This window comes from Monodon monoceros, unplaced genomic scaffold (assembly GCF_005190385.1).
Source record: "Monodon monoceros isolate NGI ecotype Baffin Bay Population unplaced genomic scaffold, NGI_Narwhal_1 Super_Scaffold_20, whole genome shotgun sequence".
Taxonomy (NCBI): Eukaryota; Metazoa; Chordata; class Mammalia; order Artiodactyla; family Monodontidae; genus Monodon; species Monodon monoceros.
The window spans coordinates 82170553-82242641 of NW_021703777.1; positions in this window are offsets into that span (position 1 = coordinate 82170553).

Below are 72089 nucleotides of genomic sequence, written 5' to 3' on the forward strand. Positions count from 1 at the left end.
TTTAAAATTATTTTCTGTCAGTAAATTTATATTGAATAAATAAAATAAGTTGGTCCTTTAATCACATTTATTACAATCACATTACCAAAAAAAGTAAATTAACACTACAAAGTTAACACTATATAACAATATGACCCACGGAGAATTAACTTTAAATTATGAAGTCCAAAAGTAGAAATTTTCTCAATGATTACCAACATACTTTATAACAGAAGTCCTCAACTGGAGGAAGCAAGCAGGTGAAAATCATACAGAAATATATTTCCAGTTATAGGGTTCTTCTATACCACATATTTGAGAAATATTCCTTAATGGAAAGAAAATAGAATTTTTAATATTAAATATGTATTTTATATCATTTAAAATTATTTTATTTAATAAACTATCATACTATTTTTTATATCAACTAAGAAGCATTAATTTAAAGATTTATTTAAATCAGAGTTCATACATTGAATAAGAAAATGTTTTGGTTAAGTAAGAAAATATATCTTAACCCAGTAGTAGTAAATAGCTAGATAAAAGATGAAAGAGCAGAAAAACATTCTAGGATTTATTAACATAGAATAAAGGAACTTTTGTATTTTGGACAAATTTGCATTTTTATAGAAGGCAAGGGGTGGGAAATATGGATTGGGACAATGGCAGAAACAACATATTTATTGGAGAAATATATATTTATTTAGCTTATATTACAAAGAAGTGTTTCCCAAACATCAGTCATAGAACAGTTCTGACCCATGACAAGGGAAAAAACACCTAGAAAAACTATAAAAAATTGCTTTGATAAATTGTGTATGATTAGGAAACTTGTTTATTTTGAGATTATCTTTCCTAATATGGCAGAGTTAAATATTTTTTCTTTTAGAATTTTGAAGCAAGTATATTAGTTGTCTTTTTTTCTTGTACATTGGATAGATTAATTGGTGTGTAGGTCCTTTTTAGCAGTTAAAAGCACCCACAATTCTATGTTGGTACCTATAAATTATTTTTTTAAGTTTAGTATTTTTCAAAATCCTAAACTTTGAGAACCAACATTTTAAAACATTTTTGAAAATATATACCATTTTTCTTGATAGTCACCTTCTTCTCATTTTAAGAAACCAATAAAAGGAAGAAATTTTGGGGGGAAGAAATTTGCTTTGCAATCAGTTTTTCTGAGATGTATCGATTTCTTTTAATAAATGTATATATATTTTTTATTTTTGGCTACATTGGGTCTTCATTGCTGTGTGTGGGCTTTCTCTAGTTGCAGAGAGCTGGGGCTACTCTTTGTTGTGGTACGGGGGCTTCTCATTGTGGTGTCTTCTCTTGTTGCAGAGCACGGGCTCTAGGCACGCAGGCTTCAGTAGTTGTGGTGCACGGGCTCAGTAGTTGTGGCTTGCAGGCTCCAGAGTGCAGGCTCAGTAGTTGTGGCACACGGGCTTTGTTGCTCTGCGGCATGTGGGATCATCCTGTACCAGGGCTTAAGCCCGTGTCCCCTTCATTGGCAGGCAGGTACTTAACAACTGCACCACCAGGGAGGCCCTATCAATCCTTTAAGTTGAAGGATAATGACCCTTAAACGTATTTGAAGACCAAAAAGATGCAAGAATTTTAAAAAAGGAAAAGAAAGCTAAGGTGTTATAAATTGCTATAGAGATCACCTTTCTGGATATTGCTTTTGGTAAGCTTCTAGAGTCATTAATATTTCTTTTGAAAGTGCTAAAAAATGTGAATTAGAATAATAGTCCCTAATTAGACCATAAAAAGTGTAGGCAAGATAAAACTCTATGTGTATTATAGATTCATTGTCTCAAATAATTGTACTAGATACATTCTACCACATATCATTATATTTGTATAGCAGTTTGTGTAATGTATTGAGACAAAAAAATTAACCATAAAGTTCATTTTCATAAAATTTAATCAAAATATTAGGTAAAAAGTGAATGGATATAATATGACCAAGATTGTATTCAGATTTGTAAATTCAACAGACAAAAGTAAAATCTGTACATTTCTTTTCAGTTCTTTATACTTTTTTGGATGTGTTATTTTTCTCTAACAGTAGTAGGAAATCACAGTATTAAGAAATCGTGATACTACGTCAAACTCTCTGGATTTTAATAACGTCTCCAACGTTTTAGAGAAATGTGGAGGTGTATTTAGATGTATTTAGAGAAACAGGACAGAATTAACTAACAAACAACCTTGCACAACATGCTAATGCTTAGTTTTTATTATTAGACATGTTGAGCCACATATAAATTTGATTCAGAATGATTTGAATATTAACAACTTCACTCTAATAACATGGTGTAAGATTAACAGAATAAGGCTAATAAGATACAAAATGAGATAAAAGAGTTGGTAAAGATCCAGCTGAGAAAGAGTAGGATCACAAAATTTATAAACCGGAGAAGAGAGGTCATATATGGAAAATGCAAAAGACGTAGGTCAACCTTGGTATATGATGGCTGGCAATGAGGGTCATGAAGGAAAGAATAATTGCAGGGAGTCTGTGTGGTGTCATTTACCATGATGACAAAGAAAGAAAAAATGTTTTGATTAGAGAAGGGAATGAGATTACTGCATGGGAGTAAATGGGAAAAGGAAAAGGAAAGGAAGCCAAAGCAGAGTATTGAAGAAAGAATCAATAACACACATTTAGCAAATAATTTTCCAGTGCCAGATAATGTTCTAGGATCTGGGGATATAAGTGGCAAACAAACCAACCAAGGCAATCTTGGGTAATAGCTAGGAAGGCACGCTTGCTTCAGGATGTAGAATTATTTTCCTTTAGAGACAACAATATAATGTAAAGCTTCAGAAAGACAGAGAGAGAGAGAAGGTAAAAGTGAAGGACAACTGGGAAATAACAAAGAACTAAGGCTCTTTTCTTGGATGAATTGTCTTTGAAATACAGGAAGTATTTATATGATTGTACCATCTTGAATTCCACTTTATGCATTTGGATAAGTTGCCCACGTGGCATATCCTTAATGGCCTCAATTTTTTAAAGTTTTATTCTCATTGAAATACAGGTCAAGTGATGAGAGAGATGCAGAGTGAGCATTGGAAGAATTGTGATGGCTCTAAACTGGAATATTGCTTCTTATCACACTAGATGAACCAGGTGGGTGGTTAGATGCATCTGAGTTTGGGTGTTGGGCAGGAAGTTATAGATGTGATTCATAATGATGAAAGGGCATGATTAACTAAGAGATGAAGAAACATGGGTATTTTTAATGTCAACAAGCTCTATTTTACCAAGATTATTTATCAGTTGATGGAGTATGTCCATTTTCATAAATTGACATGAAGGAAAGAACATTGTATTTAATTCATTGTCATAAGTTGTTAAAATTTATTCTATTTTTTTCACTATAACACTGCAAGTTTCTATCTTTGGTTTCTCTATTGATTTTTTGTTGTTTTTACTGCAATATATCATTCTTACAAAAGGGCATAAAGAATGAATATATAAATGTTCAAGACTAAAGTGGTTTAACCATTTGTGTAGGTGTTTTAATATGTTTCAATAACTAGTTATTATTTTTTCCATAAAATAATTTTATATAATTAGATTTACTCCTGGTACATCATCTATTTTGTTGCTATCATAAATATAAAAGTTTTTAAAACACACATTTTTTAATGGATTGTAGCCAGTGTATAGAAATAAATGAATTTTATACACCTATCTTTTTATCCAGATATAATGCTAAATTTTCTAATCAACTATAATTTCAGTATACATACTATTAAATCACCCAGAATTAATAAAAGCTTTCTGTCTTTCCTTCTGTGCAATACTTTCATTTCTTATCTGGCCTTACAAAGATAGGCAGTGACTTCAATAGAAGCAGTGGTGGTGGGCATCTTTGGTTGCTATTCAAATTAAAAGTATGTTTCCAGACCTGCACCATGCAGCACTGCAGCTTGTGGGATCTTGGTTACAAGTTTGGAGGTTGGGCCTGAGCTCCTGTGGTGGGAGCTCCAAGCCCAAACGATTGGGTTAACAGAGAACCTCAGACCCCAGGGAATATCATTCCAAGTGACACCACCCAGAGGTCCTCATCTCAGCACCAAGACCCAGCTCTATCAGATTGCCTGTAAAATCCAGTGCTGTAAGCTTCAGGACAAACAACCAGTAAGACAGGAATACAGCACAACCCATCAAAGAAAAAAAAAATGACATAAAAATGTGTTACAGATGAAGGAACAAGTCAAAAACCTACAATATCAAATAAATGAGGATGAAATAGGCAACCTACCTGAAAAAGAATTCACAGTAATGATAGTAAAGATGATGCAAAATCTTGGAAACAGAATGGAGAAAATACAAGAAACATTTAATGAGGATCTAGAAGAACTAAAGAGCAAACAAACTGTGATGCACAACACAATTACTGAAATTAAAAATACTCTAGAAGGAATCAATAACAGAATAACAGAGGCAGAAGAACTTATAAGTGAGCTGTAAAATAAAATGGTGGTAATAACTGCCAGGGAGCAGAATAAAGAAAAAAGAATGAAAAGAATTGAGGACAGTTTCACAGACCTCTGGGAAAACATTAAACAAACTAACATTTGAATTATAGAGGCCCCAGAGAAGAAGAGAAAAAGAAAGCGTCTGAGAAAATATTTGAAGAGATTATAGTCAAAAACTTCCCTAACATGGGAAAGGATATAGTCAATCAAGTCCAGGAAGCACAGAAAGAACCATTCAGGATAAACCAAGAGAAACACACTGAAACACATATTAATCAAACTATCAAAGATTAAATACTAAGAAAAACATTAAGAGCAGCAGGGGAAAAGCAACAAATAATATACAAGGAATTCCCATAAGGCTAACAGCAGATTTTTCAGCAGAAACTCTGTAAGCCAGAAGGGAGTGGCAGGACATATTTAAAGTGATGAAAGGAAAAAACCTACAAATAAGATTACTCTATGCAGCAAGGATCTCATTCAGATTCAAAGGAGAAATTAAAACCTTTCCAGACAAGCAAAATCTGGGAGAATTCAACACCACCAAACCAGCTTTACAACAAATGCTAAAGAAACTTCTCTAGGCAAGAAACAGAAGAGAAGGAAAAAATGAAATGGCAAAAACAAACACAAAACAATTAAGAAAATGCTAACAGGAACATACATATCAATAATTACCTTAAATGTAAATGGATTAAATGATCCAACCAAAAGACATAGACTGGCTGAATGGATACAAAAACAAGACCCATATATATGCTGTCTACAAGAGGCCCACTTCAGACCTAGGGACACATACAGACTGAAAGTGAGGGAATGGAAAATGATATCCATCCAAATAAAAATCAAAAGAAAGCTGGAGTAACAATTCTCATATCAGACAAAATAGACTATAAAATAAAGACTACTACAAGAGACGAAAAAAGACATCACATAATGATGAAGGGATCAAACCAAGAAGAAGATATAACAATAGTAAATATTTATGCACCCAACATAAGAGCACCTCAATACTTAAGGCAAATGCTAACAGCCACAAAAGGGGAAATGGAAAGTAACACAATAATAGTGGGAGATTTTAATATCCCACTTTCACCAATGGGCAGATCAACCAAAATGAAAATAAATAAGGAAACACAAGCTTTAAAAGACACATTAAACAAGATGGACTTAACTAATTTTTATAGGACATTCCAACCAAAAACAACAGAATACACTTTCTTCTCAAGTGCTCATGGAACATTCTCCAGGCTAGACCATATCTTGGGACACAAATCAAGCCTTGGTAAATTTAAGAAGATTGAAATCATATCAAGTATCTTTCCTAACCACAATGCTATGAGACTAGATATCAATTACAGGAAAAAAAAAACTAAAAAATAAAAACACATGGAGGCTAAACAATGCACTACTAAATAACCAAGAGATCACTGAAGAAATCAGAAAGGAAATCAAAAATTACCTAGAAACAAATGACAATGAAAACACAATGACCCAAAACCTATAGGGTGCAGCAAAAGCAGTTGTAAGAGGGAAGTTTATAGCAATAAAATCCTACCTCAAGAAAGAAGAAGCATCCCAAATAAACAACCTAACCTTACACCTAATGCAATTAGAGAAAGGAGAACTAAAAAATCCCCAAAGTTAGCAGAAGGGGAGAAATCATAAAGAACAGGTCAGAAATAAATGAAAATGAAATGAAGGAAACAATAGCAAAGATCAATAAAACTAAAAGCTGTTCTTTGAGAAGATAAAAAAAAATTGAAAAACAGTCAGATTCATCAAGAAAAAAAGGGAGAAGACTCAAATAGACAGTATTAGAAATGAAGAAGGAGAAGTAACAACTGACACTGAAAAAATACAAAGGATCATGAGTCACTACTACAAGAAACTATATGCCAATATAATGGACACCCTGGAAAAAATGGACAAATCCTTAGAAAAACACAACCTTCTGAGGCTGAACCAGGAAGAAATAGAAAATATAAACAGACAAATCACAAGCACTGAAATTAAAACTTTGATTAAAAATCTTGCAAAGCCCAGGACCAGATGGCTTCACAGGCAAATTCTATCAAACATTTAGAGAAGAGCTAACACCTGTCCTTCTCAAACTCTTCCAAAATATAGCAGAGGGAGGAACACTCCCAAACTCATCTAAAAGGCCACCATCATCCTGATACCAAAACCAGACAAAGATGTCACAAAAAAAATTACAGGCCAATACCTCTGATGAACATAGATGAAAAAATCCTCAACAAAATACTAGCAAACAGAATCTAACAGCACATTAAAAGGATCATACATCATGATCAAGTGGGGTTTTTCCCAGGAATGCAAGGATTCTTTAATAAATGCAAATCAGTCACTGTTATACACCATATTAACAAATTGAAGGATAAAAGCCATATGATAACATAAGTAGATTCAGAAAAAGCTTTTGACAAAATTCAACACCCATGTATGATAAAAACAGTCCAAAAAAGTAGGTATAGAGGGAACCTACCTCAACACAATAAAGGCCACATATGACAAAACCACAGCCAACATCACTCTCAATGGTGAAAAACTGAAACCATTTCCTCTAAGGTCAGAAAAAAGACAAGGTTGCCCACTCTCACCACTATTATTCAACATAGTGTTGGAAGTTTTAGCCACAGCAATCAGAGAAGAAAAAGAAATAAAAGGAATCCAAATCAGAAAAGAAGTAAAGCTGTCATTGTTTGCAGATGACATGATACTATATATAGAGAATCCTAAATATGCGACCAGAAAACTACTGGAGCTAATCAATGAATTTAGTAGGGCAGAAGGATACAAAGTTAATGCACAGAAATCCCTTGCATTCTTATACACTAATAATGGAAAATCTGAAAGTGAAATCAAGAAAACCCTCCCATTTACCATTGCAATAAAAAGAAAAAATATACCTAGGAATAAACCTACTTAAGGAGACAAAAGACCTATATGCAGAAAACTATAAAACACTGATCAAAGAAATTAAAGATGATACAAACACATGGAGAGATATACTATGTTCTTGGATAGTAGGAATCAATGTTGTGAAAATGACTATACTACCCACAGCAATCTACAGATTCAGTGCATTCCTCATCAAACTACCAATGTCATTTTTCACAGGACTAGAATAAAGAATTGCACAATTTGTATGGAAACACAAAAGAACCTGAATAGCCAAAGCAATCTTGAGAAAGACAAACAGAGCTGGAGGAATCAGGCTCCCTGACTTCAGACTATACTACAAAGCTACAGTCATCAAGGCAGTAAGGTACTGGCACAAAAACAGAAATATAGATCAATGGAACAGGATAGAAAGCCCAGAGATAAACCCACACACCTATGGTCACCTTATCTTTGATAAAGGAGACAAGAATATACAATGGAGAAAAGGCAGCCTCTTCAATAATTGGTGCTGCAAAAAATGGACAGCTACATGTAAAAGAATGAAATTAGAACAGTCCCTAGCACCATACACAAAAATAAACTCAAAATGGATTAAAGACCTAAATGTAAGGCCAGAGACTATGAGACTCTTAGAGGGAAACTGAGGCAGAACACTTTATGACGTACATCACAGCAAGATCCTTTTGGACCCACCTCCTAGAAAAATGGAAATAAAAATAAACAAAAGGGACCTAATGAGACTTAAAATCTTTTGCACAGCAAAGGAAACCATAGCCAAGATGAAAAGACAACACTTAGAATGGGAGAAGATATTTGCAAATGAAGCAACTGACAAAGGATTAATCTCCAAAATATACAAACAGCTCATGCAGCTTAATATCAAGAAAACAAACAACCCAATCCAAAAATGGGCAGAAGACCTAAATCGACATTTCTCCAAAGATATACAGATTGCCAACAAACACATGAAAAGAGGCTCAACATCCTTAATCATTCGATAGGTGCAAGTCAAGGCTCCAATGTGGTATCACATCACACTGTTCAGAATGGCCATCATCAAAACATCTATAAACAATAAATGCTGGAGATGATGTGGAGAAAATGGAACCCTCTTGCACTGTTGGTGGGAATGGAAATTGGTACCTCCACTACGGAGAACAGTATGGAGGTTCCCTAGAAAACTAAAAATAGAACTACCATATGGCCAAGCAATCACACTACTGGGCATATATCCTGAGAAAACCGTAATTCAAAAAATTACATGTACCACAATGTCCATTGCAGCACTATTTACAATAGCCAGGACATAGAATCAACCTAAGTGTCCATCCACAGATGAATGGATAAAGAAGATGTGGCACATATATACAATTGAATATTACTCAACAATAAAAAGAAATGAAGTTGAATTATTTGTAGTGAGGTGTATGGGCCTAGATTCTGTCATACAGAGTGAAGTAAGTCAGAAAGAGATAAACAAATACCGTATGCTATCACATATATAGAGAACCTATAAAGCAAACAAGCAATAAAAAACAAAAAAAAAACCAAATGGTTCTGATGAACCCAGTGGCAGGACATGAATAAAGACACAGATGTAAAAACGGACTTAAGGGCACAGTAAGGGGAAACGATAAGCTAGGACAAAGTGAGAGAGTAGTATTGACATATATACACTACCAAATGTAAAATAGATAGCTAGTAGGAAGCAGCCGCATAGCACAGGGTGATCACTTTGGTGCTTTGTGACCATCTAGAGGGCTAGGATATGCAGTGTGGAAGTGAGACACAAGAGGGAGGGGATATGGGGATATACGTATGCATATAGCTGATTCACTTTGTTATACGACAGAAACTAACACACCATTGTAAAGTAATTTTACTCCAATAAAGTTGTTTAAAAAAAAAAAGTATGTTTCCAGCATTTCAACATTAACATTCTCTCTTTTAGGTTAAAGAAGTACCTATTTCTGTCTGGAATTATAAGAATCTTGTGTTTGTTTTATTTTCATTTTTTAATCATGAATGGATACGAATTTCAAAAATTTTTAGAGGACATTTATTGAGATGATCAAGAAATTTTTATCTTTGTTAATTTGGTTCATTGCAGTGATCTATTTTCTAATGTAAAACCAACATTTTATTCCCTGTATAAACATCAATTTGTGTTTTTTGGAAGATTTTTTAAAAAATAATTTTTGAGTCACATTGTGTTTTTTATGTTTCCATCTTATTTTCAAACTAGTTGCACTGTAGTAAAAAATATTGTCAGTTCAAACCTAGCCTTAACATTTGACAAAGGTAGCTTTTTCTAGTAAATATTTGCTTTCCACCTAAATTTCATGTGCATTTTCTAGTTACTGGGTGCAGTATTCTATATGTGTTCATTTGTTCAAGACTGTTACTTACACTGTTCAAATCATGTGTATCCTTATTATTTTTGATGTTTGTTCAATTAGTTATCTAGAGAAATGTACTATCTTCCACAATAATAGTGCTTTTTCAGTTTCCCTTTGAAGTTCTACTTTACCTCATCTATCTTGAGGCTATGGTATGTGCATGCATGTGTAGATTTTTATAGTCCCTGGGGAACCGAGCTTGCTATCGGTATGGAGTAAAACTTTTATTTCTAGAAAGGCTTTTGGCTGCAAGGTCTATTTTGTCTGATTATTTTAGATACATGATCTCTTTGGGTATTTGCCTGTTATATATTTTTCCATTCATTGTTTTCCCAATTTTCCATGTCTTTAACCTTTGAAGGTGTTTCCTGTATAGAGAATACAAGTTGAAGTTATCTTAAAAATTCTAATTTGGACTTGGGTCAGTCATACTACATATGCAGTAGGAGCCAGGGCTGTCGGTGGTGTCTTGGTGAGAGGGAGGACTATCCAAGTGGAGTGGGGAACCTCTGGTGGTAGAAACCAGCTGATTTCCAAGAGATGAGGAATGTGGTCTCCAAGTTTTGCCTCTCTGAGCTAATAATCAGGTGTTACTGGATAGAGTGGAAGTGGACGCAAGCAGGATGTATGGATGAAGATACTGCATTTATTAAAGAGGGGTGGTTGAGATGAAAATAAGAGGATTGTGTAGACACAAATACTCACGGACTGCTGAAGAACTTTCTGGATTTTCTACAATAAATGCGTTTGGTTTCACTATGGATAGTGCCTTACTGCCGGTATACCTTGGCTGGTTTGGGCTGAGACCTTTCAGTCTGGCTTCACTTTCCTTCTTCTGTTATGGGTTCAGTACAACTTCAAAATACAAGGCAAGTTTGAGATGCCACTCTCCCAAACTCCTGTCTATCTGGATGGGCAGTTGAAAAGGCAGGCCTTTTATGACCTTCCTCTTCTCTTGAACCCTGCCAGTTCATTTCAAAGCATATTACAACTATTTCAATAGATGTTTTGTGTACTTTTGTTTCATTTCATTTTTCTCTGATTCCCCTGTAGAGAGATATTTATTTCCAGGGAGAGATTACAGAGTCCAAATTCACTGAGACTACCTAGCAGAGACAAACCTCCCTCAAGAAGATTATTACCTCAGCAGTTGTATGTAAAAATAAAGAGGAAACTTTTTCTTTTGCCTGGGGATTCAAGGCTGTTGAACACGTGAATCAAAACAGCCCTGGGCATTCTTGATTATGATACAGTTAGTTAGGTTACTTTCAGTTGGGCTAAATCAGATATTCATTTCTAGGGCAACAAAAATTGGAAAGACTTATTCCATGTCTTTAAATCTTATATGACAGCTCATGTCAGATCTTTGTCATAGAGATTAAAAATGAATAGTTATTAAAAACTATTATGGACTAAATTGTGTTCCTCCAGAATTCATATTAAAGTACTAATTTGCAATGTGACTATATTTGGAGATAGGTCCTTTCAAAGAGGTAATTCAGGTTAAATGAGGTCGTAAAGGTGGGCCCCTAATCAAATATGACTGGTGTCCTTCTAAGAAAAGGAAGAGACATCAAGATGCACAAGATCAGAAGACAGACTATATGAGGGCATAGGGAGAAGGCACCTGTCTGCAATCCAAGAAGAGAGACCTCAGGAGAAGCCAAACCTCCTGTCACTTTGATCTCATATTTCTAGCCTCCAGAACTGTGAAAAAAACAAGTTACTGTGGTTTAACCCACCAGGAAGCAGCCCTTGCAAACTAATACACTGAGACCACTAATTTATTCAAGTGACTGGTTAAAAAGAAATACATTGCTATTGTCATGTTTGGGTGTCCCCGATGTGCCTTTTAGAAAAAACGGGGCTGACAGTCCCGTACTGTGCAGTGACTTGCACGTATGTGCATCATTTTGATATTGTCATTTGTCTATAAATGAATAAGAAGCTTACCTGAATTTGTGCCACATTGCCTTCAATGTTGAATTGGGTCTTTGTGGAGATTCTCAATGACTTTTCTTACACTGATGAGATTAAATTCCAAGAAGAAATTAAAGACTAAAACTATGCAAATAGCCAGCCAACAGTGCACATGCATAGAAAGTTAAAGCCTTCTCAATAAATCCTATTCAGTGGCCAATGAGGCAAGGAAAAGAAGAAAGAAAATGTTATTGGTCTAACATTATATTCCGGTGGACACAGACTTCCCTGACCAAAAAAAAAAAAAAAAAAAAATTAAAAAAGAGAAACTGTATGTTGGAAACACAGAGCATTTCAACCTAAAGGGTTTTTGTATATTCACCATCTTCTCTAGGGATGCCTAGTGTGATTTCCAGTTTATCTTGCTCTATTCCAGTGTTATTGTGAGACTACGTGGCCACCATTCTATTATACTCCAATATCACTCAAGTCCTTAGATTTGTTAGGTTTGGATTTTTTCCTCTTTGATCCCCAACAATATTGTTTTATGGTTTTGGATAGTTTCACTTCACCCTAAAGAGCAAATGGTACATCTGACACAACTACCAGCCCCTATGTAAGCAGCATGGGTAAGGCACAGGTCAATGATAGCAAAGGAAGTAATGCTCTTGACAAAATATCATTGAACTAAAAAGAATTCACTGGACTTTAGTCAAAGCTGATTTCTATTGGACCTTTAATCCATGGAGCTTATTTTATTGGCAGTTACTGAAACTTACCAAAACGTCAGATATTTTTGCTTTTAATTACATAGACTACATTTAGCATGAAATACATTCAGCCATATCTGCATTTTCTGAAGAAATAAATTTTAATTTTTATTTGTTACTTGAAGGATTCTATACATTTGTTTTAATATTTGTTGTTATGTACAGAAATACAATTAATTAAATATTAAACAAGAAATATTTTCTAACAAGGTGCAGTTAACAATTCTAAAAATAATTAAATTAGACATTTAAAAAATTTACATAACAGCTCTTTTGCCTCTTCAGACCTACTCTCCATCCTTCTCCTCACACTCTCCATATTGGAGGGATGGTCTTTGTGGAGCCCATCTACAAGTTCTTGACCACTGGTTTCTAGTCAGATCAGACAATGGAGAACTCTAGTAATCATAGGGGGATAATGAGAGTGAAGTCAAGATATTTACTCGCTTGGCTGTCTCCTCAGAAAGTCACGCTGGAGAACACTCAAAGAGGCCTCCTCAACATAACTCTCTGTGCACCAACTTTTCCCACCCCCTAGACCTTTGGACTTACAGGTAATAAGAATTTCAAAGATACTAACTCCTAGTAACTGCACTATTCCTTGAGCTTCCCTTATACTCATACACAATTTTGTAAAACTCCATTTATAAGTAAACCCTCCTGAAATTCTCATAAGTGTTGTGTGTTCTGTTTGAAACTTTATTGATAAAATTGGAAGGGTTATTGCATTTACATTAACTGTGATTTCTGATTATTCAGCTTTATTTCTACTGTTTTATTATATGCTTTCCATTTGCCCACTTTCTCTTCATTCTTACCTTTTACTTTTACAGATTAAGGGCCCCCTTCCCTTTTTTCTCATTCCATTTATTCTTTTTACTTTTTTTGGAAGTTAGAAACTGTTACCCTAGTATTCGCCTGATAACCCTATCTATTTTAACATGAATATTTAATTAAAGAAATTTTAGAGTTACCAACATTTTCACTCACATTGTTGATAGTACGAGTAACTTAGGATAATTTTATTCTGTCAGAACTTCAAAACTTTTTTTCACTTGTTGTCCCTCATTCCATTCTATATCCTCTCTCCCAAATCTTATATTAATATCGCAGTTTCATATGATCATTCTTTAGGTACTTCTATCAATCTAGTTACCTGTATCATTAGGTTCACTGTTCCTATTTTCATATCAGTTCTCTCACCTGGAATATTTTTTCATGTGTCCAAAGGATACAATTTAAGATTTTCCTTTAGCACCAGAAACTGTCTTTGTTTTCTGAAAATATTTATTTTTATCTTCATCTATAAAACAGTTTTGCTCTTTATGAAAATCTTGGTTGACAATTTCTTTTACCTCAGTTTGCTGAGAATATTATTCCTCTGTTCTGGCCTCCATTATTGCAGTTGAGAGATTATCAATCAAGCTGTTATTCATTTATAAATAATTTACATTTTCTTTTTGGTAAATTTAATATCTTCCTTTTTCCCCCCCTTGGTCTTCTATATATCCTTAAGATATGTATAGCTCTGTTGGTTTATTTTGTTTTTAAACTATCCTGCTTGGCATTTGTTGAACTTCCTAGTTCTAATTATTGGTTACTTCAATAATTCTGGAAGGTTCTTAGTCCTTAATACTTCTTTGGAAGTCTCTGTGTTAGCTCATTTTGCATCATTGATTGATACACATTAGACCTTTTTCCTCTATCTTCCATGTTTCATAATCTCTTTTTCACAGTTCCATTTTCTTTTCTTTTTTTCTCTTCTCTGGGTAATTTATTTGGATCCAATGTTCAGACTTATAAGTCTGTCTGGTGTATCTGTTAATTAATCTATTCTCTGATATTTGTATAATTATTTTAACCATTGTAAGTTTTATTTCTAGGGTTCTTTCTTGTAATTATTCAAATGAACTAATCATTTGGTTTTTGGTCCTTAGTAATACATTTCAGCTTCTGTTTTATTCCTTTAAGCACATTAGGCTTCTGATTTAGATTATCCTATAAGCAGAGAAATTCATTGTATCTAAATTTGTATTTATTATATATATAACTTTCTTTAATACTTCCTCATCCTTTTGTATTATCAGTCACATGGAATCACCACTCTATCTACCTAGATTCCTAAGCAAAAGTTAGGATTTCATTCTTGTCTTCTACTTTTAAGTCTCCACCATTAAATAAAGCTCAATAAATTCTGAATTCTTAATATTATTTGAGCTTGTTCAGTTTTCTTCAAACCTACTGACAATTTTACTTCTTCCTTTCCAATTTTGGTGACTTTTATTTCCTTTTCTGGACTAATTTATCTAGATAGGACTTCCAGTACTGTGATGAATAAAAGTCACTAGAATGGGCATCCTGTCTTTTCCTCATCCTACAGGAAAAGCTTTCAGTGTTTTACTACTGAATATTATGATATCTGTGTGCTTGTCATTCATTGTCTTTATTATGTTGAAGTACATTTCCTCTGTACGCAGTTTGTTGAGAATTTTTATACCGAAAATATGTTGAATTTTATCAAATGCTTTTTCTGCATCAATTGAGATGATCCTATGTTTTTCTTTCCTTCATTTTGTTAATGTGGTATATTACATTTACCATCCTTGCATCTCTGGAATAAATGCCATTTAATCATTGTGTTTATCCTTTTAATGTATTGTTGAACTCAGTTTGCTGATATTTTTTTGAAGATTTTTACATCTATGTTCAACAGGTATATTATTCTATAAATTTCTTTTCTCATAATGTTTTTGCCTGGCTTTGGTATCAAAGTAATGCAGCCCTTGTAAAATGAGTTTGGCAGTGTTCCTTCCTCTTCAATTTTGGGAAGAGTTTGGGAAGTACTGGCATCAATTCTTCTTTAAATGTTTGGTAGAATTCACCAGTAAAGACTTCTGGCCCTAGGGTTATATTTTGGGGGGATATTTTGATTACTGATTCAATTTCCTTACTGGTTATTGGTGTGTTCAAGTTTGCTATTTCTTCATGATTCAGGTTAATAGCTTGTATGTTTTTTAGAAATTCATCCGTTTCATCTGGGTTATAAAATTTGTTGACTTATAACTCTACTCTCTTGTCTACAGATTTTATCAGTGAGATTGTTCTAAAATGGAAAGGATTTTATGTCACTCACCTGTGTGAAATTTTCCATATCAATTAGGATGTTTTATGAGGTATTTCATCATAGAATCATACCTAATGCTCCAGCATCACTGCTATATTATTTTTATTCTCAGACTTCAGGCTTAATTTATAATAAACTATTTATTCCTCTTCTTGGGATTGCACATGGTATTTACTTTTCCTGAACATGTGTTTCTCCCAACCCTATGCAAACCTGTGCACTCATTCTCATTAAACTAATTCATGTAAGTCAGCAACTTTTCAAAGTCATCTCTAATTTCACAGATGTTGGCAATGTTAAGTACCTTTCCTACAAGTTATCAAAACATTATATGCTTTGCCTGTCACTATACTTACCTAAGGTTTTGTTTTGGTTTGTTTTTTGACTCTTTACTTATTGCAGGGCCTTCCCTACTATATTCTGTGCTCCTGTGTTATAGAACATAAGCTGGCCACTCTAAGAAATAATAAATAGTTAAATTAATTAGTAATCCATATAATTTGCTGAAGAATCCAGGAATTTTTAGAAGCAATCAGCCTTTTGATATAATATTTACTTTTTTTATGGCTCACATGTGCTGTATACATAAAATTAAGTCAAAATAAGATGCCTGAGTTTTCTTCCAAACACATGGGGAGGGAAATAGAAATAAGGTACACTAAATAATGAAACTTGAGTTAGTATTTGTTACTTCCTGTCAGCCCTGCTTGACCTTAGCACTTCAGGTTTATGTGAAGGAACAACCTTCTTGAATTGTTTTTCTCTAGTGTTTTGTTGTAGTAAAAAATACTATGATCTACTTCAGAGAATGCTGCAACTGCAATTTACACCTTGGCATATAATTTAAATTGGTAATTTAGCCATTGGTGACTCCTCAGAATTTTCTACTTTTTTTCTTTTCAGTGTCTGCCTAGGCTTCACTGTTAATAAGTATGCAGAGAACAATCAGGAAATGGCTAAATGGATAGTTGTATTTTAGATGGGGAAAAAATATAATTTGAAAAATTAAGTTTAAGGACAGGGAATGTGAACTTAACTCACAGATAACTGGTTAAAATACATCCTAACTTATTTCCTACCAATCTGACCATCATGTCACTTCAACTATTCTTGAGTAGGGATAAAATATACTGTAAGCAATGTAGATTGAAAAGAAGTAAGTTTCTCTCTGTAAAAGCTATGCTTCCATCTTCTCTTTCTTAAAAATAATATTAAAGTCCTACAGAAAGACTTCTATTAAAAATGGTATCCTGAAATTAATTACAATAACCAAAAGAATAAAAATATATAAAGAGTGACAAAATTGCACAAGTACTGGAACCCAGAGCATTATGTCCTCCAAATTTCATATTCTTTGAGAAACCTCTGTTATATATAGTGTGGAAGAAACAGTCTTACATAAAAAAAAATACAAGATTACAACTTTTCTTTTTAATAAAGAGGCATAGAAACAGAGAAAATAGCAGAGAAATAAATATACTAACATCATACCAGTGGCTCCAGTTTGTCCATTAAGGTAAGAAGCCAGTTGACAAAGAAATATAGTGAATGAATTTTGTAAGTAAAAGGTAAAAGCTGGATTTGAAAGCAAACTGTAATGACCCCCATAATATGTCCACACATATTTATGCACTCCATAAATTATATAGATCAGAACTAGTATCAATTGTTTTAAACAAAAATGGAAGAAAACCATATAATAGGATCTTTGTTCTTTGTATATAAACAATTATTTCCAATTATAAGAGCAAAAGAAGAAAGTATGAAGTAAAAATTGACATTCTAGGTTTGCTATTATAAATAACAGTTATAGACTGAAATTTATAAAATTAAAAGACAAATCAATTGGAAAAATAATTTGCAAATTATATGACAGGACAAAAGGTTATGTATCCTATGTAAAATACTACTAGAAAATTTTAAGAAGAAATATAATCATAAAAATTATATATACTTGAATTCACTAAAGAATTTTAAATGGCAAACAAATTCATAAAGATAAAAAACCCCACAAATATAACATTGATATACCATACTTCTTTCAAATTACATGTTTTGTAAAAAAGGAACATACCCAATATTGTCAATTGTGTAAGGGGGAATAGAGTTATCTTGTGTGCTGCTGATGGGAATATAAATTAGTCCAACAGGTATAGAAAAACCTGGGCAATGTTCATCAAAACCTTAAGACTGAGTACACTCTTTTACTTATAAATCCACTTTATAAAAGGTATCAAAAGGAAATAACCATGAAAGGATAACAAAATTGTCCTAGATTGGTATTTGTTGCAATTCACTCCTGACCACTCTTCTTATATCTAATGTTTCTTCTTCCCCTATACTAATGGACAGGAATTAATGACAATAGTTTATTTTCCAGTTACATTGCAAAAAAACTTTCTCTTTTTGTCTCTCCCTCTTCATGAGGCATCCCTAAGCCTGAGTAACACGCAACACAGATCAAGGCATAGGCAGATTTGGTGTCTGGTGAGAGCCTGCTTCCTGGTTCATGGACAGTCATCTTCTTACTGTGTTCTCACATGGCATAAGGAGCAAGGGAATTTTCTGAGGCCTCTTTCATAGGGGCACTAATCTCATTCATGAGGATTCTGTCTTCATGACCTAATCGCCTCCCAAATGCCCCACTTCCAAATACAAACAGGCTGAGGATTAGGTTTCATTCAACATATGAATTCTTAGCAGACACAAACATTCAGTCTATGGTATTACCTCACCAGTTCCTTGTGAAGATAAAGTGAAAGGAAACATTTAAAGAATTTAGCACAGAGACTGGTAAGTACTAGATTTTTAATAAACGTTAGAATGGAATTATGTATATGAGATATATGAGAGAGGCAAATAAAAATTCATCCTGAGAAGTCTATCTTAACCAAAAGGACCAATAATTAATTATAAACAGAACTGGAGGTGGACTCCCTCACAACTTTAAATGTAGAGTTTTCAAATTTTTTGCCCCACTTATTACCTTTGACCTCTGCTCTCTATATTCTTGTTACAAAACCTATCTAAGTCTTGAAGATAAGACTAAAATGAGCGTGTCTGGTTAGTCACTGGAAAAAAAAATGTGTGAGATAGAAAATTCTCCCTAATACAAGAACACAGCAATTAACTGACATCCTACAAAATGTATTTTAATATTGATATTCAAGAAAACATTTTTACATAAGGAGAAAAATATGCTGTTGACATTTTCAAGGAATGTTTATTAGTGTATACCTGTGGATTCTGATATGCATAATTAATATAATTTAACAATCATGCTTATATTTTACTGGGGGTAATGAAGACTAAAATACCTCAAAATTTAGTCATAAAATCAAGGCTAAGAGAGGAATGTCATTCCATCTACACTAGTCTCCCTGACAAATAATTTATTTGTGTTGACCAAGCAACATTTTTCTAACAGTGCACTTGTTGTAGTGTCTGTCAAAGGCCCATCATACTTCTCTATAATAAACTCTATTTTCTAGAAGCGTATGCATTGGTCAGACAAATAAACAGTGGCATGACATTTTTCTTGCAGAATGTGGTCTTGTTCTGAAAGCATTTTTCCTTGTATAATTTCTATTTGAAAATCCATTCATTTGTTACAGCAGTGTAAAGAGAACATTAATTTTAGTAGTTTGGGGATTGTTTTCCTTAGTGGGCAATGTGACATTGCCTATGAGAGTGGGAAAATAGTGAAATTGACAGCTCAGTGGCAGGCTCTCAGGAATAGGCTTATCAGAGAGATGGAAAATTGGGCTTCATGCCACTTTGATATGGCTACTTGGAGATCCCATATATTAAAAACTAAATGTTTTTAGAAATAACACCTTGGTACCATAATAGGGACAGCCACTTTTATAAAGTGTGAAACACTTTCTGTGGAGTGGGCCCCTTCCTGTAATGTATAGGGGTTTCCAGTTGGAATTTGGGGATTTAGAATTATTGAAAATGGTGGCTACAGCTTGGATTTTTCAGTTATCTTAATTCTATAAAAGCTCCCCTTCCAAATGCAATTACACCAAGATGTATTTCTGCAGAATTGCATTTTCCAGGAATGAGGGAGACTGTGCTGCCTAATGGAATTATCTCAAATTATCTGTGAAGAATACGTACCAAAGGTGACTGTGAAAGTACAGCTTCCTAGGGCCCAAATTGAGGTCTCTCTCTAAGGAACAGAGACTATTTTTTTTAAATGGAGTTGGTATGTTACTTATAATGAGGCAATTTGGGGGAAAACAGTATAATGTTTAAAATACATGGGTTTTGCTAGAAATAAATTGTGAATGAATGCCATTTCTGTAACTTATTACTCAATCTCAGAAAAGCATTTAATCTTTCTTAATCTTAATTTCCTTTGTACAAAGTAGATATCCAGTAAATTTTCCAGTGAATTATAGTTTCAAGAAGCTGGTTTTCATACAATATTCCAACATATTTAGTCTCAAAACTGCACAGTCAAAAACATCTTTAATTCCTTAAAAAACTAGATATTCCATAAAATACACTTGAGAACTCTCCTTGGTATTGTAAATGAAGGAGTAGTTGTAGACAAGGCTGAGGTCACAAATCTAATTTTTATAAGCAGACTTGAATTTTTCTACTATACATAAAGCAAGAAATGTCATGTCTTTATTTATTTCCTGCAACAAGTTAGATCTAGATTGAAGTCATATATACCAAAGTTTCCATGGATTTTTTAAGGCATTCTCTTCCTTCCATGTTCTTTGTCCAAGCCTAAGGATTAAGTGATCCAGGAAAAACTGGGAGGCTCCCTGATACACTATCCTTGGTATAAAGAGCTACTGTTGTTGTAGAATATTGCCCAATTCCAGATTCCTCATTGTGGACAATAGAATAATGTTCCTGCTCCAGGATGTCTGTGCCCTACTCCTTGGAACCTGTGAATATGTTCTGTTACATTACATTTGGAATTAAAGTTTTTAAACAACTAATCTTATAACAGTTTATCCTTAGTTATGTGGATGGATCCAATGTAATCCTAAGAGTCCTTTAAATGTAGAATAGGGAGGTAGAAAAGTTAATGTCAGAACCTGAATAAGAGAGAGAGAGAGAATTTGAAGATGCTCGCTGCTGGTTTTGAAGATGGAGGAAGGGACCATGGACTGAGGAATGCAGGCAGCCTCTAGAATCAGAACAAAGCAAGGGAAGAGATTTTCCCCTTGAAGTCTAGAGGAAACACATTTTTGCTGACCCTTGAATTTAGCCCAATGAGACCCATGTCATACTTCTGACCTCTAGAACAGTAAGATAATAAGTTTGTGTTGTTTTAAAACACTAAATTTATACTAAGGTGTTACAGCAGCAATAGAAAATTAAAGCATCGCTCTAAAAGGAGCCAACCTCACTGGTAACTTTGCTCCCTAAATGGTTTTCGCTTATGTTTTTAAATCACTGGTATTTAGTACACATGTGTTGACATGAATTCAATCTGTGCCCTCTTCACTGCTTCCAGTTTGGGGAATCTTCCTCCAGGATTCATCCACTTTCTTCTGCCTTTCAAAGTACCAGACATCCCTTACTCTGTTCTGGAAAGTCATCTTAATTACTTTGAGAGGTTTCCAACTTTGAAGACTAGAAGTCTCTTGGGATAATCTCTAGGGCAACCGGTCCAAATTATAAAATGAATTATTGGAACAGAAGGCATTTACCTCACTTATGCTGGTTCTAGAAGCCCCAGTGTTCTATCGTTCCTTCCTGAAAGGGCCATTAAAGAGCTAAGAACAAAGCTACAGAAGAAAAGACAATAATTCCTTTGCATTATATAACCATTGTGTGGTTAAAAGGGACTTTCATTTCAAAAAAGTAAGGTGGAACTGAGGTATTATACCCTCTATAACTTTGGTATCTACATTGTGAAATGAACCATTGCACTTACTTCATAGACTTGTTTTGAAGATTAAAAATGCAATAAATGAATGTAAAGTATCTAGAACATATTTTTACTAGTATGACCTATTATTGATACTGTTCCTCTTACTTTCCCCATTTTAGCAAGAAAAACTTGAGTCTAACAGAAATTAAGTGACTTGAGATTGTGTTAATTTAGTGAAGATAGAAAATGGATTCTGAAAATGCTACAGAAACCTAAAGTGTATGTGCATGCAAAGCTCACACTTATCAATTGAATTTAATGGGCATCAAAATGTTTTTTTTAATAGAATTTGTCCAATATGGTTCCAGAAATCAGGAAAAGAAATCTATGTCATGTTATGTATCCTATCTGATTTTATGATTTGTGTCTCTGTAAAGCAAATTAGCTCATACCAGATTGCTCTATCAAGAACTGGTGACAATATAATACTGAAGTTATCTTGGTTTTGGGATGTTTCTCAGCAGGTTTATGTTTTATATAATTAAGTAACAACAACTTAACACAAAGCACACAACTAAACACAGCAAACTTTAGAGGATTATGAATTCAGTATCTATCTGTCCATCTATCTATATTATAGCACTATATGTATATGTATACAGTATGTACAGAATGTATATATGTAGTATATATTCAGTATATATAGTACATACTATGTATGGTACAAAGGACTTTCCTCTTGTCTAGGTGTGTTCTTGTGATAACTGGTGGAAATGTTTATGTTGTGTTTCTCCCTTTGTGAATAAGACAAACAGGAAGGCTTCCATTTCTGACTACCTTAGACTTAGTACAAAGCCTGTGATTGCTTCCCCACCTGCATGCAGTTTCTGTTGATGATATCCTTCCAACTTTGTTTCTACAACTAAGCAACCTCAACTTTTCCTTCTTATGCTTTTCCTCACACGCTCTTTACTCAAACAACCTTCACAAATTTTAAGATCAAGGCTTGTGTTTATTGCCTTCTTTATTTCTGTATGTGAATTGAACATGTATTTTAACTTATGTTTATGTGTGAGTCCATTATTTTTCCTTCAGGAATACTGATGAAATCAGGAATTTTGATTCTAGTAGTACAAAGGGAATAAAGATATTACAAAGACATGCATGATGATTATAAAGCCTATTGCCTGATACATCAGCCAGTTTCATCAGATCTGCTGGCATTCTAATTTCTCAATTTTCAATTGAATTAGTCAGCACTGAATAACAGATATGCTTTTATGCTTTGAAAATCCTGGTCTCAAGGGTTCAAAATTTTTAAGAGATCTTTAGTAAACACCCTTTGTGAAAGGTTGTAATTAAAATTGTTTTACATTTCTGAAAATTGTATATAGACTTCTCTGCCTAACTATAAAGGCAGATATGCAAAAGAAATATTGGTCTATATTTCAGGGCCAGGACCATCTTTGATTTTTCCCTAAGCCACTGCCCCATTTTATTCTTCATATTTCTTCTGGGAACATTGAAAAAAAAAAGAAGCTACTGCCCATACACCTGTTCTATTCAGAATCATTTGAAGGCCTTCACATAGTAAAGCCATGGTTCTCAAACACCTCTCTGTGAAGCCACAGGGCTTCCAGTCACAGGTGTCACAGGGCATCATTTTCAGAAATGAGAGATGCAAATAGACACACTACTCCCTCAACCAGTACATTTATTTTTAGCTACATTTCTTGAGGAATGTCCTATGTTAGATTTCAATTATGAATGAAGAAAAGAAAAAAGCAACTAACCTAAGATTTCAAATTAAACTTGGACATATGCAAAATTAACCACAAATCAGCTCCCAACTTCTATTTTAGGTCTTAATTTAAAATGAAATATTCATATAATATATAAAATACAGACAACCCCACTATATTTATTATTATAAACTTGTTTCCCTTTTCTTTTATCAATGCTTTCATAAAGTTTATTTCTTTTATCTAGAAGTTTCTTCATTTTAACCCAATCAATCAAAAGGATGAGTTACATGCAAATAGTACTGACTCCTTTGAAGCCTTCTAGAAACCAAATAGTTTGGTATATTTTTATCTTCCTTTTTCCCCCTAACTTTTCCCATAACACATTTGGAATTCTTACTTAACTCTTTTCTATATTATGTAATTATGCGTCTGTTAATTTATCTCTTTCATTTTACAGCAACATCTCTGCAAGAAGAGAATTTTGGATTATTTGTCATAGATTAAGCTCCAGTTCACATTAATTTATTGGTTCCAGTAAAACGGAGCATGTAAGGAGAATGTCAATCATGCAATTGTGGTCAAGGGAGCAAAATTTCTAACTACCTGCTATCTGAACATGTATATTAAAGACATCAAATCATATGTAGGTTGACTTCAGTCCTTGAGAGGGAGATTGGCATAATTAACAAAAGTCCTCAGTATGGGATGGTCAATGGGTTTTTAGAGGTTATATGAATGGATATATACTACAAATATCTAGGCCAATGCGTAGCTATAAGAACAGGTCTGACACAATGAAAAAGTAGCTCAGGAATGAGGCAGTAGCCCATTTATCAAAACTGAGAAATAAAATCAACATCATATTAGTAGCTAGCGTAATTCAGTACTGATTACAGAGATCCATAAAATTCTCTCTTTGGTTCTGAAAAGTGAGGCAAGGCCAGATCCTGCAAGTAGAGTTCAAATGAGAGGACTGAAAAGCGGTCTGGTCATGAAAACATTCCCCTGTATGTGCCCCTTGGTTTATATCAAAGTAAAAATTAGTGAACTTAGAATACATGTGGTCCCACCATCAGAGCCACCAGTGGAGAAAAAGAGTGGTCATCAAAGATTCTAGTGAAAAGACACATACTGCCGAGAATGATATATATTTTGACCACTTCAGATTGTGTTGTCTTGTATGGGGGAGGTCCTGTCCCTTCCTTCCTTTCTTTTTTCTTTTCTCTTCTTTTCTTTCTTCCCTGGAAACTTGTCCCTTAACAACCCAAAATATGTAGAATAATTATTAAGTACAAATTATGTGTAATCAATAGCTCTAAATTTGAAATACAGCATTAATGATGAGAGCAGTCTAAAAGTTTAAAAATAATTGAGTTTCATTAATTGCACATCTTTTTGTGCATGTTACAGATATATGAGTGTGTATTTGTTGAAATTTTCAACAGTGTTTACTTCTTTCAGGATGTAATATAAGGTGACAAGGCAAGCTTCTCAACAATAAGGTCATTCACATTGAAGATATCATAAAAAAAAAGAAAAACTCAGTTTTGTTTAACTGGGCAGTGAAAGAATAATAGCAGAAAGCTAAACAGTTAGCTGATGATGAGCTGAAGAAGGGTGCTTGAAAGTGCTATAGACAAAAGTGACACTCAGAGAGCATGTAGAAGCCCAACTTCAAAGTATTAACTTTCTGAAAGGACTGAACCCGACATGTCATCACAATATAAAGCCTTCAGAAATGAGGAAATTGTTTATCAACAATGTCGTGTTGCAGTCCATAAGGTGAAGAGGTGAGGAATTGAAGCTGCCAACAGTGACAAGAGATAACATATCTAACCTTTAATCTCAGTTCTCTACATGGATAGTTGCACTGCCAGTAAATTGATTTACTAAGTGTCTTTTATAGAAAATTTAGGTTTTTTTTAAAATTCACCATGACATGGAGCCACTTTCAGTTGAAACAAGTTGATGTTTTAGGATTAATTATTATCACCTATTTTGGTAGTTAGACTTGAACATTACAGCCATCAAGAATACCTGAAGGATCCAAAGTTAACAAAATCAAGAAAATATTTTGTTGTGAACATAATGTAGAAATGTAAGACTAAAAACTTAACTTCATTAACAATATATGATAAACTTGAGATTGAAGAGTATTGGAAATTAATCTTTTCAAAGCGACCAGAAACAAGATCCTTAATATAGCTGTAACTATATTTCTTTCTCAGAAGAAAGACCTGATAAAGTATTTCTTATCTACCACTTAACTTTCTCTTAGATTTAATCAGGTAGAAATAATAATAGCTAAAATTTCTGAATATTTTACATGCATTAACTATTTACACACTTAAGCTTAGTAAAAACCATAGGAGGTAAGTATGGTTATGTTCCCATTTTACTTGCAAGTATACAGAGATTAAATAACTTTCTAAGCCCAAGCGCATATGTTGAATTACAGAAACTACCTATAAACCCAGGAATTCTGATTCCATCATTTACAAATACATCCAGTACAATAGTCTAGACTCTATCTTGTATCAGATGCAAAACTTCTTGGAAAACAACAAGTAACTACATAAACAAAATTGTTTACTTTTCGAACCCTTATTTTCCACCATTAATAAGCATGTAGTAATAGCTGGGCCAGATACATCCTTTTATGTGATGCTTTATGATATGATATGAAAAAGAAATCGACTTGAAATAAACAACAAAAAAGATAATTTAAAAAGGTGCATTAGTAGTTGATTATTAAAAACGTTTAGGGATACCTCATTTTAACCATAAGAAAGGAAGAATATAGACACTTTTCAGGGAACAGAAAATGAAAGTAAAAAGCTGTAAGAAACCCAGTTATTTCTCTATGATGATCTAATTTATCCTCCTCTCTTCAGACATGTTTTCTTGAACTCCAGATCATGCAATATTCAGAAGATGACACATCCAGAGCCCCAAATTTGCATTAATGTCACATAGTCTCTTAAGCTAGAATAGCCTATGCTCAATTCTCAAGCCTGATAACAAAAATTCTGTTGTCCCCGACCGAGTCTACCCTTATCCAACAAACTGCAGCCAAAGAATTGAGTCACTCATAATACATAAACAATGTGGGGTTTACTTCTTGAAAATGGAAAATAGCCCATTTTTTGCCTATACCAAGATGGAAATATTTCTGAGATAATGATGGACATGAGTAACCATCTTTAATAGGAAACTGAAAGGCGTCAGTACTACTTTTTCCAGATGCTGAATCTTTTCCTTCTTAAGTAGATATTTCCTTATAGAATCAAGTATTGGTTATAATTTGAGACCAGCTCATAAAATTTCTGTGTATATATTTTACATATGAAGAAATGGTAATATAATTTTAAAAAAGAAGAAGAAATTTGGCCTTGACCATGTGGTGTTATAGGTTGATTCCCTAAACCCAATAATTTTGTATGTTTTTTTCTTCCCCTATTTCCTACTCTTAAATGTGCTTTGTTGCCTTTTTATTTTAATAGTCTGTGGTGTTGGTTTGGTGAAAATGGTATTAACTCTCATTTAAGAAGCTGAAAATGATTTTTACTCACTTATTCAGAGCTCTCGATGGCATGAAACAACTGTTTCTCAATAGCAGTAGAAGGGAAGGGGGAATATAAGGAGTAGGCTTAAAGGAAAGAAGGCAATGCCCAGGGTACTGTAATATTTACATACTTTATTCAATCTATATCGATTTCTCCTATGTTTTATCCTCTGCTTTTCTGTGGTTTGGAAGTACACATAGATTTGATGCATCTTGGTATCAACCTGCCTGTTAGTCCAAAAATGTGAAAACACTTTGCCTGCATGCCTGGCAATCAAATGTAGAAAGTAGAAGGTTTTCAGGAGTGACTTGAATAGGATCTTGGAATGCAAACTCATAGGTTTAGAAGGACCTTGGTACTAACCTTTCTCTCTTTCAGTTCACAACCTCATTCCCCACATCCTTGTCCTTCCCATTCTCACACAATTCAACACAAGAAATAGGTTGTGTACTGAAGATTGGTGTGCTTTGGATAAGAGGGCACACTGAGAATGAGGAAAAGTATTAGTCCAGCTGTAAATAAGTATTAGTCCAGTGTAAATAAGATGGTGGATTTGCAGAAAGAAATGAATTTCCTTGGAAGATACATATCCTCTTAAATTCTCCATTATGAAGAAACACGGAATTGCATATTCTCCATAATCAATGCTTACCTTGCAGGTAAGATGCAGGTTTGGGTTCAGTTAACTACTTTTGTGTCAGAATGAACCAAGCTATCTGTGAAATAAAATGAAAACAGAACTGTGTATGTGAAGCGATGATCACCTGATACTCTAATAACCACTTAAATCAGAGAAAAAGCTAGTTCCCTAAGAAGAGAAACATTCTATGACTCATTGAATATAATTCTGAAAAAAGTAATATGCACTTTATTGCAAAGGGCTTTTATAATCTTGAGAGACTGCTGCTTACTCTAATTTTCATCTTCCATTCCTCACTTTAGGAATTTAATCGAAAACATCAAGATAAAAAAGTCAGTTAAACACAATTGAATGGCAAATAAATTATGAGAATTCAATCAATCATAGGCAAGATACAAAGTCATATGCAAGAATTATAGTTATATAACAGATATTATTTACCATGCTGAGAAAACATCTTAATTAAACATGTTGTGGCAGAAAGTTAGAAGTTATTTTTTTGTAATAAAAGCGTATGTATGTATATGTGTACAAGCATAATATGTAACAATTACATATTTTTTCAATTCGATAGGAAGATGGGAACAAAATTTATACAGTTTTCATCTAAATCATAATTGCTAAAGTTCTCCATCTTCTTAATTTAGTTGTTTAGGTCAACTAATATGCATTTTTCCCTTGGAAGGAATGGCATCAAGTAATAACTGTCTGGTTCCAGTGATATATAAATATAGATATAAATATGTATGTGATACAATGAAGAATGTATTAGTATCTCTAACTTCCAAGCCATTAAAAATCATTAATTATGCTTATAAGTGTGTGTGGGGTGACACATGGATAGACAAGAGGAGGTATTAAGAACAACAGATAAATAGCTAAAATAGATAGTATGATTTTTTAAAAATCCAAAGAAAATCATCAATTAAATAAAGTTTTAGACTGGGAACTAGATATAATAACTTTTGATTCCATCTTCACTACTTCAACTCATCTTTTCCAGCTCGTTTTATTATCTTCATACAATTATCAATATAATTTATTTCAGCTTTTAAACTTTCTGAATATGACATGTAGTGGTAATTCAATGGAAGAGAGATTGCACTTTGTGCTGGGAAATTTAGAAAAGATATTGTAATGATATAGTATTTAAAAATTACTTTGAAGTAACTTTATTTGAGTATAATTTTAAAACAACTTAAAAATAAAACTTGAAAGTGTTAAGTCTAATTTTGTGCAAGTGTAACTTTAATGAATACTAGAAATAAAACACAAAATCTTCAAAGAAAACAGAATTCAACACTGAGTATATACTAATATTGGAAGGCATGCTCTATAATTTAATGAAGTTTATTGTAAACCTTAAAACAATCACCAAAATATTAAAACATAGAGGTTTATCTAAAAACCAAAAATACAGAAAGAAATCATAAAAATTCATCCAAAGAAGGTAGAAAAAGTTAAGGTAAAGAGGACAGATGAACTAAAAGAAAACAAATAGCAATATATTATGTTTTAAATCCAACTGTATTGTTAATTATGTTAAATGTAAACATGAACAGTCTAATTAGAATTAGAAATTGTAAAATTGTATTAGAAATACTCGAATATATGCTGTCTGTAAAACCACATTTTAATTATAAAGATATTGAAAGGTTAATAGTTAAAGATGTAAAAAGATATACCATCAAAACAGTCATTAAAAGTGGGCTGGAATGCTTAAATTAATAATAAGTAGACCTCAAATTATGGAATATAACAACTGATAATTAGGGATACTTCTTAATGATAGAGAGGTCAATTATTTAAGAAACTATAAAAATTCTAAATAAAATACATCGTATAACAACTTTGAACAATGTAAATAAGATACTGATAAAACTGAAAGAAAAAAATATAGAAATCCACAATGATTATTGTAGATTTCAACAATCCTTCCTCAATAATTGATAGAACCAGAAGTCAGTAAGATATAGAAGAGTTAAATAATACAATTAATCCACCAGATCTAATTTATATCAAAAAACTATTTAAGACATAATTTTTTTTAAATGACATGGAACATTTACCAAGATGGACCATAATCTGGGCCACAAATCAAGCCTCATATTTTAAAATATTGAAATTTTCAAATTATATTTCAAATCACAATGGAATTAAACTAGAATTTAATAACTGAAAAGAAAAAGTCTGGAAAATGTCCAAATAGTTGGACATTTGGACATGAAACAACACTTTTTTAAACTAAGGATCAAAGAAGAAATCACAAGGAAAATCAGAGATTATTTTGGACTGAATGAAAATAAAAACCCAATATATAAAATTTTGTGAGATGCAACTAAAGCAGTGTTTAAAAATTTATTGTAGTCCAATAATTACCTACCAGGCAATTGGAATGCAAATAAATAGGCACACTACAAATCCCCTAGATGCAGTGGCCTCAAGGTAAACTAGATTGGGAATGTGCACACCAATGTGGGGTTTGGACTTCTTGAGCTTATTCCCATTTTCTACTCCTCCTTACACTCCCCAATACCATGCCCTCTTCCTCATCAGTAGTCATCTGGGTACTTCTGATGCCAAATGCTGTTGAGTTCTCTCTCTCCCTCTCTTTTTTATCCCCACACCTACACTTTTCTTTGGCTTCCACACACTTGGATCTCTGCTCACTGTGTCAGAACAAATAGCAGAGTCCCTAGTCCATGGATAGGCATTCTCCCCTTTTTTTCACTTTGGGGTCATCTTTTAAAACCTAGCAGTAAACTGGAAACAAATGATCTAATAAATAAAATTGTTGAAATCAGCAGTCACTTCATCATAAATTTTACTTTGCTGTGTTTCTCAGAATAAATATTATACTAGGGAAAGATTTTCTGTTGTAAATGTCTCTCTTTGTAACTTAGAACTAAATGTTCTAAGATTTCTTTAGCATTAATGGTAAATTTCCCTGGACAAGACCCAGGGCTAATTACTTCATGAATTCTTTCCTAAATTGAGGTATAATGAAAATAACATTATATTAGTTTTAAGTGTACAATGTAAGAATTCAATATTTGTATGTATTGCAAAATGATCACAATAAGTCCAGTTAACATCCATCCCCATACATAATTGCAAAAGTTTTGTTTTTCTCCAAATGAGGACTCTCAAGATCCACTCTCCTAACTACTTTCAAATATGCAACATTGTTGAGTTCTGTGCTGATGGAGTCCCTTTACTTTATCAGTATCTCAGATTTGAGAAAATATCTGCTGGGGGAAGTTAAAAATTTTGATCAAGACTAACTATTTGATAAAGAATGATTTACTGAATATGTGGAGATTTTCACAATATTAAATAGAAAGAATTATTCTCACACAGAGAAGGAGAACTAGGGAGAAAAATAAAAGAGCAAAATTAGAGGTAATAGTCACTAATCCTGTGCTCAGTGCTGGATTAGGGATCTACTTTTGTGTCTTTCTTAATCCTCACAACAGTCCCATGAAATAGAGGTCACTCATGAGTAGATGATGGAAAGTTTTTATTCTGAGGGTTCCATCCAGGTATTTAGGTGATGAGCAGAAAAATACTAATGGTGGTCCATGGCACAGTGGGGTAGATCACAATAAGCTAAAAGGTTCTGAATGGACCTAATAGAAACTCACATCTTTTCCCACTGAATCTCAGAGAATGTATACTCTTAACTGGAAATGGAAACACATCTGTAGTTAAATCATATAAGCACTTGAATGCAGTCTAAATGTTTTTTGATTTCTAGGTAAACCTGGAACTTATTATTAGTTTGTTGTTCTACAGCAGGAGACATGCAGGAAGATGGGTATACAGGTATTTTAACACAAATTCTTAAATGAGAAAAAAAAAAACTCATAGGAAAAGAGCAGGGTACTAAATACAATAACAGGTTTGTGTTTCAGGCTGGTGCTAGCAAAAACTGTGACATCACAAAGTTAATTTCACCCTTTCTACACCTTGTCTGTGAACATATTACAGAATAATATTTGTTTTTTGGGGGCCCTCTTCCTTAGTTGTCCTATTTAAAATACTCTTTCAAAATACTTCTTGCAGTAAAGTAACTGAGTTAATAATTCATATTGGGTTTATATTACTTGCAAATACTGTGTCTCTCAATTTAAGATTTATATTAAATTGGGGAATGAGAGATTTTGTCTCCAGTAAAGAAAAATACAATTACAACAAGCAAGTTTGCTTGGTTTGATTGTAACAGCTCTAAATTCTGCCTTTTGGTGTCAATTATGTCATTCTCATGATACGTAGCCATAATTAATATATTTCCACTTCAAATACTCTATTTAACCCATTATTCTCCATTCCTTTTTAATTTCTCCTCATTCTTCTATCTTCCTTGAAATTCTTTTAGGTTTGAAACCTAAGATGTTAAAGATTTTTTTAAGTTGCTGGTCTCTTAATTTCAAATACATTTTCAATATCCTGCATTTGTACTCTCCTCTTCTCACAATTGCCAGTTTTGATATGCTTGTGTGTGGATAATTTCCTACCTTTACTGTATGTTTGTCTTTAGTGGTGAGCTTTCCCACTTGTAATTTTTTTGTTTCTAGTTGTGGACTTTTCTTTTCCACCTAGAGATGTTTCTTTAGCATTTGTTGTAAAGCTGATTCGGTGGTGCTGAATTCTCTTATATTTTGCTTGTCTGTAAAGCTTGTGATTTCTTTCAAGTCTGAACAAGAGCCTTGCTAGCTAGAGTATTCTTGGTTGTATGTTCTTCCCTTTCATCACTTTAAATATATCATGCCATTCCCTTCTGGCATGCAGAATTTCTGCTGAAAAATCAGCTGATAACCTTATGGAAATTCCCTTGTATGTTATTTATTGCTTTTCCCTTGTTGCTTTTAATATTTTCTCTTTGTCTTTAATTTTTGTCAATTTGATTAATATGTGCCTTGATGTGTTCCTCCTTGGGTTTATCCTGTATGGGACTCTCTGTGCTTCCTGGACTTCAATGAGTGTTTCTTTTCCCAAGTTAAGGAAGTTTTTAGCTATTAACTCTTCAAATATTTTCTCAGGCCCTTTCTCTTCTCCTTCTGAAACCCCTAAAATGCAAATGTTGGAGCATTTAATATTGTCCCTGAGATCACTTAGGCTGTTCTCATTTCTTTCCATTCTTTTTTCTTTATTCTGTTCCACAGCAGTGATTTTCACCAATCTGTCTTCCAGCTCACTTATTCGTTCTTCTGCCTCATTTATTCTGCTATTGATTCCTTCTAGTGTATTTTTAATTTCAATTATTGTATTGTTCATCTCTGTTTGTTCTTTAAATCTTCTGGCTTTTCATTAAATATTTCTTATATCTTCTCAATGTGTGCCTCCATTCTTTTTCTGAGATCTTGAATCATCTTTACTATCATTACTCTGAATTCTTTTTCAGGCAGATTGCCTATCTCCAGTTCACTTAGTTGTTCTTCTGGAGTTTTATCTTGTTCCTTTGTCTAGAACATATTTCTCTGACATCTCATTTTATCTAACTTTCTGTGTTTGTGGTCTCTGTTTCTCAGGCTGAAGGTTTGTAGTTTCTCTTGCTTCTGGTGTCTGTCCCTTGGTGGATGAGGTTGGTCCAGGGGCTTGGGCAGGCTTCCTGGTGGGAGAGACTGGTAGCTGCCCACTGGTGGGTGGAGCTGTGTCTTCTCTCTCTTTTGGGCTGGGCTGTGTCAAGTGGTGTGTTTAGAGGTGGCTGTGCACTCAGGACAACTTTAGGCAGTCTGTCTGCTGATGCATGATGCTGTGTTCCCACCCTGTTTGTTGTTTGGCCTGAGGCATGTGAGAACTGAAGCCTGCAGGCTGTTGGGTGCAGCCAGGTCTTGGTGACAAAATGGCGACCTCTTGGAAAGCTTACACCAATGAATATTCCCTGGAGCCTCTGCCACAATTGTCCTTGTCCCCACAGTGAGCCACAGCCAACCTCTGCCTCCCCAGGAGACCCTCCAAGACCCACAGGTAGGTCTGGCTTAGGCTACTATGGAGTCACTGCTTTGTTGTGGGTCCCAGTGCATGTGAAAACTTGTGTGCACCCTCCAAGAATAGAGTCTCTGTTTCCCTCTGTCCTGTGCAGCTCCTGCACTCAAGCCCTGCTGGCTTTCAAAGCCAAATGCTGTGGGAGCTCCTCCTCCTGATGCCAGACTCCCAGGCTGGGGAGCCTGACGTGGGGTTCAGAACTCTCACTCTTGTGGGAGAACCTCTGTGATATAATTATTTTCCAGTTTGTGGGTTACCCACCCAGTGGGTATGGAATTCGATTATATCATGAAAGTGCCCTTCCTACCATCTTGTTGTGGCTTCTTTTTCTTTGGATGTAGAATATCTTTTTGGTAGGTTCCAGTCTTTTATGTCAATGGTTGTTCAGCAGTTAGTTGTGATTTTGGTGTTTTCATGAGAGAAGGTGAGCTCAAGTCCTTCTACTCTGCAATCTTGTCTCTATTGTAATGCCCAAAATCTAGAACACTTTTATTTTTTCCTTTATGCTTAGTCTATTTTCACTTGCTTATAGGGTGCAATGTTCAGAGGCCTTGTACCTGGTGCTTCAGACCAGAATTCCTCATACAAAATAGCTGTGCTCAACACCTCAGTTCAGCAGTCTGTGTGCAGAAGCACTGCACAGGAAACTGCAATTCAAGATAGTGCACATATACCTAAGAGGTTAAAATGCAACAAAATATTTTTTAAATTTATTCACCCATCTATTGAATAAGTTATTTAACTCAATGTATTAAAATAAAATGCAAGGATGGCTTGGCCTTAAAATAATAAACATATAATAATAAAAATATAGACATATTTTGCTGTTTTTCTTACTCTTCGGACTCAGTAAGTAAGGTATATAAAGTAAGAAAAACCCAGTTTAATTAAAATTGCAGACTAAGCATATTGTTTTGTATCTGTTCTCACTCTAATCTCATAGTGTATATGAAGATCAATAGTTTTCACACATGCAAAACAGCTTCTTAGTTCTCTGGAAATAACTGACCTACTTATTAAAACTGGCCTATGGCGTTAAAAATTTCCTTAAAGTTTGTTTTAAGAAATAGCTAAATTTTATTAAGAAAGGTCAAAGGTTATCTGAAATCTGAACTTGAACAGCTTTTTTACTAATAAATTCACTAAGAAACTACCAAATCTCAGAAATTTCCCCAAGGACATTTAAAATGAGGCTCTAGCAGAATGTAGATGGACCTCAATAAAGATGTAAAGCAGTTAAAGTAAAACTTTAGGACTGAGACACCTTCAAGATGGCAGAGGAGTAAGATGTAGAGATCACCTTCCTCCCCACAAATACATCTACATGTGGAAAAACTCCTACAAAACACCTACTGGACACTGGCAGAAGACCTCAGACTTCCCAAAAGGCAAGAAACTCCCCATGTATCTGGGTAGGGCAAAAGAAGAAAGGAAAAACATAGACAAAAGAATAGGGATGGGACCTGACACTCTGGGAGGGAGCTGTGAAGGAGGAAAAGTTCTCACACACTAGGAATCCCCTTCACTGGTGGAGACAGGGGATGGGCAGGGTGGGAAGCTTCAGAGCCATGGAGGAAAGCACACAACAGGGGTGCAGAGGGCAAAGCAGAGAGATTCCAGCACAGAAGATCAGTAGCGACCAGCACTCCCAGCCTGAGAGGCTTGTCTTCTCACCCTTCAGGACAGGTGTGGACTGGGAGCTGAGGCTTGGGCTTCAGAGATAAGACCCCAGGGAAAGGACTGAGATTGGCTGCATGAACACAGCCTGAAGGGGGCTAGTGCACCACAGTTAGCCAAGAGAGAGTCTGGGGAAAAGTCTGGAGCTGCCTAAGAGGCAAGAGACAATTGTTTCAGGGTACACAAGGAGAGAGGATTGAGAGCAACACCTAAATGAGCTCCAGAGATGGGTGTAAGCTGTGGCTATCAGTGTGGACACCAGAGACAGGCATGAAATGCTAAGGCTGCTGCTGCAGCCACCAAGAAGCCTGTGTGCAAGCACAGGTCACTATCCAAACCACCCATCCCAGGAGGCTGTGCAGCCCACCACTGACAGGGTCCCATGAACCAGGGACAACTTCCCCTGGAAAATGCACAGGGCACCTCAGGCTGTTGCAACATCATGCCGGCCTCTGCCAATGCAAGCTCACCCTGCATCCTGTACCCTTCCCTCCCCCCAGACTGAGGGACCCAGAGCACCCTAAACAGCTGCTACTTTAACTTTGTCCTCTCTAGGTGGGGAACAGAAACTCTCAGGCTACCTACATGCAGATGTGGGGCGATATCCAAACCTGAACCCCAGGAGCCGTGCGAACAAAAAGGAGGAAGGGAAATTCTTCCCAGCAGTCTCAGGAGCAGCAGATTAAATCTTCACAATCAACTTGATGTACCCTGCATCTCTGAAATACCTGAATAGACAACAAATCATCCCAAAATTGAGGCAGTGGACTTCAGGAGCAACTGTAGACTTGCAGTTTTCTTTCTGCATCTAATTTGTTTCTGGTTTTATGTTTATCTTAGTGTAGCATTTAGAGCTTATTATCATTGGTAGATTTGTTTATAGATTTGGTTGCTCTCTTCCTTTTTTTTATATATACATAGTTTTCCTTTTTATCTTTTTGTGTGAATATATGTGTATGCTTTGTTGTGTGATTTTGTATGTATAGCTTTCTATTTGCTATTAGCCTTAGGGTTCTGTCTGTCCTTTTTTTTTTTTTTTTTTTAGTGTACATTTTAGTGCTTTTTTGGGGGTTTGGTTGTTCTCTTCTTTTTTTCTTTTTTTAATTCCTTTATAATTTTTTTAATTTAAATAACTTTCTTTTTTCTTCCTTCTTTTCTTTCTTTTTTCTTCCTTCCTTTCTTTCTTTTTCTCTCTTTTCTTCTGAGTGGTTTGGCTGACAGGGTCTTGGTGCTCTGGCCGGGGATCAGGCCTGAGCCACTGAGGTGGGAGAGCCGAGCTCAGGTCATTGGACCACCAGAGACCTCCTGGCCCCACGTAATATCAACTAATGAGAGCTCTCCCAGAGATCTCCACCTCAAACTAAGACCCAGCTCCATTCAATGACCAGTAAGCTCCAGTGCTGAACTCCCCATGCCAAAAAACTAGCAAGACAGGAACACAACCCCACCCATTAGTAGAGACGCTGCCTCATACTAAGTGAACAGACAGCCCCAAAACACACCACTGGATGTGGTCCTGCCCACCATCAAGACAATATCCAGCCTCATCCACCAAACACAGGCATCAGTTCCCACCAGCAGGAAGCCTACACAACCCACTGAACCAACCTTACCCATTGGGACAAGACATAAAAACAACGGGAACTATGAACCTGCAGCATGCAAAAAGGAGACCCCAAACACAGTAAGATAAGCAAAATGAGAAGACTCAGAGATACACAGCAGATGAAGGAGCAAGGTAAAAACCCTCCAGACCAAACAAATGAAGAGGAAATAGGCAGTCTACCTGAAAAAGAATTCAGAGTAATTATAGTAAAGATGATCCGAAATCTTGGAAATAGAATGGAGAAAATACAAGAAATGTTTCACAAGGACCTAGAAGAACTAAAGAGCAAACAAACAATGATGAACAATACAACAAATGAAATAAAAAATTCTCCAGAAGGAATCAATAGCAGAATAACTGAGGCAGAAGAACGGATAAATGACCTGGAAGATAAACTAGGGGAAATAACTACCACAGAGCAGAATAAAGAAAAAAGAATGAAAATAATTGAGAACAATCTCAGAGACTTCTGGGACAACATGAAATGCACAAACATTCGAATTATAGAGGTCCAAGAAGAAGAGGAAAAAAAAGGAACTGAGAAAATATATGGAGAGTTTATAGTTGAAAACTTCCCTAATATGAGAAAGGAAATAGTCAGTCAAGTCCAGGAAGCACAGAGGGTCCCACACAGGATAAATCCAAGGAGAAACATGCCAAGACAAATATTAATCAAACTATCAAAAATTAAATACAAAGAAAAATATTAAAAGCACTGAGGGAAAAACAAAATATACCATACAAGGGAATCTGCATAAGGTTAACAGCTGATCTTTCAACAGAAACTCTGCAAGCCAGAAGAGAGAGGCAGAACGTATTTAAAGTGATGAAAGGGGAAAATCTACAACAAAGATTACTCTACCCAGCAAGGAGCTCATTCAGATATAATGGAGAAATTAAAACCTTTACAGACAAGCAAAAGTTAAGAGAATTCAGCACCACCTACCAACTTTACAACAAATGCTAAAGGAACTTCTCTAGGTAGGAAACACAAGAAAAGGAAAAGACATACAATAACAAACTGAAAACAATTAAGGAAATGATAATAGAAACATACATGTCAATAATTACCTTAAATATAAATGGATTAAATGTTCCAACCAAAAGACATAGACTGGATTGATGGATGCAAAAACAAGACCTGTATATATGCTGTCTACAAGAGACCCACTTCAGACCTAGAGACACATACAGACTGAAAGTAAGGGGATGGAAAAATTTATTCCATGCAAATGGAAATCAAAAGAAAGCTGGAGTAGCAATTCTCATAACGGACAAAGTAGACTTTAAAATAAAGACTATTACAAGAGACAAAGAAGGACACTACATAATGATCAAGGGGTCAATCCAAGAAGAAGATATAACAATTGTAAAACTTTGTGCACCCAATAGAGGATGACCTCAATACGTAAGACAAATGCTAACAACCATAAAAGGGGAAATTGAGCACAATAAAAGTAGGAGACTTTAACAGCCCACTTACAACAATAGACAAATCATCCAAAATGAAAATAAATAAGGAAACACAACCTTTAAATGATGCATTAAACAAGATGGACTTAATTGATATTTATAGGGTATTCCATTCAAAAACAAAAGAATAAACCCTCTTCTCAAGTGCTCATGAAAAAGTCTCCAGGATAGACCATATCTTGGATCACAAACCAAGCCTTGGTAAATTTAAGAAAATTGAAATCATATCAAGTATCTTTTCGGACAACAACACTATGAGACTAGATACCAATTACAGGAAAATGTCTGTAAAAAATATAAACACATGAAGGCTCAGCAATACACTAATAAACAACCAAGAGATCACTGAAGAAATCAAAGAGGAAATCAAAAAATATCTAGAAACAGATGACAATGAAATCATGATGACCTAAAACCTATGGGATGAAGCAAAAGCAGTTCTAAGAGGGAAGTTTATAGCAAAACAATCCTACCTCAAAAAACAAGAAACATCCCTAATAAACAACCTAAACTTACAGATAAAGCAATTAGAGAAAGAAAAACAAAAAAAATCCAATGTTAACAGAAGGAAAGAAATAATAAAGATCAGATCAGAAATAAATGAAAAAGAAATGAAGGAAATGAGAGCAAAGATCAATAAAACTAAAACATGGTTTTTTGAGAAGATAAACAAAATGGATAAACCATTAGCCAGGCTCATCAAGAGATAGGAGAAAAGTCTCAAATTAATAGAATTAGAAATGAAAAAGGGGAAGTAATAATTGACACTGCAGAAATACAAAGGATCATGAGAGATTACAACAAGGAGTGATATGCCAATAAAATAGACCTCCCAGAAGAAATGGACAAATTCTTAGAAAAGCACAACCTTACAGACTGAACCAGGAAGAAATAGAAAATATAAACAGACCAATCACAAGCACTGAAATTGAAACTGTGATTAAAAATCTTCCAACAAACAAGAGCCCATGACCAGAGGGCTTCACAGGAGAATTCTATCAAACATTTAGAGAAGAGCTAACACCTGTCCTTCTCAAACAATTCCAAACTATAGCAAAGTGAGGGACACTCTCAAATACATTCTACGAGGCCATAATCACCATGATACCAAAACCAGAAAAAGATGTCAAAAAATAGAAAACTACAAGCCAGTATCACTGGTGAACATAGACACAAAAATCCTCAACAGGGCTTCCCTGGTGGCGCAGTGGTTGAGAGTCTGCCTGCCGATGCAGGGGACACGGGTTCGTGCCCCAGTCCGGGAAGATCCCACATGCTGCGGAGCAGCTGGGCCTGTGAGCCATGGCCGCTGAGCCTGCGCGTCTGGAGCCTGTGCTCCGCAACGGGAGAGGCCACAACAGTGAGAGGCCCATGTACCGCAAAAAAAATCCTCAACAAAATGCTAGAAAACAGAATCCATCAGCACATTAAAAGGGTCATGCACCATGATCAAGTGGGGTTTATCCCAGGAATGCAAGGATTCTTCAATATACACAAATCAATCAATGTGATAAACTATATTAACAAATTGAAGGAGAAAAACCATATGATCATCTTAATAGATGCAGAAAAAGCTTTCAAAAAATTCAACACCAATTTATGATAAAAACCCTGAAGAAAGTAGGCATAGAGGGAAATTACCTCAACATAATAAAAGCCATATATGACAAAGCTACAGCCAATATCATTCTCAATGGTGAAAAACTGAAACCATTTCCACTAAGATCAGGAACAAGACAAGTTTGCCCACTCTCACCAATATTATTCCACATATTTTTGGAAGTTTAAGCCACAGCAATCAGAGAAGAAAAGGAAATGAAAGAAAAACATATTGGAAAAGAAGAAGTAAAACTGTCACTGTTTGCAGATGACATGATACTCTACATAGAGAATCCTAAAGATGCTACCAGAAAACTACTAGAGCTAATCAATGAATTTGGTAAAGTTCAGGATACAAAATTAATACAAAATCTGTTGCATTTCTATACACTAATGACAAATAATCTGAAAGATAAATTAAGGAAATCACTCCCATTTACCATTGCAACAAAAAGAAGAAAATACCTAGGAATAAACCTACTTAAGCAGACAAAAGACCTGTATGCAGGAAACTTTAAGACACTGTTGAAAGAAATTAAAGATGATACAAACAGAAGCAGAGATATACCAATGTCTTGGATTGGAAGAATCAATATTGTGAAAATGACTATACTACTCAAAGCAATCTACAGGTTGATTGCAATCCCTATCAAACTACCAATGGCATTTTTCACAGACCTAGAACAAAAAATTTCACAATTTGTATTGAAACACAAGACCCCAAATAGCAATAGCAATCTTGAGAAAGAAAAACAGAGCTGGAGGAATCAGGCCTCTGACTTCAGACTAAATGGCAAAGCTGCAGTCATCAAGACAGTATGGTACTGGCACAAAAACAGAAATATAGGTCAATGGAACAGGATAGAAAGACCAGAGATAAACCCACACATCTATGGTCACCTTATCTTTGATAAAGGAGCTAAAAATATACAGTGGAGAAAGATAGCCTCATCAGTAAGTGGTGCTGGGTAAACTGGACAGCTACATGTAAAAGAATGAAATTAGAACACTTCCTAACCCCATACCATACACATACACAAAAATCAACTCAAAATGGATTAAAGACCTAAATGTAAGTCCTGACACTATAAAACTCTTAGAGGGAAACATAGGCAGTACACTCTATGACATAAATCACAGCAAGATCCTTTTTGACCCACCTCCTAGAGAAATAGAAATAAAAACAAAAATAAATAAATGAGACCTAATTAAACTTAAAAGCTTTTGCACAGCAAAGGAAACCATAAGCCAGATGAAAAGACAAACCTCCAAATGGAAGAAAATATTTGCAAATGAAGCAACTGACAAAGGATTAATTTCTGAAATATACAAGCAGCTGACGCAGCTCAATATCAAAAGAACAAACAACCGAATCCAGAAATGGTCAGAAGACCTCTACAGACATTTCTCCAAAGAAGATACACAGATTTCCAGCAAACACATGAAAGGATGCTCAATTTCACTAATCATTAGAGAAATGCAAATCAAAACTGCAATGCAGTATCAACTTACACTGGTCAGAATGGCCATCACCAAAAAATCTACCAGCAATAAATGCTGGAGAGGGTGTGGAGAAAAGGGAAACCTTGGTAGGAATGTAAGCTGACATGGCCACTATGGAGAACAATATGTTCCTTAAAAAACTAAAACTAGAACTACCATACGACCAAGCAATCGCACTACTGGGCATATACCCTGAGAAAACCGTAATTCAAAAATGTACATGTACCACAATGTTCATTGCAGCTCTATTTACAATTGCCAGGACATGGAAGGAACATAAGTGTCCATCAACAGATGAATGGATAAAGAAGATGTGGCACATATATACGATTGAACGTTACTCAGCCATAAAAAGAAATGAAACTGAGTTATTTGTAGTGAGGTGGATGGACCTAGAGACTGTCATACAGAGTGAAGTAAGTCAGGAAGAGAAAAACAAATACTGTATGCTAACACATATATTTGGAATCTAAAAAAAAAATCAATAAATGGTTCTGAAGAACCTAGGGGCAGGACAGGAATAGAGACACAGACGTAGAGAACGGACTTGAGGAAACGGGGAGGGGGAAGGGTAAGATGGGACGAAGTGAGAGAGCGGCATGGACATATATACACTACCAAATGTAAAATAGATAGCGAGTGGGAAGCAGCCGCATAGCACAGGGAGATCAGCTCAGTGCTTTGTCCCACCTAGAGGGGTGGGACAGGGAGTGTGGGAGTGAGACATAAGAGGGAGGAGATATGGAGATATATGTATATGCATAGCTGATTCACTTTGTTACACAGCATAAACTAACACACCATTGTAAATTAATTATACTCCAATATCGATGTTTAAAAAATAAATAAATATATTAAATACAAAAAAAGGACTTTAAGACTTCTTTTAAAACACCTCTTCTTGCCATTATATCTTATAGCCATCAATATTATATGGTTTCATGGTTATTGAAAGCAGAGTTTACATGCAAGAAGGATGCTGAGGGAGATTTGTGGTAAAATTATGAGAATTATCTGACACAAATATTGAACACATAGTAAGTGTTTCCCTACTTAGTGCTATACCATTACTAGTTCATACTCTCTTAATTTATAAAACAATTGAGTTTGGATGTTTAAGGGCATTTACCTAAAACTGGAGCAAAGAAACCTCTAATGTTATTTTAAATTAGAAATATTTTCATAGAATTAATCATTTATAATTCTATTTCATGTTTTACATTTAAGCTATTACAATTAAAATATCTATGATAAACTTACAAAAATTGCGGTACTTTAAAAATGGCATACTTGCAATTTATCTTGAATAATGGGAATGCAGCAAAGCATGTAAAATTTTTTTGTCAGATAAGAAGTAAATTGGTACACTATTCAGGGTAAGACAGTTATAATCCAGAAAGACTAGAGAAATAAATCTGCTAATTTCAGCTAAACAGGCTTTAAGCTAATAACCTTGACAGAGGAAAATTATTTTAAAGTTACAATAATACCCATGAACCCAAAGCCTAATGTATGGATAAAAAAATAGCAGATATTCTATTAGAGCAATTCCACTTAAACAAGAGCAATCTTTGTGTGATTCTGGACATAGCTAGAACATGTTGTGAAATACTGTTTGGCATATAGCTACTCAATGGCATAATTACTCTTGAGCGAACAGAGCAGACAGTGTATCAGAATCAAAGATGTTATCTGAGAGAAAAATTGGGCTTATTCATTTTAATAAAGAATCAATAACCTTTCGTGACCTTATTGAAGTTACAGAATTCTAAAAGCAGTAGATAAAATTGATCCTAATAAATTATTCTGTCTACTCTAAAAGTCAATAAGAAGAGGAAATGATCTCAAAATTGGGAAACTGGGGCCAGAAATGAAATTGAGATATAGGCATTTCATTCATGGCATGGGATAAATTGCAACTAAGGCAGTCAGAGCAGTGCAGCAGTGTGTGTGAGGGTGGGAGTGAAATGCAGGAGAGTGAGAGAGTCAGAGAACTTTGAAAGAATAGAATGCGATAGCTTATAATGTACTGACCAACTTAAAACCTCACCAATGAGGAGATATCATGTTAAGTATTTATGATAAAATCTGGATGTGATCAAATTAATAAAGAAAGGACTTCAGTTGTTACGGTAACCTCCTGGGCTCTCTCTAGAGCAAGTCTCTTCCTTAGCAGTTCTTTTTGCAAACTGAGGGTGGAAACATCACTTTCATCACTCCTCTCTCTTTAAATGGTACACTTTTGCCCACATAATTAAATTGAACCTCTTTTTCTAGTCATTCAAGCATTCTAGATCTGATGCCAAATTATATTTCTAGAATCAATTCTTAATTTCCCTACTGAAGTGTGTAGCAAGGTTTTCATTTTTGCAAGTTGCTGCAAAATAAATATTTAATATGAAAGCATAGTACGTATGATATCTCAAATTTACTTGACAGGAGTCTTTATTTGAAGGAGGGCAGAACGGGAATATATCCACAAACTAGTATTCCATGGAACACTTTTTGGTAATGATAACTTTGGAAAGAAGCCTAGATCAATATTTACTAACCTATTTTAGTGTCACAGAGCCAAAAATTAATTACAGAAAAGAAAGCTCTGGACCTGACCCCACCTCTCAAATTCATATACTTTAATTTAGACACAGTGTAGGGAAATTCACAGCCCTCCTCTGACAATGTCCAATTTTACAATTCCTACTTTTTATTTTATGTTGCTTATTTATAGAAAATGCATATTATTGACAGTACTCTAATCAATTCTGATTTAATATTACATGTCAACATCAAGAAAATTAAATGTAAATAAGTACATTTGCTACAATTTATTTTCTTCATAATGAGCACTGAAATTCAATTTAAATAAGAATTTGTTTATGAAATATCAATTTTAAGCAGATTTTATATTATCATTTAAAAAACAAAATGCTACTTCTAAATGATTTGATAACTTTTATCCAAAGATTGCTGGAATATTTTAATTAGAAGAAATATTATTCAACGTAAGTTCCAATTTTAAAATGTGTTCTATTTTCCCCAGTTTTCTTCCAGTCTTCAAGTTTAGTGTGTCTTAACTGTACCTTTGACTGGTTTAAGAATTTTGGGAATATTTGGATTCTCTAGAACCAAGTATCTTTCATCCAAATAAATGTTGATTTTTAAAAACTAGAAGCCATTATCTTTATATTGAGGAAGAAGGATTTGACAACTTGAGTTTTATTGATTTCAAGAGCATGTCTTTTGAAATCCATCCTTCTGATAACTTTTAGATATTGTTATTTTTCCAGAAATAATCAACATTTGTAAGTGTGTTTGGTAAATCTCTTTATGATTTTATTCAAAATTCCACTGACAGTAGATAAAAATCAAATTAATTACTTAGATCTCCATGTTTCTCATAGATCCCCACAGTTTCCACGGATACTTTCTAATTCAGTGACTAAAAAGTGCCATGGACCTTAATGAAATTTATACAGAACAGTTTAGAGGACCTGAAGGAATTAAGTGTCCTTTTCCTTTGTGAGCCAGTATCATTTACAAATGTAAAAGCGGCAAAAACTTTCCTTAAATTGGGCACTTAATTTCAGGACAGCCCTATCTTTATTCTGGGTTGTTAAATTTTGATAGAGAAAGAAGCCCACCTACTGGGCCATATAATGGGGCATGCTCAAGGAAAAAACAAGTTGAAATCTACTTAAAATGTGATTAGAAACAATCAGGGCAGGCAACTGAATTAAAGGGCAGCTGAGTACAGCAAAGGCTAACTTGGTTACATTCACTGACATAGACAGAGGTCAACAGGCTCAAGCTCCACCTTTGGGATCCACTGTCATATAAAGCAAACTTTTAAAAATTATTCTGTAGTTAGCCCAAGACATATATCCACCTCCCCACAAATGATTTTGGTCTCTGAATAGTATGGAAGAGACCTTTCTTGTTTGAGTAGAATTTGGATAATTGGATGAGATTTCATTATGCCATCCATCTTCTACACTCCTTCTCTTTCTGCAGGAAGAAGAGTCAATATACTGAATATCTCTGAAGTTGTATCTCCTCCTGGACTCATCTTTTGACCAGTTCAGACCTTACTGCTTTTCTCCTTTGTCTTATTAATGAAACAGCAATTGATTAAATGCTTCATATTAAAATATCACATTTCATTAGCTTGAAATAATTCAAATTTAGGTGTAGAAAAGAGTTGTGATTACTATTATGATAAAAACTGTATTGTGAGAGTAATAAGGCAATGCACTATTATGATGCAGAAGCATCAGTTTTATCACCATAGCTCTTTTCATTAACATGTTCTTATTAATTTGTTTACCTCTTTTTGATCTCTTTTCCCGTGAAACTGTAAGGTTCATGATAGCGGAACTCTTTTTTGGGTGTTGTTTTGTTTTGTTACATTATACCTCTCTTCTGCCAGTTACGTGCTTGGGCAAAAGAAACTAAATATTTGGGAATACATAAATTGATTATTGAGAACTGCTTTACATGACTCACCTGGGAGTCTGGAAAGTGTTTCATATAAGCTGAGGTAAAAAGGATATAAGAAAAAATATTAAAAACTTTCAGAAAGAATCCATTTTTTGTTTAGGATCAATTTTCTAGATAATTTTATACAAAAAATATTTTATCTTCAAAATCTGAATGATATATGAAATTATGGTCATTGTTATAGATGAGGAAAACAAGGCTCTAATTTTGTTCACTTTAAAAGTAGAATAAAGATCCAAAAACATGTGCTCTGATATACTTTCCACTTTGTCATACTGGTATATTGTAAATTCTGGAGTAAAACCCAAAATGTTTAACAACTTCTGGTGTAAAATAGGCATCCAACAATCAGAAAGGGCTCTGGTCTTGGTAGTGGAGTTGAGGAACTCTTCGTAAGGAATAAATCCCATTATTGGTAAATCATGGGGACCTCCAGGGGCAGGCTAAACTGTGGCAGCTGGGGCTCAGAGCAGTAGCTGTTTATAAATGTGTGTGTAAGTATTCTAATATTTTACTAATGGGCATAGTAGTACCAGTACATCACTTTGTGTCAATGGTTATACAAAAGTCAGAAATCACTGTATTTATTTCTGTTTTTTACTTCCTTAGAATGTTTGCAAAATCTTGAGAAAATGGTCTATATTCATGTGTTTTTATTTCATTGATATAATAATAGTAATACTCTTGACATTTAGTAAGTACTTACTTTTCTCTAGGTGTTTAAAAAGTGCTTCATATGCATTAAATAATGTCTTAGTTGTATCTTCTTTTGAGTATTACTACAAGTTTATCTTATATTATACCTATCAAAGAAAAATTTTGAAAATACCATATCTATGCTTGTTATGTTAATCTCATTTCAGGGTATAGAACTGAAACATTACTGTTCAAGTCTCAATCAAATGATTTTCATGAACACTTTTTTCATATCAGCAAAGTAATCCTTGCATTTGAGGGAATGATGATGTCATTTCAAGAGAAAAATGGTTTATCACTGGGGGCATGCAAACTTCTCTCCATTTGCTTATCTTTATGAAGACCCCTTATATATTTGAATAGAGAAAAATTATGTCAAATTATACTCCAGCATTGATCTCTTAATGAGACATCTTCAGTAGTTCAGATACAAGATAAATGCCTTTTAATCAGGCTGACATTATATAAAATTGAAAACATGAGAAGAAAGTATAGCTTTATGACAAAACTGAGTTAGTTTTCAAATTGTTTTTAATATCTGAGCCAAAAGGTGTAGTCATTTTTTTTTTTTGCACTGAATGTTTCCACACCTGAAATGCAGTTTTAATGTGCAAAGTTTAGATTTAAAACTTTGCTGGTTAATGTACATACAATATTCAGTAAAATTTTCATTTATCAATAACATTATATAAATTTGTATTTTCTGTATTGTTTTCATGTAATATGAATTCATGTTCCATAGTAATAATGCCAGCTGTGATTTATAAACTTAAACTAGAAAATAATTATAAATCAATTGGAAAATGATTATTTTCCAGTTGGAAACCATATTATTTTTTAAATGGCATGAGTTCAGTTGAAAAACAGCAGAAATAATATTAACTATTTTCAACTGCTTATTTATTTTATGCATTATTCACTTGTCTTTATTATAAACTTTTATAGAATGTTATTGTCTTGCATATATTTCTTGAGCTAATCTATGCCTTACTCAATAAAGGGTCTGAGATGTGTTTACTTTTATACTCCCAGTAGTAAACACAGTAGTAAAAAGATAATAAGCACTAAAGTATTTTTTGAACTGAACTATTTTAGTTAAATTTGTAATGTAAGACTACTAATTATAGACAGTTCATCAGGGAAATAATTTAATTAACCAAAAAACCCCATAAAACAACACTGAACTTTTAACTCAGTTCAATGATAGATAATTAAACAGAGATATATAAACAATGACAGATAATCAGATAAACAAGTAATTTGACACTATTTTTACATTTAGATTTGTTTATAGACTTATGGAATTAATTATGGAATTATGGAATATTTAGTTACATTTAGTTATGGAATCATGTTGACTTTAAAATTGGGAAGTAATAAAATGAATGGAATCCAAGAATATTCTACTATGAACAAGGTCTGCACAAAAATGTGTTCCATTTATTATTTATTTGAATGCAGAGAAATTTGGAAGTTTTATAGAGAAAGAAAGATCATATTAGAGTAAATATTGATAAATGCTGGGTGCATCCATCAAGTATCTTGGCAGTCATCATGCAGCAGGGATAGTTTGCCCTCTAGTTCAAATTAATGTGTTTCTGTTGTAAGGTACAACACAAAGTAGTTAAGTGTTGCTTTCAAAACTCTGGAAACATATTAGTTTACAATAATACATCTTGGTCTGCAATATAAGTACAGACATTATTCCTTAGGAAGAACATGTATCTACCAGATAATAGAAGCTTGAACACAAAAAGTTATGGAGGAAATATTGGTGGAATTAGTCAGTAGGAACTTTGATTTGATATCTGTGTATGGAAAGTACATGCAAGTAATGTCTGAGATAATAGGAGAAGACCCTTGTGGAACGTTCATATATATCAGTAAGATGTGGACAGCTCAAAGGTTAATGCCAAACACTTTTATACAGCTCAGTTCTCTTTTTCACAATGGAAGTTTGTTAGCAGCATGATTTGGGGTGTGGAGGGGAGGTGATAATATCTGGTATTCCTTTTGGACAGATTTCCATGGCCCTGCACAATTCCAAGATTGATTCTAACAGTGCTTGTTAATGGCACATGATACGTGATCAATTAATTTTCTTGAATGAATGTAAGCTTAGTTTCTGCCCATCCTAAATGAAAAAACTTCCCTTTTAATATGCAGGATAAGGAAGAAAAAAGTTTCCTTAACATTTTTCAACTGAATGATCCCTTTTTTGGTGCATTGTTATGAAGGGATGTTATCTGCAAAGCACAGTAAATAGAAGTGCAATAAAAGTATGAAAATATTTTTTAAAGCCTTCCACTAAACAATTCTACTCTTAGGAATTTATTTTAAGGAAATAATAATTGTTGTAGTTACTCTGTTTATTTCTTTAGCTTATTATTGTTAAAAAAGTTTAGAAAACCACCAAGATATGCAACAGTATGGAATATTAAATACATTATTGTACAACTATGCAATAGTATATAATGCAGCTAAATAAAATAATGAGTTGAAACATCAATTTTTATAACAAATATTGGATGGCCCACAATTATGACTTTTCAGGTTAAATTATTCTCTGCATAAAACATCTAAATAAATTTCAAGAAAAATAGCTGAAATTTATAGAATATGAGGTAGTTCAGTATGGTTGCTTGATTCAAGATGAATTGGCAAAACTCATTTATGTGTGTGTGTATACACACATATGTATGTTAACCGCCACCCCCGCCCTTATCCTTGGGGAATATGCTCCAAGACCCTCAGTGAATGCCTGAAACCTTGAATAGTACCAAACCCTATGTATACTATGTTTTTCCCTATACATACACACCTGTGACAAAGTACTTTTAAAATGAGGCTCAGTAAGAGAATATCTCAATTGCCCATACCACTACTCTTGTGATTCCGGGCCATTATTAAGTAAAATAAGTGTTACTCAAACACAAGCACTGTGAAACTGTGGCAGTTGATCTGATAACAAAGAAGGCTACTAAATGACTAATAGGCAGGTAGCAGATACAGTGTAGATACGCTGGACAAAGGAATGATTCACATTCGAGGTGGGCGGACCGGGTTTGCACGAGATTTCTTTACACTCCCCAGATTGGTGCACGATTTAAAACTTATAATTTGTATATTTCTGGGATTTTTCCATATGAAATTTCAGATCATGGTTGACCAAGGGTAGCTGACATCTCTGAAAGCAAAACCGCAGATAAGGGGGAGTGTGCACTCCCTCTCTCTCGTTCTCTACTATTTTTGAAGAATAGTGAAAAATATCTCTATGAAAAACAGACTGGGTAGACACAGAGAAATTTGAGAATGCAAGTTATCTTATTTTTTAAGAAAGAAAGAAACATAGCAAGAGAGGTAGGGATGGAGGAAGTGGGGGGAATGGGAGAGAAGGAAGGAATAGGTAAATTTTCAGTCTTCGGTGTTCCATACATATAATTAAGTGCTATATCATTCCTTGCTATTCTTTTTTTTGTTATATAATTACCAGATATTTTCTCCATGTTTTCCATGCAATGCAGTAAATGTCCTAAAATTTTTTATGGTTGAACACTTAGTAATGTCGGACTTACCAGAAAAATCTATGGAGGTACATTACGCATTTTGACAAGATACAGCTTCTGGAAATTTGATGGAGGCTCATGTATTTTACAAACTGTTTAAATTACCTGATCTCCAATTTTTACATTTTAAAAATCTGACTTCCTCTCTCATAGAGTTCCTGTGAATAGTAACTTTTTCCCCGAAGTGTTTGTAAATAAAAAGCAATAAATAATATGTAGTATTTTATTGCCATTTTTATGTCTATATGACGGAAAAGGAAAGAGAAGCAGCTGTCTATTCTGTTTTACTATTCAAAAAAGAGTGAAAAATGTGCACGGATCACATAAATAGATGTTTTGAAGCTTTATTAGTGTAAAATTTCTTAAAGTACAATAAATTTTACATATTTAAAAAGTATAATTTGGTGAGTTTTGACATATGCATACAACCATGTCCTCATCCCCAGTCAAGGTCACCTCTTAAACAAGTTACAAGTTTCCATTTATTATTTCATATGTGCGAAGCATTGTATGCACATTTCTAAAATTTACAACTGCCCTAAAAAAATAGGAATTAGTTTCACTATTTTATGCAATAACAAATCCTAGCTGAGAAAAGTAGATGGCTTTCTTAAAAGAAAAATAAAAAAGCCTTTAGTGTTGAGTGTTGGAGCTATGTTTCCTATGAATGTTATTTTATCCTAAAGTTCACTCTTTCAATTACATCAAATTTCTGCCGAAGTAATATTTAAAATTAATATGACACTAGTCCAGATATACAAATCATGATGACAAATCTATCATTTAAAAAACATTAATTAGCTCTGCCTTCTTGCTTATTTGTTTAAAGTTATACTAAGTAAAGAGTTATTTTAATTTGATTTTTACAATTCTTGTTTTCTGCTTCCAGCCACTGTGATGGTAGTATTGGGTGACTATTATTCATCATCTACAGTTTTAAATATGCTTGACAAAAAATTAATCCAAAGGTAATAAAGTTCTATTTTTTAAATAAAAGATAAATTCACTTATATTACGATAATATCAGTCATTATTTCTGTACGGTGCTTGATGGGTCTTTAATCTTCATTTTGTGTGGCTTTATGTGTACCTGTTCTCATAAAAATTGATAAATACAGGGTTTAAAGTGAAATATAATTTTAAGGGTGCAATCGTTGACATGCTCCAGCTTTATATAATAATAAATTATGTAACAAAATGATTAGTCACCATTAAGTTTCTAGGAGTTTTGTTGTAGCTTTTTATCTTGTTGGGTTTCTAAGGACAGCATTCCCTTAATGCTGAGAGCAACGAAGCAACCTGGTTCCCTCACTAGTTTTGCTCTTCTCTGTCAGTATTTCAACCTTTGGGTCAAGAACATGCAGATAACAAGATAATGAAGCTACAAGGTCACGGAGCCTTCTTGACGTTTTGTTAGTACTCTGCCTTGGTACATCATTATGCCTGCTAAGACAGCTGAGTGTTTTATAACATTTTAAATAATACTCTGTATTGCTGACTCATAGGCATTTCATTGCTTATCATGAGCATCACATAACAGAGAAGTGAATCACAGCAGAGAGCTCTAAAGAGCTATGCTGGGAAAACAGCTTGCCAAGGAACAGCATTCAGAATGTACTTTCCATTCCTTTATAGAGTCTACTCTTGTCTATTACCATATATACAGTCACTTCACTTTTTTAACGTGCTCTCAGCATTCAGGGCTTCTGCATGTCCATCAGCCTACTGGAGGCTGGCAAGTATATTAAGATGTAACTGTCCAGCAGGAGAGAGTCAGGAGACAGAGGAGGCTTCAGGTTAAAAATTAAAATTAAAAATCACCAGGAAATCTCCTAATTTAGGCTTCCTTCTCAACTGAGTTTTATATTATGCTAGTATTGTACCAAATGATTTTTGGACTGAAATAAGATGTGTAAGGTTTTTATACAATTATATTGTATATCCAAAATGAGACTAAATGACAGTGACAAATAATATTTTATTTTAATAATAAGTATAATATTATAATATAATAAATAGATTTCCTGTCATATTTATGTTGGTATAATATTGAGCAAATGTTATGAAATGAAATTTTATTATTTTTATTATTTGGGATGTTCAGCCACTGGGAATTTAATAATATCTGCCAGTTACTATGGTGAATATTTTATTTTCACAACAATTCTATAACTTTCATAGTTATTCATATTTTATAAGTGAAAATTTTAATTTCCAGAGGTGAATAACTTCTTTTTCAGTATTTAAGCTGAAACCTTGCTGATAACAAAGGCTCTGCTCTTTCTACTAACTTACCACATTTTGAAATCTGATGATATTCACATTTAACTTTCTTTTATTTCTTCTGAAGATCCTCTTTATCTACTTTTCATTAATTTCTCTAATAAAATACTACAATAATACTAAGAAGAAATGTTCATGGTTTGGTCCTAATAAAATGACCACTCTGTATTTTACTTCCAGAATGCTGCCATGTTTGTTGCAGTAATATCACATCTCAGTTTGATCAGCTTTGAATTTCCTAATCAGTTTTGCATTAGGAGAATCTCATATTGTGCTGTAGACATCTCTACCATAATAGCATATTGAAAATGCCCCAGATCCTTCCTTGGCAGAGCATGTAAGACATACTGGCATAGCTTCATCTGTCAACATGCCATTGTTAATACCAACTTTTGCTAGACTCAGTGATATTGGTAAACTAATAAATTGATTACTTTGCTCGTACTTAAGATTTCTGAGCTTCAACATTGAAAAACAGCCATTAACATTCCCTCTTACCCATGTTTTGTGAACATTTCAGTTAGGCTGCTGTTTTACCTGCAAGGTACCCATTTTAATTCACTTTAAGAAACAAACTCCTTTGGAAAGTTTAGCAAACTTCAGAACATTACCCATATATTACAGGATGAGAGAAAGTATGTAATAAGCAAGAAATTGTAGTAAAAACACAATATATTTTATTAAAGACCTAGTAAGTTTTTATTCAGTCTTACCTAAGAAAATCCAAAACAAATATTATATCCAAGTAAACAGCCATTTCTGGGTCCTTAGCAAATACTGAGTTCTGAAGTTAAAAGCACACCCAGGGCAAATTCATGTTGACACCTGACACAGAGTTAAAATACAATATTTTTATTTATAATCATCAAAGGGATCCCAGAAATCCATAATTAAAGTCAATTAAGAAAAAAAGCAATTTGTTAATAAATCATGAAATATATGAAAAATAAAAGACAACCCCATGAAAAATGAAAAAATAGGGGCTAAAAAACAATCCAGTTGTCTTTTCTAGAGGTGTATGAGTTCAGACTGAAAAACAAGAGTTGGTTAAGGCTTATAGATAAATGATAGAGGGAATAGTTCATAAAGAATTTGAAAAATGGGCATCAATTTTGGAGAAAACAATCAAATAAACTGCAGAATTTTAGAAATTGAAGAGATTAGGGGAAGAATAACTCATTTGGGTAACAATCCAAGAGGTTAATTGCTGTGCAGGATGGAATTACTGTCTTGTCAGTAGATTCATGACATCACTCACCTGAAAGAAAATTACACTCATTGGTTTACAAGAATAGAATTTTAGGCCAATACCTAAGAACAGGGACCTTTATAGAGAAAATTACCCCAAGGTTTTCAATACAGGTGGGACTACAAATGATGAAGACATATAGTGAGGCTATGCTAGGGTGCCTCTGGCAAGGAATGAAATGGAAAAACAAAACAAAATTCTAGTTTAATAGAGAATTAAGAACTATAGATTGTCTTTCTGAGATTATTGAAAAGTCCTAAAACTTCTGTTACTTCTTCTGTTTGTTACTGTTAGTGCATGCTTGTACTGATAAACAGAAAAGTGCTTAAAATTTAAAAATATATATTAGAAAAGTTTTGTGTATTTGCTCCAATGCAGTTAAAAAAGCGAGATTTGAGGAAAGTGTCCCTCCACCGATGAGTTGGTGAATGCCTACTCAGAGAGAAGGCATTCAGACTGAGGTCCAGAGACTTGCTTCAACAAGAAGAACAAGAAAACTGAAGGATATAGGATAAATGCCATAGGTGTGACATCATGGAGGTGGACTATTAGAATCTCCCTTCAAGAAAGACATTTTCAACCAACTGCAAGTAGTACATCTAGGTGACAGCCTTTAGCTACAGAATATTTGAAATCACAGAGTAAATGCTAATATGTTTTATGGATGTTGGACTCAATAAAGTGATTCTGGAAGACTGACTACAGGCAATTGAACTTATAAACACTCAATATAAAAATAGCAAGCTGAGTGGAGACCTCATCAGAGATAAACTGGATGCCAGTTGGAACATCTCTTGTCTCTCTCATCACAGCATCTGTTTTCAAGGCTGTTTCTCCATGAACTTACCATATCAAAAGTACTTGTTATGATGTGATTTCTTTTGTGTCATGATTCTTATTCATCCAGTGCGAAGCTCATAAGATTTAAGCTATGTTATATAGTTCAAGATGGAGTCACACTGGCCAATGTGAACTTCCATATTAGTTGTTTTGAAATGCCCAGTGTAGGACTGCAAGTATCTTAGAATGATAAATTAAGAATGCTAATTTAGATAAAGATTTTTTTTGGTAATTTCTGTGGAAAGATTTCACTGGAACAGAAGGAGCAACTGACAGACATAAGACTCCCTGGAATGTAACTGTTAAACCTTACTGGCATGAGCTTAGTGACTTGAAGGATATTTGCTGGAGGACCTGACTCCATCCATTGAGATTGTTCTAGAGGGACACTGCCAGGGGCTCTATCAGAGCAGAAGACTTCCCACTCATACTTGTCATGAGACTGTTTGCTAGACCTGAGACCAGCATGAGAAGGCTGTTCATGTTAAGATGACTCCTTCCCAGGCTTCTTGGGGTGGTTTTTTACCCCCTATTCTCCCTTCTTTGACTAACCTGTGTTGCGTGCTAATTGTGTATAATAAACCAAGTGGTTTGTGAATTGAATATTGGCTACGTTTTGCACATTTCCAATCCCCTGGTTCTTACCTGGCCCTACTGCTGGACTCTGCAATGAATAATACTGGACACACTGGCACAAAACTCAGAATCAGTTTAAAGGATGTTCCACACCCAGTGCTGAGACAGACAGTGGTATTTTTATTTTCTGTTAAATATTAGCATGCCTGCTAATGCTAATCCTAGCATGCTAGGATATATGCTCTGCAAGGGCAATAAATTCTATCTATTTTGGTCATTCATGTATAACATGTGCCTACAATAGTGCCTCATATACAGGAACTATTCAATTGATATTAGTTGGATCAATAAATGGCTTTTTGTATGTGATGTTATGCAGTGTGGTGAAGTGCAATGGAATTTGAACTCAACACTCTAAATGAGATACATTTTGAGTCATAACCTACACAGCTTTGGCCACGAGATATGAGGGAATATACACAGTAGAATATACATTGATAGACAAAGTAAAGAAAGCTGGACCAGGCAAGTCTGGGACTAATTTCTTCCCTTGAGTATAAGACTGATACTGCAAGAGATAGTCAGAAATCCACATTAGATTATACAAGAGAAAACAGAAAGCATATTTGTTTTAAATTTGAACTGGGAGCCATTGTCAAGTTATTTCTTATTGTATACAAAATATTCGCAAAGCTCTTTATAATGACATACAAGGTACTCTAGGCAGCCTACTTTTCTATGCAGCCACATATAACATTTTACTTCAAACTTTACATTTTAATAATACCTACTTTAATCACCTTTCCACAACTAGCTTATTTATGTCTATAGGACTTTTAATCATGCTTTTTGGTAAAAAGGCATTGGTCAGTATTATGTCAGTCCAATTAACATTGTTTAATGAAATAGAGCTAGCATATATAAACACATGTGCATATTCCAATTGCTCTTTTATTTTCATGTTAGCTGTTTGAAAAAGCTGTTTGCAATATTTTTCTCATATAAATTATTTTTATTGTAGATCTATGTTAAATAGTGCAAATGGCTACTTAATTAAGGATGTCAGTCCTAACATTCTTCAGCTTTGCTCCATGTCAAGTACACTCAGTTCCTGTCAGTCCCAGAATCTGTTCTAATAAAATGTGGGAGTATAGGAGCAATTCTATGTCACCAGTGCAGAATAAGAGATAGTGTGTGAGGAGGTGATAGGAAAACAAAAATCTAGTCCCTCTGTATGAGGCAAAATGAATGAAAGGTGATTGAGGTAAACATCTAGGCCCTCTTGGAATTACTGAACCTTTCTCCCAAATCCTGCCTTATTCTTCAGACTGTAAAAATAGAGTCCTAAATCCATTTTGGATTTAACATTTCATGTTACTTTCTCAAGATCTTGTTTACATGCACAATTATCACCAGTACCAGTGTTCTTCAGCCTATGGTCTTGATCTTTGTCCCTTTAGTCAAAATTTAGCAATGCATCAAAACAGAACTACCTCACTAAAGTCAAAATATACACACTGAAATCTTCACAGGACACACTAGCTTCTGTGCTATGCCAATTCATTGATAAGAAATTGAGTTTCCACTTTGTAATAGTACTGTGCATGATAATGGGTTACAAAGTTCAATAAAGTTTAGATGTTGCTCTTAAAAATATTATAGAATAATTGGCACATACACCTGTATAACCTGAATCAATACTTGAGGTGTGAAGTGTTTTCACCTTCATTTGTAAACATGTGCAGAGCTGAGGTTGAACAAAGTAATCAATGTTCTCTCTGCCTTCTTATTTCAGCTCTCATACTCTAAACAAGTGTGCTTTTCATAGACTATTTAATGCCACGTGTTGCATTTTTGTGCTTTTTGTTGATGATTTTACTGTTTAAAATGGCCCCCAAGCAGAGTACTGAAGTGCTGTCTAGTATTCCTAACTACAAGAAGGTTGTGATATACCTTATAAAGAAAATACATGTTAGATAAACTTTGCTCAGGCATGCATTATAGTGTTGTTGCCATGAGTTCAATGATAATGAATCAACAGTATATTACACTGAGAAAAAGGAAGAAGAAATTTGCCAATCTGCACATGAAGCCACTCAGAAAGTTCTAAAGTAGCATATACAGTGTGTGATGAAGTTATGGAAGAGATGGAAATGTGGCTAAATTTGTGGGTTCATGAGATGACAACTGATAAAAAAAAAAAAAGCATAGTGGACAGTATTGTTGAGAGGCTGAAAGTCTATAGACGCATGTCACGTGCTCTTCCAGGTCTTATTTAACACATACAGTAATGATCAAAAGAGAAAAGTTTCCTGACTGCATGCAATTTATCTTCCAGTTCAGGGAGAAATGCAATCCCCTAGTAAACAAATAAAAAAACAAGATGGTAACATAGTTATACCCTTCAATGAAAGAACTAAAACAGTGTAATAGTGGCTGAAGCATCTTTATATAGTGGCTGGAATGTGTCCTCCTCTTCCACATTCCACCAAGATATAAAAAACACCTAGAAGCCAGCCATGTGAAAAACGTATCTGAAAATAGTTTTTCCTATATGAGATTTGTAATTAATTTTGTAAAATCATATTGCTAATTCTGAAATGAATGAAGGTAGAGTCAACATATAGTGAAATAAAAATCAGTTTCTGAATATTTTAATAAGTGAAAATAAAGAACATATTTGTCATACCAAATACATTGTGTCAACATAAAAGATGAAACAATCACATGATACAGAAAAAGGAAGGTATTTATGAAAACTCTCCCAGATTTGAAACTTCTTGGGGCTGAAAATCTGGACCCATATTCTTGTAGAGATTTGCACATTTTAGGTTTGTAGCTATATAGAATCATCATAGAAACAGCTTTTCTGACACTGCTAGCAGTTCTGCTTTTAAGGCAAGTCAGAAACAGGAAGTAAAAGGGTATACAAAGAGGAAAAGTAATGAATAAATTTAGCCAAACTTTGAGTCTCTCTCTCACATTTGATGTAGGTCAACCTTGAGTTTTAGATTAATACTTGAATCACAATTCATCTAAATTAGGTCATCCATCCCTGGTGATAGATGTGTTTCAAAAATTAACATTGACTTTCAAGTCACTGAAAATGTTTCTATGAAACTTTGGAAGAGTTTCAAGAAATTAAATTTTTGACTTCTATTTTAAATAAGAATTAGAAGAATATATTCCAAACTTTAAAAAATCAATTTATCTGAATATATTCCAAAATGTAATATTTTCATCCCTCTCAAAATTAAATTAATGACAAACATTCTGATATTTATTTATATTATATTCTTATGTTATATTATGTTATATATAATATTATATTGTAGTTATTAGGATCTTATATTAAAACAAGCTAAGCTATAAAGTAAACCAAACTCCTTATTCAACCATTCTTTAATGATGGTCAAACGTTGCTGATAATACATCGTGGGGACATTTAAACAAGGGTTCTCACTTTTCTATGTTGTGGGGAGTGCCTGGCTTCTCTTCCATCCTTCACTAACTCTGACCCAGGAGAGGAAAGATGAGTTGTCTGGTTGGTGAATATGAGAGGCAAAAATGAGGGTAGCACACTTTCCTTTCCTCATTGATGAGGTCAATCTGCCTGCAGAGAAGGCAGATTGTACAGCCCTACACTCTGTGATGGGATTAGTGGGGAGGCACTCTGTGAAGGCCACTTTTGTCTCTCATTGAGTTTGAGAATCTCTCCACTTCAGAGGTGAAGTTTAAGGAAGCCTATTTTATCATTTAAATGCAACCATATTTTCCGAAGCTGATATCTTGATCTCCATTATTCTACCTGCTGTGCTTTATTACTAAAATGATTCTAAACCAAAGTGGAAAGAAGAGGTATTCTTTATTAACCTTTAAAAATCCCAGAAATATAGAATAATTTTAGGAAAGGAGAAAATTCAATAGCAGGAGAAATCATAGCCTTTGGAGCCAGAGACTCTTAAATTCAAATCTCTGCTCTTCCACCTCCTGGGCAACAGTGAGCAAGTTATTGATCTTCTTTAAGCCCACATTCTCCTAGTACAAAGTGGAAATACTTCTGGTTCACTTGAAGGACTTGGAGATTGAAGATAGGGGAAATAAATTCCACAAGACAAAGAAGGTTCTAAGTGAACATTTATTATCAATATTAATATCATTTTAATTTCATATTGATACTTTAAAAATTCAAACTTAAGTTATGATGTGGTTAAATATTTTTCATGTTCAGATTATTATAATTGGTATTTCTCCACTATCACAATCATTATTAATTCTTATGAATATCTCAAGAAAACCTATCACTACTAAATTAAGAAACATAAGTTAATAAATTCCAGTTTACTTCATAGAATAATTACAAAATCCAATTTATTTTAAATAGATTAGAATGTTAGGCACTTAACTAAATTGTCAAAGAATAAATATATATTATCTATTAAACTTTCTTAATACAGGTCTTATATCAAAATTTTCTTACCTTTCATTCATTTTTCTGCCTTCCTATTCCTTCACCCAGTACTCTGAGGGCCTGAATAGAATTAAAAGATGGAGGAAGGGAGAATTTATGCTCTCTGCCTAACTAAGCAGGTTTTCTTCTGATTTTGGACTAAGACTTAAACCATCAGAGCTCCCGGTTTTCAGCTTTAGGACTTGAACTAGAACTTATACAATAGGCTCTGTTGGTTCTCAGGCCTTCAGATTTGACCTGGAACTAAACCACCAGATTTTCTGTGTCTCCAGCTTGCAAATGGCAGATCATGGGACTTCTCAGCCTCCATAATCTTATGAGTCAATTCCTTATAATGAATTTCTTTATGTATTTCCTATTGGTTCTGTCTCTCTAGAGAATTCTGATTGATACAAAACTCAATTCACATCTTATTTTTGAGTAAATGAAAATGTAAAAATGAATCTCTATTCTCATACACAAAATAGAAATAATAAAATACACTTTGAAGTCATGTGAAGAGAAATAAAATATTCAAAAATCTTGAAACTCGTTATATACTTTTTATTAAGAATCAAAGTTGTGATGAAAAATAATTACTAATTGCAATCGTTTTTTTTTTTTTCTTGCAAGAGACAAAACAGTCTAGCATTTAGAAAGGTAAATTCTAGATCATTAATTCCTGACAATATTTTTCCTTGCAGTATTATTGCTTTAAAATGTAAATTAATGGTGTCCTAAAAATTATCAAATACTGAGAGAAAACATAAAAATATAAGAAGAAATTAAATTCTCCTATATGTAGGTGAAATATAAAACTGATCTTTGAAGTTTTAAGCAGCCAGTCTGCTGGCTGCACATTGCTTTTTTATTGGTAGCTTGAACATTTATTTACTTGGATTCTACTATCTTTTAGCTTCTACCAGGATGAGACAAACTGACCTTAGGTCTTGGGGGGAAATGGGGCATGTAAGAAACTATAAAACTTATTCCTAAAGTAAATTTATGATATAAGTGATTTTTAACTATTTCCTACCTTACTGTATAGCCATGCATTTTACTACTCGGGAAGCAGTGAATTGTATAAAGACGGATTTTTTTCTTTTTTTTTCCCTCTCTGGAATAGCAGATGAAAGCATTTGAGGTGTTCATGTCCAGGCAAATGGAGCTAGTAAATAATAATAAAAAATGTTTGAAAATCAGTGCTTGAATCTAAAATTCTACCAGTAAAGTAGGTGGCTTAGTTTTGAAGTGTATGTTGTATGCATTTGCAAATTTCATAAACTCCTATGATTAGATTTATGTTTCAAAAGTGACTTCCAAATATTTTAATGCTTTTCAGAATTATAAATTTAATTCAAAGTAGCACTTATTCTCCTACTGGTCTTTAGCCTTGTTTGAGATTTTTTTCCAAATACCCACATCCCCAGCAGTGATTAGTTCATTTTAAACAGAAATATATTTTTGCTGTTGTTTTATACTCTTCCTCTGGCTGCTTTTAGAAGTTCCTCATTTTTTTCTAACATAGGTAAGGAACAAATTTACCTTGCTTTCTTTAGTTGTAAGAAAGACTGCATGGCTCGCCTAAATGACAGGTTCTCTCACCATCCTTTTCTTTTTGCCTTTCCCCTAAAATACTGCTCTAATTCTTCATCTCATTACTCTCTAGAATCTATTCTCAACATTTGTAACTTAAATTTCTTCAATTAACTTTTCTAAATCCATGATGCATTTTTGCTTTATCAAAAATCCTCAGAAGATAAGCAACCATAACATGAACAATCTGTAAAAAATAGGAGGGTTACTAGATTTAAATAAAAAATAGTTGAATAAATATTATTGCAATATCTTTTTTCTTTTTTTACACCAAACGTGTGGCTTTTTCTGACATCAAACACATGGTATTTTTCCACACCATTTCTCCAATTCTCTGACATCAAATGGGTGTCCAACAATTCAGTGCAATTCTGACGCTAAAACTTGAAGTTAGTGCAAACTCTGTAGGTTAAAGTCTCAGTCCTATAAGACTGCCCCCACTTATAAAGCCAGTCTAAATGAAGTGCCAGCCTACCCACACTTCTGGTTGGCTGACTCACAGAATTCAGGAAAGTGTTTTATTTACTATTTCAGTTTATTATAAAGGATACAACTTAGGAAGAGATCTATCAGGCAAGGTATTGTGGGGTGGGGGGTTGGAATTGCACAACCTTACCAGAACTTTGTTGTATTCATCAACCCAGAAACTTCCCAAATCCTGTTGTTTATGGTTTTTACGTGAAGTTCCATTACACAGTCTTGATTGATGAGGTCACTGGCCATTGATGATTGAATTCAATCTGCAGGCCCTCTGGACTCCACAAAAGTTGGGGGGTGGGGACTAGGACTAAAAATTCCGACCTTCTAAATCACATGATTGGTGATTCTGGTGCCCAGCCCCCATTTAGAAGCTACCTAGAGACTCTCTGAAGAGTCACTTCATTAGCACAATCTTAGGTGTGGTTGAAAAGGGCCTCTTATGAATCGCAAAAGCTGCTCCTATCACTCAGGAAATTCAGGAGTTTTAGAAACTCTTTGCCAAGAACCAACTCTAGGACAAAAATCAAATATATATATATATATATATATATATATATATATACACACACACACACTTATACATATACATGTATGAATATATATATATTTAATCACATATATGTATATATATATATATATATATTATACCACAGTTATAAAGGCTACTTTTTATGCACGTTTTCCCCTCCACCTTCTCCTTGTTTAACTACTGAGGAGAACAGTTCCCACTGACTCCCTAACACTGGAGAGTGATTAGGTAACTGAAGAATTATTTAGCTCCCATTATCTTCCTCTTCTTTTTAACTTAGGATAGTGAGAGTTTGGCATCTCTCCTAGATGTGAGGGAAGAGAACAGTATTTTAAATCAGATAATTTTGCAATTTTCAGTAAAATACGTTCAGTAAAATAAACTATATGATTGCTTAACTACATGTTTTTGCATATATATCTTTATTCTGCAACCAATCCAAGAGCCCTTTTAGGCAAAAACTGCTAGGCATTTGTTATTAGAGTTTGATAAATATTCCCTAAAACTTGTACTGTATGCACCTAACATCTATGTGCACTTCACATTTTATATACTATGGAAGTGAGGTTTTTTTGAATTTATAATTGAGTAATGAACAAAGGAATAACAATAATTGAGAAAGGAAATTAAAAAGGATATATATGAGGGAAACTAAGCACTCTTATGATTATTTTTAAAATATGTTATTTTAATAAACAAACATTCTTCTATGCATAAAAAGTTGGTATAGGAAAGAAGCTGAGTCCACAATTTAGAAAATCCTGGTTTTATTCCCAGCATTACTAATACCTAACTCCAAAATATCTGTCAAGATACATCCTGGGATCTTTATCAGTAAGTAAAATGAGTGGTTAAAGTCTTTATGTAAATTTTGTATTTAGTGCTAATGATAAACTTTTACACAGATGTGCTAAAAGTTATCAACCTCTCTCCCCCCAAAAACAAACAATAAACACAATACTATATAATGCAATAGAACACAATGCTACTGTAGGTAAACTTATATGGTTATTATTATCTGGTGATTAAAAACAAATCATGAAAACTAAGATTCAAAGTAACAACTTACTTTTATTTAGTGAAATAATTGTTTATTTTCCATTGTGTTAGCTAGCTTCCAAGATTGTCCCTGATAATCACTGCTTCCATGTATTTATGCCTTTCAGTAGTAACTTTCCACAGTGAATCAAAACTGACCTATGTGGTCAACACTTTTAAAGTGAAGGTGTGTAACTTCCCAGGAGCAGTCATTAAAGATATTGCAACTTTCGCCTTGTTCTCTTGGATTGCTCATCCTGGAGGAAGCCAGATGCCATGCCGTGAAGCTACTCAACGCTACAGAGAGGGCACACAAATGGAGAAGAGCTGAGACTTTCCACCTGCAGCCAACATAGACAACAATAATTGTCAGTGATAAGAAAGACCGCTTTGGAAGGAAATCTTTCAGCTTCAGGCAAGACTTTCGATGACTGCAGCCTCAGCTCACATCTTACTGCAACCTCATTAATGCTCCTGAGTCAGAAGGACCAGATAACTTGCTCCTCAATTTATCACCCACAGACACTGAACAAGATGATAAACAATGATTGCCTTAAGTCACAGTGTTTTGAGTTAATGTGTTATGCAGCAATAGAAAGGTAATATATTCATTGGCTTAAATTTTTCATATTTTGAAAGTGAAAATATTTAAGATGACAAATTTTAAAAGAATTCATTTCTATGGCTTACAATTCCTAAGAAGATAAATGGGTTAACAGTATATGCAGACACATTTAAACATATGCACTTATATATTATACACATTGAATAGGAACACAATACTTCTTTTAATCTCTATACATTCTATCCCAATCAATGTTAAAACTCTTCTGTAATTATGGGATACCTCTGTTTTGCACTCAGTTATTCCAATTAGTATGGAATCTCACTCATAATTACTTGCTTTCTCCCATGTCCCAGGTTGTTTCTAAAAATATTTTATTTGGCTATAAATTACAATAATTCTCACAGTCATATAAACTGCCTGGTATATTCATCTAATTATCACACATTAAAAACATAATTAAGTATAAATTATTAATCAATCCAAATAATGATATATTGCCATACAATGTTATGTCTATACTTTTAATTATTTTTTTCATTCTTCAACATTTAAAAATTTGATATGAGCATTTACCAACCATTGTGACTTTAAGGAAACAAGTATTTATCAATTTCCTTTTATATGATAGCACTTCACAACAGTGCTCTCTTCTTAACTGAAGTCTCATAAAGGTGTCTCTGAATAACAGGGCCTAGATCAGGCACATGATTGTATTTTAGGTACAAAAGAGGCTAAAAATTGAATTTTGCCTTCCACTTTGTGGAGGTAGGATCCATGGTATGAGACTTTCTTCAAATAAGAGTAGAGTGTGTGTAAAAACTACTGTGTGGTATAATGCAATAAAAAATACCCATTACAGGGCTTCCCTGGTGGTGCAGTGGTTGAGAGTCCGCCTGCCGATGCAGGGGACACGAGTTTGTGCCCCGGTCCGGGAAGATCCCACATGCCGCAGAGCAGCTGGGCCCGTGAGCCTTGGCCGCTGAGCCTGCGCGTCCGGATCCTGTGCTCCGCAACGGGAGAGGCCACAACAGTGAGAGGCCCGCATGCCACAAAAAAAAAAAAAAAAAAAAAAAAAAATACCCACTACAGATGGTTTACAAGCAGAAAACAGAGTGTAAGGAACAGGTAAAAATTTGTTTTTCTTTTGGAAAATAACTTTTATGAAGAGTGAAAAATCAGACAACGCTGTTGAACTATTTATAGAATTTAGAAAGTACCCATTATCTGCAAAACATCTGCAAAACATATATATATATATATATATATATACACACACACATATATATAATACTACTAACATAATTATTTCCCAGTGCAAGTACTTATAGTAGAGGTCATATACTAAGTCCTAAATATTGACACTTTCACATGGCTTTTTCACCTTCTACACTGAGGTTCTAGTTTCTATATAAAGATAGAAGAAGAAAACTGGAGTACACTGACTGCCTGGCTGTGGGAAACAGACATGAAAGAAGGAAAGATATTTTGGTGGCATCAGAAACCTGCACTCTGACTACTTTACTTTATAGGTCCTGATAATCACATTTATACAATGTCTTTTATAGGGAAAGTGAGATAGCTTTTTTAAACTGGGCATACTCACTTGGATCCTTGTCCAGAATTTTTCTAATTAATTGTGCAACACTAGACAAACCTTATCTTAATGTGGAGATGAAATACTTGCCTAAAAATATTTAGATTTGTGTGTGTATGTGTGTGTGAATGAAGCTGCCAACTGAGGCTTCTTGAAGGACGCACACTTGGATGTCAATGTAGAACTCCCCTTTTGGGCCTGGATGGCCTTCTGAGAGGGGCTGCTGGCTCAGCCCTGTCAGTTTGTCAGCTTGTTGGTGTAGGACCACTATTGGAGCTGACTGTACATGACCTGCTCCTGCATGATGGGGTTATAGTATTCCTTGGCATTGTCAATGGATACTGACAGAACATTTCTTGTCTTCTCATTACCTAGCACAAGTGAGGGCCAGGGACATGGAGGATCCATGATGCTACCTTTATACAACTAGGCATCCAGCAGATGCAGGTTCTGGCATCTGGGCAGGTCTTTCTTTAGAGCCTGGAATAGAAAGATGTTCTGTATACAGTAGGGGAAACTTGTAACTTGTTGCATCCTCTTTTTCAACTTCTCATGAAGCTTTGGTTCTTCCAATCTGTTCTGCACTGCATCATCCATGGTCATCCTGGCATTCATGGTAGGGTTGATGATATACCTGATACTCACCTGGTGTCATCTTTATCTGTATGTCACCTTTAATAGGCTTTTTCTCAGGACATCATAGATGCTCAGCTGTTGCCCTGTTTCTTTCAGACACACATCTTTGATGAGAACATACTGTGCCTCCATATTAGCCACTCCTTACACATAACACTAGCCCCACTACAGCTGTGGTGAAGGTCATGACCAATGACCTGCTTTCAATCAGTTCAGTGGCTGACACCAGGGCATGCAGGCCCTCAAAGCAAAACTGGACATTATGCTTGTGCTTCTCAACCATGGTAATGACAGACACAATAAATCTCAGTCCAAGTGCCCATTTAACAACATATTTCCTTAGTAGCTGGTAATTTAGAAAGTGTAAAAGGCAGAAGTAAATAAAATAGCAAACACAACAAAACAAATACACATATTCTTTCCCTCTTCCAAAATGAGGCAAACACATATAACCTTTCCTTCTCTTAGTAAGAGGCATTCAAATCAGATCACCCAGTTTCTCAATGAATTCCTTTGATAAAGACAAGGTATTAAAACAAAACTATTTAAAAAAAACAGAAAAAGTATTTTTAGAACTGTCTTTCATGATGTTGACTTTCTTCAAACATGAGAGCAAACATATTTTGAATTTGAATGCCCGTGTAGAAAGACCTGAAAAAGAGATAGAACAGTAACAACAACCAAAAGCTTATTTTCTTTTAATGATAAACATTTTTTATTTAAGTTTTTCAAAAGCAATTAATTTCTCACAATTTCAAAAGAATATTAAATATTAGTATTGCCTCTTTTAACTGTATTTTCTCTACAACTGGAGTATTTATAATTTATAGCATATATTTAATTTTGAAAATGGAAACTGACTTATGGGGAGTTTATGCAGCAAAGGAAGGTGGATTTTCAAAATGAAAAAATGTATATTATAAAGATCAGAAAAATAAAACATTTTACACTTCTAGTGTTTTACAGAAAAGCAGAGTCAAATGTATCCCATTCTATTCTAAGCAAAATATATCATTGTAGAATCCCAAGAAATGCTCTCTACAACTCTACAAATGAAGGAGGGCAGCTAACACAGCACTACTCAAATGGTAAAGGTGAGGATGAAAAAGGACTCATGTATTGGGTTAGTAAAAGCTGGGGATAACACAAGTTTCTAAAAAAGATCATGGTTCAGTCATCTGAGTAGCTCTTTTCATATAGACAAGATCTTTCATTTTTAAGTGACTAATTCTTATTAAAGTTCATGTAAGTAAATAAGGAAAACTTCTTTTATGTAAATAAAAGTTCTAGGAATAGATATTTTTTGCTTGGGTGCTCAAACTATTTCATCAAGACCCAGTGTTTTTCTGTTACTCTATCCCTCTCTTTGTGCTATCACTTCTGGTTTCTTTACACTGACTTAATTCTCTAGTTTCCTCTCACTTTTTGGTGCCAAAATGGCTGCTAATGTGCCAGACTCACCTTTAGACAGCTTGCAAACCTAGAATTCAAAGAGTTCCAGGGAATATCCTGGTTTGTCTTAGAAGACAGAGAATTGATATTTGGAAATAAAAATGAAAATAGCTGTCACCGACTATACTTTCTCTGTCCATAAGGTAGGAAAATATTTCTTACTTTTTAGAGGATATAAGTGTACTGATTGCAAACTAGTCTTTCTTTAGCAACACACACACATGTGTGTGTATGTATGTGTGTGTGCATGTGTCACAGAAGTTCTTTCCAGAGACATTTACTCAATTTGAAAAAGTTACTAAAAAGATGGAACTTTCAGGTTTAATGAAATTGTCCATTTGAGAAAATAACTAGAGGTAAATGAAAGTCCATGGCTGTCCATCTCCACCTACTCCCTCTCATGTCTGAAATCATTATTATGCATACTCCACCATTATTAGAGTTCTAGGTAGCCTGTCTAAACCAGTAACCTAGCAAAATAACTTTGTAAAGAAAATGAAAAATAAAAATCTCAAGGGCACAGAAAAGTAAATATAAAGCAGTCTGAAAGCAACTTTTCAGCAAAGTATGCTAATTCTTCTGTGATAATTTTGCCTCACTACTGCTTTCGAAAATTATCTTTTCCCAAATATTTCCTTTAAAAAATGCCCTCATAATATTTCAACCACTCTTATTCAAATGTTGTTTCTCAATTGTCTGCTCTTCTAAAGAAAACTAGTAGGTGTATAGATAATTTTGCAAAAAGAGAATAGCAACAGGAAACTGTAAAGAGATTTTTTTTATCTGCCAAGAAAGTATTTAGATTTTCTTAGCATCCTGTCTCTCTATCCAAATTTAATCTCCCTTTCACACTTCAAAATGTCAGCACCGTCTGCTTTAAGAGCTGATGCAGCACTTTAAAAAATGTTTATTTTGTTGTTGTTTTTTAGTTCTTTCAGGCAGTCTATAAAAAAGAATTCTTGTAGGCCTTTCATAAGATAACTGACTATTTTGATGTATATTTCCCATTTCTATACTTCTGGCATTTGATATATAATTTAAAATAAAAATCAACTAAATTTAAATTTACTCATGTTTAACATCTCTATCACATTTTTTCTTTTTTTATGTCAAATGAAGCTGGTTTACTCAGATCAACTTCAATCTCATCCAGTCTTCAAATCTTTCCTCTATACTTAAAATAGTATCAGACAATGGAGAAAATAAGGAGATATCAACAATGAAAGCTAAAGACTAGCTAGGGTGAGGCTGACCTATGAAATATTCTGTGAAGAAAAACCCTCTGTTCTCAGCCTATCTGCTAGAAGTCATCTCTTCAAACTGTAAGAAAATGCCTACAGAAGAAATTTTTACTGAATAAATCTATAAAAGCTTATATGGTAGTGACAAACTCAAGACTTTAAGTAAGTCCAAATTCATTATTCAATATGAAAAATACAAAACATAAAATATTAATGATATCCAATATAATATTACTTACTTTAACAATATTTTGTTGGAATTAGTTGAATGTGCTTTTATACAAATTAGACTTTAGTACCCATCTAAGAGTTGTTACTTAACATTTGAAGTACTTTAATCAGGAATTCACATTCAAGGGCTTTTGGTAAATATTGGAAATACTCCAATCAGGAATCCATACTCCAAAGGTTATAAAAAAAAAAACGACCTAAATATTCCATCCAGCTTTGCACAGAAGGTTCAGTAATTAGCATGAGTGATGTTAGATATACTTTTTGGGTGGTGAAATAAATTCAGAAAAATAGTTTACATAGGAACTCCATAGGAACCCTGATATTTTTATGTAAGAGAGTATAAGAATCCATCAGATGCTGCAGCTTGGAACATATGGAACTAATATCTAGGTCAAAATTTCTGGTTGGTCTTATGTGTACCATCTCCCCAGTTATTAAAGGAGGATTCAATTGTGTGATTTCACCAGATATTTGCCTGAACTGTCATCAGAGTATGATTCTTTCAAGCTCATATTTGCCTGAACTGTCATCAGAATATGATTCTTTCAAACTCAGAGTGACCTTCCCTTACAAGATAGTTGTCATAATGCTTGAAGAAAGTGAGCTGGAACAGTTTAGGAAAGCAAGTTATATGATGGAATTGTGCTTCTTTGCTGGGAATGTTTATCCCGGTATTGTTACTCACTTGAAACTTGCTTTCACTTCAATCTATCACCTTGTTATGGGAGACATAATCCTATCTAAATCTAATTGTGAGAAGTAGTGATATTTACCTATAGAATTATATGCTGTTTAAAGGACAAATTTCTTAGGTACTCACAATAATTTTACTTGCAGATTTGAGTATTTAAAAGTAATCATGTTGTGGGCAGAGTCAAGATGGCATACTAGGAGGACACAGAATTTACATCTCCTCACAAATAGGGCACCTACCAGGCACCAGTGAGGGACCACAGACACCTAAGGGGATGGGAGGAACCCCAGTGACCGGGTAGAATGTGGAGCATGGGGGGAGTGAAGGGGGAGGAGAAGTGGAGGCGGGATGGGACTGGCATCCCTGAGGGGAGGTTGGGGGAGGGGAAGGGATCCTACACCCAAAGGGGGAAATTGGGGAACCATTGGGAGGGCAGAGGATCAAATGGGAATGTGGCCAGGTTTCCACTGCCCTCTTGGGCCCCCAGGAACCTGCTGAAATCCTGGGCTTGATCCTCTACACAACTAAGCCCCCTCCAGCTGCAGGTCCTAAGGGAGTGGGAGGGAGGGAAGGGGGAGCAAAAGTAAAGGCCAGAACTCAGGAAGCAGCACCCTTAAGGGGTGGCAGGGGGAGGGGAGGAATTTCTATACCCAGAGGAACTCACCCACGGTTAGGGGTCCAGCAGTGATGGGGAAGACCCTGGGGGAGATAGTGGGGGGCCGTGAAGGAACAGAAGGGAATGGGGCCAGTGCTTTCCCTGTCCACTTAGGCACTGGGAAACCTGTAGGGCTCACGGACCTATTCCTCTGCCCTTAGAGCCTCCCTCCTGATGCACAGAGCCCAAGCCCTGCCCCTAAACCCCACCCAGGTCCTTACCTCTATGCTTGGAGAACCCCTCCAGACAACTGGGCCTAAACCCCATGCACACACCCTCAGTCAGGGCCCTACCTCGAAACTCCAGAACTCCACACTCCAGAGTTCTTACTTTGGAGATGCTGCCTCTCCCCTTCCATGGTAGTCCTAAGCAGAGGTCCTGCCTCATGTTCAAAAATCATCCACCCACCCACCTAGGTCCCACCCCACCCTAAACCCCACCCCTGCCTAAGTTCCATACCCACCTAAACTCTTCCTGGATAGTCAAGGCTTTGTTTTTATTTTTTTTATTTTTTCATCTTTTAGATAGGGATTCTGTTTTACTTTGTTGATTCATTGCTGTTGATTCTTTTATATTTTTATTTTTCCTAATAAATCTTTTATTTTTTAATTTTAGTTTATTCTTTATACTTTGTTATTGTTCTCTCCTTTTGGCTTGTTCAATCCCCCTTCCTTTTTTTTTTTTTTTTCTGTTGTGGTTTTATTTTATCTTGTTGCAGTTGTTTCAATTATAGTTTCAGTTTTCCTAATATATTTTTATCTTTCTAGTTTTATTTTATTTTGTATTCTTTGATGTTTACAGCTCCTTTTCCCTTTCTTTCTTCCTTTATTTTATTTTATTTTTTTTATCAGGCCACAAAGCTTGCAGAATCTTGGTTTCCGGGCCTGAGCTCCTGTGGTGGGAGCTTGGAGTCCAAACCACTGGACTAACAGAGAACCTCAGACTCCAGGGAATATCAATTGGAGTGAGGCCTCCCAGAGGTCCTCATCTCAGCATCAAGACCCAGCTCTATCCAACTGCCTGCAAATTCCAGTGCTGGAGGTCTCAGGCCAAACAGAGTAACACAGGAATACAGCACTACTCATCAAAAAAAAAAAAAAAAAAATGAAATGACAGAAAAATATGTTACAGATGAAGGAACAAGGTAAAAACCTAAAAGACCACATAAATGAAGATGAAATAGGTAACCTACCTGTAAAGGAATTCAGAGCAATGATAATAAGGATGATCCAAAATCTCGGAAACAGAATGGAGAAAATACAAGAAACATTTAACAAGGATACAGAAGAACTAAAGAGCAGATAAACAGTGATGAAAAACACAATTACTGAAATTAAAAATACTCTGGAAGGAATCAATAACAGAATAACTGAGGCAGAAGAACAGATGAGTGAGCTAGAAGATAAAATGATGGAAATAACTGCCAGGGAGCAGAACAAAGAAAAAAGAATGAAAAGAATTGAGAACAGTCTCAGAGACCTCTGGGACAATATTAAATGTGGCAGAAGAAGAAGAGAAAAAGAAAGGGTCTGAGAAAATATTTGAAGAGATTATATATTAAAACTTCCCTAACATAGGAAAGGAAATAGTCAGAAAGTCCAGTAAGCACAGAGAGTACCATACAGGATAAACCCAAAGAGAAACATGAAGAGACACATATTAATCAAACTATCAAAAATAAAATACAAAGAAAAGATATTAAAAGCAGCAAGGGAAAAAACAATAACATAAAAGGAAATCCCCATAAGGTTAACAGCTGATTTTTCAGCAGAAAATCTGCAAGCCAGAAGGGAGGGCAGGACATATTTAAAGTGATGAAAGGGAAAAGCCGACAACCAAGATTACTCTACTCAACAAGGATCTCATTCAGATTCGAAGGAGAAATTAAAACCTATTACAGATAAGCAAAACATAAGAGAATTCAGCACCACCAAATTAGCTTTACAGCAAATGCTAAAGAAA